The 72,089-nt window shown below is 36.2% G+C and overlaps 1 protein-coding gene across 1 annotated transcript; it reads right to left on the minus strand.

Annotated features, from left to right (window-relative positions):
- Nucleotides 1–16,823: 16,823 nt before the first annotated feature.
- LOC311596025 (uncharacterized protein) lies at nt 16,824–44,915 on the minus strand. The gene is made up of 4 exons (XM_084779240.1): nt 44,848–44,915; nt 24,745–24,888; nt 22,586–22,816; nt 16,824–17,013 (listed from the first exon to the last, which is right to left on the minus strand). Exons 1-4 carry the CDS (start codon nt 44,878–44,880, stop codon nt 16,906–16,908), a joined length of 516 nt encoding a protein of 171 aa, XP_084635366.1. The 5' UTR covers nt 44,881–44,915; the 3' UTR covers nt 16,824–16,905.
- Nucleotides 44,916–72,089: the final 27,174 nt, after the last annotated feature.

A 72,089-nucleotide genomic window follows, 5' to 3' on the forward strand; every position in this document is an offset into this window, starting at 1 on the left:
TTTGAAATTCAAAGGAAAATCATAAGAATTTACCAAACGTATGATTTAAATGGTTATAATACAGGCATAATAATTTAATTCAGATAAAATTTGATTTTGGTTGTTTTTGAAGCATTACATATGCATAATCTGAGAACAACCATTATAAGGTATGTTGCATGTTAAATGGGCACAGATGTATTGTATAGATTATAATTACATAAGACAAAAAAAATGTTTCTTAATTGGATTCTTAGTTTTCTTATCTTCAAAATCAGCCAAAAAAGTATCTTTTTCATTTCCTTGGTCTACATGCCACAAAGTCCCCAAAACAGCCAAGGATGTTCCTTTGGATAATTTGGTAACAAAAGTTGCAAATCGGCTAACCTACTGATAGGTTTGATCTCATAAGGAGTCTGGGTATTTACTTTTTAGTCTCAGCACAATGGATATAACAAAGAACTAGAAACACTAATAGTGTTTCACAAGTACAGATGAAAGAAGCGTTTATGGTCTGAGGACACAATTACTCATAGAGCACTTAGTGCACTTAATGGCACTTTCTCTCTTTCTCTGTCTCTGTCTGGAGGATACAAGGGATGGGATAACCATTGAGATGTAATATGAATAAATTAATAAAATATATTAAAAAAACAAGTAACCAAACCAACCAACAACAACAACAATAAAGAAAGTACTAATTAAAAGAAGAAGTATTAGACTTCTCTAATTGCATATAGTATAATTCTACATTAAAAGCAATACATACACAAAGCATAAAATATACCATAAATAATTCTACTTTAAATATTTTTAAAAGAGTGCCTCTTTTTATGTTTTCATGAGTACAAATGGCTATTATTTCTCTTAACTCTACCCAATAATAAAGAGTTATGAATAATATATTTAAATATATTTATAGTTTATGGCTAGATCTAGACCCACAGACACAACCTATTGCCTTGTTCCAAAAGTTGTCTTCCCATCAAGAACTTACTGATGACAGTCACTCAAAAACAACAACAAAGCCTGAGTTTAATTACTACACATATGTTAGCATAAAAGTGGTAAGAATATTTGGTAAATGAAAACAGAAGTCTGTAAGTCAATATTCTAGTAAAGTAATTTTAGAATGTTTGCTAACTAGTAATGCTTGAAAAAGCATTTCTTCATCACATAAGAGTGTTTAACTACTTTAAGAAGTCAATGTACTTTCTGAAAAGAAGAGCAGGATGTAATTATTTTTATAAACAAAATATTTTGTTACAAAGAGCTTACATTTATAATCTTCTAAGAATGGTTTATTCTGATGCATTTTTACTGTTAGGCCTTCCATATGTCATCCACCTGAAAATGTTCCAATACAGCTGTTTGACTTACTTCCCAAAACACAAATGCACCATATTTACAAGAGACTTTTCAGCACTTAGATTTGGGCTTTCTGGGTTAGGATCTGTTTAAGAACTTCCAAACAACGAATTCGCTAATCCTCCTCTGCTTTAGATGTAGCAAATGTAGAATATAAATGTTGGGAAATTATTCCATGGATCTTGTGTTTCTCACAAGTATTCTGAAAAAGAAATCATTTGCATTTCGGTTTCGGATTATTGTTCCATGCATCTTTCAAGTGCTAGCAGCGTTGAAAGGTTGTGGAAATACCTCCCTTCAAAGAAGAAGGCCACCATGTGCACTATCAACTAGGAAAGCCTCTGCATTTCAAGGACCAAAAGAACTCAACCATGTACATGGGAAGTCATCTACCTAAGTTTATTCTTTCCTGTCAAATCATGGCAGTACCATGCTTGTCTTGTCTCATGCCAACATATTAAAAGAGGGATGGATAACCTCATTACAATATTGTGTAGACCTTGACAACATGAAAAACCAAATTTAGAACATGCAGAAGGTTTACAACACACTTTGTGATTACTTTGTAAATTTAACCTAATAGGATATAACAGTGAATATAATGATGGGTAGATAATCCTGATTCAATTATTATTATGTTATTCATATATTATTTTAATACTTATTATATATTGTGACATATTATTTTTACTCTGTTAAGAATAGGGTAAGAGCTTAAGGGTCTGAGTTTTGTGGTTTTAGAATTTTAAGAAAATGCAACAGTCATATCAGGTAATGGCATTGGCTAACCAATCTTTGTGATTGAAGATTTTAAAAAATCTAAATAACCAAAAATTTACATTGAGAAATCTGTATTGATTCAATAAAGAGTATAGGAAAGGGAAACAGTGTAATTTTCCCTCTACAACACATACATATCTTCTGTGTGATCATAGAGACCTCTGATATTTCATTACTACCATGGTGCTGGTACAAATCAAGAGAAAGGAAACAGTAATGAAATACTATTAATATAATTGCACAAATTTTGTGGAAAGGGCTAGATCCATGACCTTATATACACACACACATTTATGTACGTTAAACACATGCATACACATTCAAACATAAAGAAGGAGGATTTATTATAAATTCCTAAGAATCTTATTTATCTCACCTTCAAAACAATGTAGAGGTGCAATTATTAAGCTAAGGCAGTGAATAAAGGTGCTTGCCCATAAACTCTTAAATGTTATTGATTTTGGTTTTATCTGTCTCCTTCTATTCTGATTTGATCTTATAAATAATAGTGAATTAAACTTATACTATTATTTACCTCAAAGGACAAGTATGTCTCAGAATTTCATCTAACTTTCGTTTTCTAACTGTTGTAGTAAGATGTTACATGTTCCAGTTAACAAGTGTGTGTGTCCATCTTATATGACAACATCCAAGTTATACAGAAATTATTGCACAATGATAGATAATTATCTTGGGCTATGCAGTCTAAGTAGATTAGCTTGCCATCTAACTACAAACCCCAGGAAATGAGTCGATTCTGTGGTCTGATGCTGTCAAAGGCAAGCTAACTACCAAAGATAAATTCTAGGCAGAAATTCAAGACTGCGAAGCCCAGTGTCCACTCATATCGCCATATGCTTGCTTCTGTTTTTGATAGGAAATGTTACCTTGCCAGTTATATAACAGTAGTTTTTTTTTAATAATCAATTTGTTCGCAGTCAATGGTAATTGTTTGTGGATTGTTAGCCTTACATGTAGCCAAATTAGAAGAGGGATGTTAACCTGGAGTCTGAAGGGAAGAAACAGTGTGCAACATGAACATGTGGTTGTCATTAATTAGAAGACTGGTTGCACAACCACACTGGGTGGCATGGAAAAGGCCTTTCATGCGTCCCATCCCAGGCGTGAGCACTCTCAGGCTTGGATTTTGAAATTATGAATAAGGAAAGTACTTGTTTGTCTGTCCTTACGTTGTCACGTATGCCTTCCTAGGGACATAGGGAAACTCTGAAAGTCGATCTGCCAATTTATTATATAACCACTGTCTATCAACTTCTTTCTTCATCTCCCGCTCCATGCCATACCATGTAAAATCAGTACAGAATAAAAATCTAAGATTTACATAAGTAAATGAGAGAAATTAGCAGTCCTGTTTTCATACCATCTTGATTTTTCTTTGTGATTTTTTAAAAAAAGGAATAAAACAAAAAACAAAAACAAATAAAGCATTGCCTTTCTCAATTGTTTCTTGCTTTGGAGGGTACCCATGTCTATCTCACCCCAACTTAAGTTTAATTAATTTACCTAAGTTCACATATTATCAATGTTTGAAGGATTTCTTTCTTTCTTTCTTCTTTCTTTTTTTCTTTTCTTTTTTTTTTTTCTTGGACATATTACAACTTTGGTACCCAAGAGATTAAATCACCAACAAATGAGATGCTAAGCTTGATAACAATTTATTTCAAATCTGAGTCAACAATTTTTGGTTGAACAAGAAAAAATGTAAAAGGTCCTTTTATATAATCATGAACCAATCTGAATATACATCATTAAAAATCAAAGATTCCTTGGGTCATAGTAAAATGTCATTCTTTATATGCATTTAGCTTTCACTTACTACAGACAGTGGAGGAGAAAAAAGACGGACTAAATAGAACAAAGTGGGAAACACACTCCTCTGTTGCTGAATAATAATTACTATTTTATTTTAAATCTCTGCAAAATATTTATTTTCCCGTTGTGGTTTCCTTACACCAATATTAAAATCCATTCATATTTTTTCTGAGTACATTCCTGCAGGTGACTAGAAATACCTTAAGTGAAACAGATAAAACACAGTTTTATTTTAAATGACTGTCTCATATTCAATAGACAGTGTTTATCAAAGTAAACTCTGTGAAACCTGTGCATTTTAAGCACACTGGGTGCTCTGTGGAAGTGCAGACTTGTGGCTAACAGAGGTTGCACACTCACTACACAATATGTTACAGAGGTTGCACACTAACTCACTACACAATATGACCATAAGCACGCCAAACCGAACAAACCTGAACTTCTTCACGATCTAGAACCAGCGTCACAACAAGAATGTCAGTGTAATAATGAAGAAATAGTACATTTTGAATGATCTGGACATGTTTCAGCAAGTTTATATGTTCATCATATATTCCCTTCCCAATCATTTATGAAGTGTTTTCTATATTCCAGACACTGTCGATCACTGCAAATGAGAGTGTGAAAAAAAAAAAATAACAGAATCAGGTTGTTCCTCACGTTAATGGTCTATCAAGAAAAATCAGAGATAATAAACAAATGAATGCAAAACCAGTATTTAAATGGCATTGGTAAAGACATATTCATTGTACTAGAAGGTCCCTTAACAGTGTGTTGTGACCTTGCCAGTGGTCAAGCGGGAAAGTGATGCTTTGAGGGAAAACTGGTGGATAAGTGATTGAATAGACAAAAATATAGGAGTAGATACAAGTTTGGCAAATATTGGGTTGAAAAGAAACATGTAATGTGCACAGAAAGAAACACAAGTATGGAAGGTATCCACTCTTTTGAAGAGACAAGGGGCTACCTGGAAAAAGATTAAATTGGAGATGTTCTCAGATGCCAGAATATGCTGGCATTTATCTTTACGTCCTTGTCTAGTGATGCTTTTCAAACCGTGATTGACAGCTATCAGAAGATTAAGCATACATGATATGCTGAGACTGCTTGTCAAAAATATAGCTTAATGTGCAGGGTAGGAAAAGCTTACAAGGACTTATCAGGATTTGTTGATCAACATATATTCATGAAATGACAAAAAGAAATTTAAATTGCTCATCATTCTGTGTATCAGAAATGCATACTGAACTCAGATGAACTGTCTCACTTATGTGCTGTCAGAACACAGTCAGCTATATGCCTCAGCATTTGAAAGGTAGTTGTGTGCTGCCTGATGCCAAAGAAAAACCTTGCTACAAGTGTCTCCCCATCCAAAAGGCCAAACGAGGCTGCTTCATGTGCAGCATGGAGCTTAAAAATACACGGTAGAGATAGGATATGTTTTCAGTCCTTCCTTGTGTGACATTTGATGATATCTAAAGAACCAAATAAACATCACACAACATACCAAGAATCACAATGGGGAAATACACAAAAGTGCATGATTAGGGCTTCAAGTAAGACTTATCTGTGATCACGCTTGTAGTTTATCATAGAGCTAAAGGAAAGGCATTATGTCTGAGTTTGACGGACACTTTCTCTCTTTCCTTAGGCAGGCTTCAAATTGTGAGTTAGGGGACTAAATGCTCAGGGCCATACAAAGCTTTCAGTGCGTCAGTTGCCTCATGGTCTGTGTTTCTAAATTCAATTAATTCAGTCCATTGACCAGAGAGGGTGAATTTTAACAATTAAATTTATTATAGATTCATAGTCAGGAGCTTAAGAAAGAGAGAGACCGGGCAGAGAGCCTGTACAGAGACACCAATTCCCCCAGAAAGGCCATGACACTGAGATGATAGTCTGCAGCTTTTAGTAGAACTGACTGATAGTGAGTGAGGCGTGGATAGGCAGTTCATCCAGCCAGACCAGCCATGAGGTGTACAAGTGGCCCCTCTAAGTTCAGGTTATGTTCTTATGTATAGCTTTGGGTCAGGGATGCTCACCAGGATGGCCCAGGAATAATGCTTTTTTTTTTTTTTGCAAAGACATTAGTTAGGTCCTTGTCATACCAGATACACATCTGTCTCCTGTTCTCATTACTAGTAGGCTATTGTAGGTAGAGTAATGCAGTTCGATCTGTGTCCAGTAAGATGATTGGATCAGAGAGTAGTCTTGGTTTATTTTCTGGACTTGAAAACGATGTCAGAGAAAAAGTAGACAGAACATGCTGACGGATGGGAGAGGGGGAGTGCGTTTGAGCAACAACCGATCAGAGAGCCTATGTTTTCACAGCTTCATGGTGTTGTTCCACTCAGTATGTTAGAAGCAATAGAAGTCCTTATTTGTGATTGTAGAGATACGTTGAAATGAGTTTGCTTTGAGACTTTTAAGAAACACACTAAATGGGTCTATGGAGCTCATAAAAATGTATCTGAAGCTCATATTGAAAGGGCATGCTTTTGAGTAAAGATTTTGAACCCATCAGCAGAGAGAGTTTAATTGAAGCTTTGGATAAGCTTGCCATCATCTAAATGGATAAAAATCGATAGAGAGAATAACAGCACTTAGATCTACATTTTGAACATGTTTTAAAAGGGGAAAAGGGATCTATAAGGAAGATCAAAAAGTAATCAGAAAGAAAGGAAGAAATCTATACCATATCATGGGAGGAGAAATACACAACAGGCAAAAAGCCACTGAAAAAATAGTGAAAGCCAAGGAACCTAATTTTCTTTTGGAAAAAATCTGGGGTGTCTTATCATGATTTTAGTAAAAAGAGTTTTGTTTGTTTGTTTTTTAGTGAATTTTTGGTGATGATGGTACCTGAAGAGGCCTGACAAAAACAAAGCACATAAAAATGTAAATTTCTTAGCTTCCAGGAATATTCGGTATATATGTGTACACACTCAAGCACAGTGAGGCTCACATGATTGTGGAGCCTGGGTGTGAGATGACGATTTGAGATATAAGAGAAAAGACTTAAATATGAGGCAAGAGACAAAAATAATGTATTGTACTGGCAGACTAACCATGTGATGAATTTCCCAGCCTACAAAAAACCAGGCATGTAGACCCACCTTGTATTTAAAAATGAGGACGATGTTTTCCCAATATAACAGAGTGAAGTTACAAAGTTGCTTTTACTCATTATTCTGAGCGATAATTTAAATCATTTCTGTTACAGGATGTTTTCTCCCACGTAAAGATGATATATAAAATTACGACTGTTATGCAGATGCATTCTCATTAAGAAGCCAAAGCCCAAAAACTTCTGGCTGTGTACAGGGGATGGAAGCAAAACAAGCTGTCAGTTCAGATGCCTGGATGTGCTAATGGCTTCATGATTTACTACCTGTGTGATCCTGAGAAAGATAATCAACTTCTCTCTGTGCTTAAGTATAGGCTCAATTTTCTTAAGTAATATATTTTATTATAACTTATTAACAGAGCATATGTCACTTATAACCAAACCAATAGGAAAAGAGGATTAAGGAACACAACAACCAAATGCAAGAATAACAGTTCCAAGGAATGATTCTCCTGGCGTAATCAGCAGAATTTCTTCTGCTAGAACCTGGAGTAACCAGAACCGGGAACCTCAGCAGGAGCTGGAGCCCCAAAGCCTACCTCAAGCAGTTCCTCTCTAGGAGCGTCTTGAAGTGGAGCGATGAACAGCCAAAACTATCCCCAGTCTCCAAAACTCCCCCCTCCAGTTCTGGGCTCACTTATATATCTCTTGCCAGGGTCTGTTCACGGCATCTTTTCAGCTGGTAACAATCAAGCTCCCACTCGAGGTGGTTGCTCTTCTAGTGGATTAACCGCACCTGTTCTCTCACAAGACCGTTCTGATCCCACACTTGGGATCCTAAAACACAGGTTTATCTCTCCTTCACCTAAATTTCCTATTTTGTGCCATGATGAGATGTTATATACTTTACTAATCAAATAATTTACAGCAATAATTTATAACCAGGATATATTCTCCCTCTAAAAGTAAATATTAATTCAAAATACTTAAATATAAACATATAGAGATATATAAGTAAAAAAATTTATTTAAAGTCTTGACATTATTAAAGAGTTTTATTGTTATAAACAACATGAAGGAAAAAGTTGAATAAATTCACTGAGAATTATATTACAATGGGCTATAGGGTCTGGTTGCGGCTGTATGTTACAGGAGATCACTTATAAGATGAAAGGGAACAATGTTGTGATTTAGTAGCTGCACAGGCCATGCAGTGATGATCAGAGCAATTTAAAAGGTGAAGAATGCAAATGCTCGAAATGCAAGTGGGTAACCAAGCTAAAACCCCAGTGAAAGCACTACCTAGCTTTAAATTCAACATGCGAGAGTCAGCCTTGGTCTACTGAAACTGTGTCAACCAGTATTAGTGATGTTATCCAAATGCCAAACATAGTTGAATGTCTGTGTTCTAATCTCAAATCACTTTGACCCCTAAGCTATCACTGGGTCACATAAACAGTATGATTCACCAGTGTTAAAAATGTTAGCATAAGAAGTCATTCAAAATGTTGAGTTTTAATAAAGAACTATTTTTGGAATAAAAGTGACAAATGAAGGGTGCCTCATATTTGACCATGTCCCCTGGAGGGGGAGACCTGGTGGCACTCTGAGGAAGGACAGCAGGTTACCAAGAAGAGAGTCGATACCCTATGAGCATATACAGGGGGAGGTAATCCCCCTCAGGAACAGTCATAGGGGAGGAGGGTAAGGGGGAAATGGGAGGGAGGGAAGAATGGGAGGATACAAGGGATGGGATAACCATTGAGATGTAACAAGAATAAATTAATAATAATAATAAATTATATAAAAATACATGTTTAACAAGATCTCTAAAATGATTTCTATGTTGTATACTTACTCTAATTTCCTCATCTGCAAGGCATGGGCCTAATGGAACCAAGTAGAACTTTTGGAAATTTTGCAGAGGTTTATCTTCTGATGTAGAATGTTCAGCTCTTCTTGCTTGTATCCTGTGTCGAATGTAAAGATATGAGGGAAATTCACAGTTATGCCAAGACCTTCTAGGCATGAAGGGGACTATTTTTCCATGTTTATTCTCACACAATGATATGATCTTGCTTATGTGAATCATTCACTCAGTTCCTCTCTCTAATGTAACTTTATGTAACAATGTTATTGTCACCTAGGAGGTAACTTGGCTTCTTCTCCACTTCATTTACAGCATATGGCAAAGGTGACTAAGGATTCATTCTCCAGTCTGTAGAGAATACACAAAACCCACACAAAGTAAATGGATACCTACACTGTTCAAATGGGATAGATTGCTCTTGTGTCTGATGAGTCTTCCAGCTACTCCATAGTCAGTTGTGCTTGTACCATCTGCACTGGGTTCTAACCGTCTAGATTCATTACCTGTAGTTTTTTTCTTCTGTATATGTTTAGTTGAATTGGATGGAAATGGGAAACAAAAAGGGAAGAACCGTGTTGGGCACTTCGTCATAAAAAAAAAAAAATTAAAAAAAGGACTAATTAACTTTCCATGGTGTGATTTGTAGATTATAGAACGCAGAGATCATTTTTTTGGTTGTTGATATTGATAATACACAATTGACATAATGGTAATATTTTACTTTACGGCTTGTGTTTTCAAATTTAAAAATTCTAAAATGTCCTGTTTATGTGTTTGACAGCACTCATTTTTTTGTATAAAATTTCCTGTGATGTTCCCATCTTGTTTTTAAATTATTTTAACTTTGCTTTTTCTCTGTTTCTCTTCACCCATAAATAATTACTAGTTTACTTTAAAACAAAAAAGTGTTTTGTAATTTGTTTTGTAGATATGCCAAATTAATAGAAATAATAGCAAAACAGCAACAAGCAAACAAAAACAAAACCAAAAATCTCAGTTCTCCCTGGAAGTCCCAATTGTATAATAATGCAGCTAGTTTCTATAATAAGCAAACTGTGTTGTCTCTTTTAAATAAGTATCTAATAGAAACCTGAATGAATTTGGCAACATGAAAAATTTTAGCTTATTATCTGTAAACATTTCAGTATCCCACAAAGATTTGGAAAAGGAAGAGTAATAAAGGAAAAAACACCACCAAAAAGAATAAAAAGTAAGCCTCAAGCCTCAATTGTTCTCCCTAGGTCAGTTTTGTGTCTCAAAAGTTAAAAATACATATGTTATATTCTAGGGTGTTTATTACCATCATTCTTCCTTTCTCTTACTTTAAAATAAATAATTTTATAAGAGTAGAAGTAGCCATTTGAAAATTTAAAATGTACTTTAAACTAGGGATAAATGGGTAGATTTGGAGAAAACATGCCCTATTTTAGTATATTTTACAGTGTCACAGTGTAAATTTTAGTAGTTGAAAAATTTAATTACACTCAATTACAAATTCCTATAAGTGGTCCCAATACATGGAGCCATATGTTTTAATCTATGTGAGAATAATTATTACCCTGTTAAAAAGAATTATGAGCTTATACATATATATTTCTAAGCATAACCTAGCCTCAGTCTGTGTGATGTTACAGGTCTTCATGTTTTGATGGCGGGCCTTTTAGGCCTGGGTAATCAACTGATGTGCTTTTATGTGGAGAATATTATTTCTCCCACTCTCAACTTTTCTTAGTTGCCCTTATAGTTCACTGCGTAAACTTGAAGTCTCTGAGTTTCCTCAATCCACTTTGGCATGTCTCTGGTTACTATCCTTGTTCATCTTATATTTATGCACTCATGTTAGTAAGATTTATGGGTGTAATTCTGACATTATTAAAAAATGCAATCCCACAGCAAACAGGTTTATCCTTCAGATTTTGCAATCTTCCCATCTCCTTTTCCACAACATTTTTTTGTGATTTAAGAATGGGAGTGTACTGTACATATGGGTATAATAACAATTAATGAAGAAAGAGAACAAATATTTCAGAGAAAGGGTGTGTGTGAGCGGATTTAACAGGAAGAGAAAGAGAGAGATGATGCAATAATGTAATCTCTCTGTCTCTGTCTCTGTCTCTCTGTTTCTGTCTCTGTCTCTGTCTCTGTCTCACTCTCTCTGTCTCTCTCTCTCTCTTGCAACACACTTCATTCATACTGTTGATTGTACCAAGAGCAGTGATTGCTGCTTGAGGTAAATTAGAGAAAGCCAGGGAAAAGTTTGGACATTATCAAAGGGCCAGGTTGCTTCTTGTTTCTGGTGGTTGTGTATAAAAATTATCTAATTCAAATATGAATCATTAGGGCCAACAATCATAATCACTGGCTGATATTTGTAGGCAAGCCTAGTTCAAGAAATGCTCTGACTGGGCTAGAAGTAAAGACTACTAGAGTTAATGAAAGTTATTAACATGATTGTAAGGTGCACTCTTAGCTTATTTGTCATCATATACATGGTATTTTTGAAAAAAAAAATGAGCTGAAAGTCATCAGTGACATTAGCCACAAGGAAAATTTGAAAAGAATTAATTGTTGCCGATTGAACTGAGAATTGTACAGTTTTAAAGAAATTTAGACATTATACCATATAGCCTTTATTTTTTATAGAAAAAGAATGTAAGAGTTGGAAATTTAGACATGTATGGTTCCATATAAAGTTCTAGAGTTAATATAGATTGTGGGTTTAAAAATTTTATTCAACTCTTTCATTAATCTCCCAGGGTAATAGCACTATTTATCCACCTATTTATTATCTAGCTTGCTGTCTGTCTTCTAAATGTTGTTTTTATTTCCTTAGAAGAGGGCATGAGATGAGCCATACCCAAGCTTTGCTAGCATGTGACTTGGGATGAGCTCAGAGTGTTTCTTACTAACTATTCCTACGCCTAGGCTTGGAAGCTTCTAGACCCCATACAATCTAATTTTCTGCACGCCTAGACCTTGAAAGCTTCAGCTTCCAGCCTCTGTGTGCTACCCAAGGCCTAGAATGTTTTCGGCCTCCAAGACTTACTGCTGAAAAGCTCACCCTTTCTAGTTCTTTCTAAGTTCTGGCTGCCTGATTCAACTCCGCTGTTCTGGCTGAAAAATCCTCTCCAAGTTGACTGATTCAAAGTGGCTTATCTAGGCTTCTACCCGAATTCCTGTGCTTGGAAAAACTGTCTTTGAAGTGCAGGAACAGAACTGCACAAACTCAACTGCACCAAACAGAACTGCACCAAACTGCTCAGGATTGTACAATACTGTTGAAGTCTACTGTACTGTCTCCACAAACTTTTGCTCTTTGTCTGCATGGCTCTTAAATAGCGTCTCTTTCCTGTCTGTTCTTGTGAGAGTAGGAAGTATACTATTTTTGACTAATTCTGTCAATTCTTTCTCTGGTTTGTCACTTTTTCTACCCCTCAATAAGATATTATTGTTTGGGATTAAAAGTATGTACTGAATATGTATCTGTATTCCAGCAAGAAGGATTAAAGGTGACTACTGAGGTTGTGTCTGAATTCCAGTCAGATCACACAGACATATGACTTTGGTTATGATCTCTTGACAGAGCAGCCATGTTGCTGCATTAAAATTCCTCTATACTCTCTGTCTGTCTGTCTGGCTGTCCATCTATCTATCAATCTTCTATTTATCTGTTATCTATTGATTAACTGGTCTATGTGACCTTTTCTTTGTCTGTCTATCCAAGTTCTTACACATAATGATTTCCAAGTAAAACCTTAAGACCAATATTTAATAATACAGAGTATTTTTGCATTGTGATAAAATTTAACCTTATAAATTAAAAAGTTATTGACTGCCTCTAACAATTATCTCACTTAAGAGGAGAACAAAAGATAGATAATGCTAGTCGTGGGGAGAGGCTCCTAAGGGGCCATAAAATACCTTGAATATCTCTTGATATTTACTGGTGTCTAGGAGTAGAAAAACAATTCTCTTCACTGATGTCATCTCTTATAAGGAGCCCACACTCCTTAAATAATCCCTTAGTCAGGACCCTTCAGCAGTTCTTATAAAATTCATTGGACTGTCAAATAAATAAACGTATACGAAAGGATAGATAGACAGAGGAAGTCAGATGGTAAAAGAAGAGAGTTAATGAGGATAATATGATAAAATATACATACATAGGAAAACGTTTTTTATAAAGCTCCATTAAAATGCCTTGCTCATCCCATGTGAGAGAGCCAACTGCTGACACTATTAATAATGCTCTGCTATGTTTGCAGACAGAAGCCTAGCACAGTTGTCCTCTGAGAGGCGCCACCAGGCAGCAGATCAAACAGATGCGGAGACTCACAGCCAAACATTGGGTGAAGCGCAGGGAGTCTTGTGGAAAAGTGGAAGGAAGAAGAAAAGGACTTGGAGGTGACGGGAGCTCCATGAGAAGAACAACAGAGACACCTGACCCAGGGCCCAGAGGGGACTGATAAGACTGAAGCACTAGCCAAGAACTATGCATGGACTGGACTTAGTCCCCTTGCACAGGTGTACCCATGGGCAGCTGAGGCTTCATGTGTGTGCTCTAGTAAGGGGAGCAGGGGAGGGGGGTGTCTCTGACATGGGCTCATTGCCAGCTATTTGAATACTTTTCTCCTGGTGGGACTGCCTTGCCAGGCCATAGGGGAAGAGGACACGCTCTGTCCTGATGTGACTTGGGCTGAGGCAATTGGAAAGGGGCACCCCCTTTTCTGCAGAATAGTGGAGGTGGAATGGGAGAGGGAGAGATTTGTATGTGAGAAGGGATGAGTCTATGATCAGGTTGTAAAGTCAAGAAAAAAAATCCATTATACTGTTAAGCAACCATATTAAAATATAGAAATCATAATTAAATTGAGACTATCTGTTGAAAGAATTTAATAATACCTCATTAAGATGAGGCCTACATGAGAGGGAAAGAACACATTACATTCTCCGTCAAAGGTCTGACGTAAGTATCATTCACTTTATCTTAAGTGAATAGCTACAAATACAACTCCCCGACAGTTCGCTGAGGCAAATGATCTATATTTAAACAATAGTAGTCACATGTGCCTACTGATGGCTCCAGGCATGTCTATTACTATCTGATATAACATGAAACCAATCAAGTGTTCAAATGGATATACATACACTTGTGTAAGCCAAAATAGAACTGTATATTTATATGCTGGAAAACAGTCAAGGTTTATATAGTGGATGTATTCTTCAGGAGACGTTCCATGGTATTGTAAGAGTAACAATAATTCCAAATATGATCACAGTCTCAGAGGAAAAACAAACCAATCAGTAGGTAAAGAACCAGCACAAAAAAAAGATTAAAAATCACAAAACTGCTGTATGTGTACATCAAATATATAACCTAATACTAAATAAAAGTTTCAGAAAAACAATTCTCAGAAATTTCTGGGCTTATGATTAGTCTAACGATTAAGATGTGGTTAGTTGCTATTTTCACCTCTTAATAACTGTCACACAGATGGAATTGATGGACATATATGACTTAGTGATCAGACTTCAGAGGCCTGGAGGTGACAAAAAGCTACAACCTCGAGCCACTTGCGTTGTCTCAGGGACATACATTCTATGGATATGTACCTCCTTAACATCATGTAATTTGGCGTTTCTCACATTTACATATATTCAATATTCTTTAAAAAAAGCCCATAATCTGCTTAAATAACCACTTAAGGGAAAATAGAATACAGCATTGAGGCAGAAGCCTGTCTCATTTTCATCTAGAAAAAGAAATATACGAAATAATTTTTAAGCTAGTAGTAGAAACTGGTGCATTGCAAGATGACTGAATAGATACACAGTACAAAGAGTTAAACATTTCCCTACATAGAAAAAAAATTGGTAATCTACTATAGAATGTAAGCTATTGGGAGCTTCAAGCAAGTCCATGAAAGACCAAGAATTCCCACACTATGCTTTATTCATCATTACACACTAAACCCCGCTTGCATAACTCTAATGATAGAATTGGTGTTTTCTGTGGCCTAAGTACATTAAATATTAGTGCACATGAAGAGAAGATTCCTGTCATAATGAGAATTTCCAGACTGAGAAGGATAATAATTGGTTTAAAAAGTTGTGTTTATTTTATTTACATAAAAATGGAACTTTAAGGAGATTTCTAAAATGTCAGGAAGATAAATCGGTGTGGAAATCTCTGTGGTGTTTACTGCTCTAGTTAGCGGTGAGGTAATTACTTGATTAGTAGATGGAGCTCCTTCTCCTTGAGGATACGATACTAGCATTATCTTTTGCTGTTTTCAGAATTGAAAGTGTAAACACAGAGAGGTTATGTTAATTAGTCAAAGTCACATGGTTCTCAGGAGCTGTTCATTAGGAGCATTCTGCATTGAGTTGAAAATTCCACCACACTACTCGCACATGGTAGGAAGTGTCTGCTGATTATATTTTTCCAATGAGTATTTGTCATGATGAAGTTGGAAGTCATTATCGTCAGCCGTGAATGGCTTCAGTCTCTATTCATGTAGAAATTATGATTCTATAGAAATCACCGTAATCCACTGATCCTGATGTAAAGCCGCCAGAAAGCCTTTGTCAGCCTCACAAAAGTTAACCAGGAGGTTATCAAAATGTATGGCATAAAACTAGACTAATAATCTAAACTCAGAAAATTGTGATTTCTGAAAGTAAAAGATTAATATATTTTCTTATCTTAATGGACTAAGCCCTTGCCATTTCCTTAGTCAATTCTGAAGGCATTTTCTATCCCTCATCTTAAGTGCTAATATTTAGTGTATAATTTTTTTTCAAACTACATGATAAAATTAAAGTATTTTTTACTCATTTCATCTAATTTCTGTTTTTGTAAAACCTTAGCATTGTTACATTATGTAGTGTTTTTCTTAATTCCTGAGAAATGACTGAGATTGTTTAGAGCATGTTACACTTCAACATTTATGACTTTTGGACATGATGTCTCTTTTAACCAAATGATAACAGCCAGAAAAGCATGTCAGTATAATTTGAGGCTAAGAAACTATCTGAAAAGATGGGAAATGATGCTTTTTCTCTAGTCACAGCACTAACTCATGCCATCCATCAACCTTGCTCCTTCAATATGCTGATATTACTTACTGTCTGGGAATGCGACAGTTACTGGCTCAGGATTCAATAAACCTTGACTAAAAGACTCAGAATATTTCTGAAAAGAGGAACAAGTTTGCAAAGTAGAAGACAAACATAGTAGTGTCCAGTTGTTGAGGTCAGTGTTCTATTTTCTATAAAAAAAATAATATCTTAGTATTACCTTCTCTCGCCTTGCTCCATATATCTTTGTGTTCATCTATCCACCTAATAAAATATCTTTCCCCCAATCTGCCACAATGGTTGGAGGATGTTAAGGCTATGGGCTCAGATGAATGACTCCTCAGAATGGACCACGTCAATTAATTTCTCATGAAGGATAACCTGAAGTCGTGACTAAATCATATGAATGAGGTATATTAGCACCAAGGTCTATCAAATTCTCCTGAAATATATATTTCAAAGGTATGACAAAGATTTCTTTCACTGTTTTGATGTTTACTTTTTTAATTCATGAAACCTCTTGTTATTCTAAGCCATTAAGTCTCTTGTTATGAAACCTTAACTCTTGTCCTTTCAAACTACATTGTTTCTGGCATTCAGGCATTTCGGAATCAGAGTCCAGCAAGTGTTCTAAGAATATGAGAAGAAGATTATACCACATACACAGAGGAGTCAACATGTGGCACTCAGAAAGAAGAAATTCTCTCTGTTGTTTCACTTCATCCTTTAATAGTTCGAATAGGGAGGAGACATGACTCTGATAGGACACTGAAGGTCTGACAACTCAGAAGACTGAGAACCAGATGATTAGGCTTCGTGTTGGAAAACTGTTACTGGTCCCTGCTTCTCATTCTACTTATTTTGCACTTTCATTATGTCCAAGTTAAACATTTCCTTCCATTCCAATTGCAGCTGCATTTGAATTGGTTCAGACGACCTTCGAACTTTCAAAAAATTCTACTTGTCTCCTTGTCCAGGATTTAACTGTGCTTGTTCCTGGGTATGGCAGCAGAGCTGCACAAAATGTTTCTTTGTTCTAAATATAAAATAACAAATGACAAAAATTAAGGAAAGGAAGGCTTTTGTGTTTAGGGAGCCACATTCACACAGACTCTGGATTAATGTTAGCTCTGAAACCACATAGTGAGCAATAGAGCATTCTCCCCGTGATACTCATTAGCAGCCCTTTGCGACTTGTAAGAAATAATTTGCATGGTCTCAAGTTTAATGCTAACATAAACCTGCCTTACTGAGTGAAAGCTTTCTACACACAATAAACACATGGGGCTTTTCTTTCCATTGGCTAGCAGAGTAAAAAGTGTATGGCCATCTTCTTCCTGGAGAATTAGAGAGAAATAAGATTTGGACACAGTGGTTCCTTTACTAATAATACTTAATGATTTCACTCACACATACAGGCACACACATATGTGTAATTGGCTTTATAATCCAACATGAGTGGTGTTGAAATGTGAATGTAGTGCTACCTCACAACAGAGAAAGAAAATAGAAGCTTTGTATTCTACTCTTATGCAATCCATTTTCCATACGTCTGGTTGTTTTTCACCCCGATCCCTTATCTATTGTCTTAAGTAAACCAGTGGTCTGTATCTGGCGTCTCATTTTCTACCCTAGAGTGGATAAATTCATTATTACTTGTATCTGTCATTGTTGACATGAAAAAGTGCAAAACAGATAGCAGATATCTCGTTGGATTAAATGAACATTTTATTAGCACTAGATATTAGTATTAATAAAAAAGGTAACTTTTGTTAACATGGATCAGTTTATAACAAGAATATGAAAAATAACCATTAACAAAAACAACAGCTGTAACCTGTAGTTTTGGCAAGTCATTCGAGGCGTCCCTGACCAACAACCCAAAGAGAACTATCCCATGAATTGCACTACAGGTTTTTGGAAGTATTAATGCTTTTAGAAGTATTGCCTTCTACAAGTATTATTGTCCACAAATAGAGGGAACACCTGAACTAATTTTATTTTACATTATAGTTAGAGATTATCTTACTAACTAGTGCATTTTCATAAGTCTTTTATGTACATTCTTGGTTTAGGCTAGCCCAACCTAGCTCCTGCCCTTCATCCTGTCTGCACCATGACTGCTTAATCAGCCAACCTCAAGTGTCCTCCTTCTTCTTTACGTCACACGTATCCTACCATCCCTTTATTCCTTTTAGTTAAGTTGTGAGAATTAGGTCTCACAAGGAACAGGACTGATCAACTAAATATATATGTTAAAAGACGATTGGCTATAGTGGCTTGGAGACTGCCATCCAGGTGGTTCTACAATTGGCTGTCTCCTCACAAAGGCTGTATCCCCACAGAAAATACAAGACTCTAGTAGTTGTATAACCTCTCCTGACTGGATCACTCAGGAGGTCCAATCTGGTGTTAGGGAAATTCATAAGGAGCTGCTGGTATTCAGTCTATGTTGGAATCCTGAGAAAGGAGCTTATGATATTAATGTAAGAATGCCTCTTGAAGCCAAGAGTGATCAGAAGCAGGCAAAGAGCAAAAGCTGTCATACTCAGTGTCGTTTTGTTAAGGTTACCACCATTAGGTTTGGCTCAGATTTAGCTTGGGTCATCTCCATTTAAAAGATCCAACAGGCTTATCCATCTGTTTGGGTTCTAGCTGATTACAGACGTATTCAAATTGACAGCCACGATTAGCCAGCACAATATTTTCTGTGTGGTTTTGTCATATATTCTTCCTTGCACTAATCCTTCTCCTTCTCCAAATCATTGCTTTCTCCAAGACTCCGACACCCCTGTCTGATTAAGCCTTAACCAAGGCATTCCTTCTTTTCTAGCTCTCACAGTTTCAGAAGTTGCTATGGAGACTTGTGGGCGAGAAAAGGCATTGATGTTACCCAGCATTTGATCCCGCATACTCCATTACCTCCCTGTCAGTCAAGATGTGCCCATTGGTGCAATAGTGGCATAACTGATATAGGGTAATCATAATATTCTGATTTCGTATGGAACCCATTCCACAGGAAGGGATTTCATGCCCTTTATTAAAGTTCTGTTCAAACACCCAAATTTTCTGTTCAAAAGTCTCTGGTCATATTGTCAAAACTGTCTTCTAAATATGTATATATCCATATATGTAGGCTATTTTTATACTTTTTCAGAGAATCGTCATTTTTACCGTATATAGTTGTTAACACAGAGATACATTAATGATTAAAGTACCAAGATTAAGAGTCTTTGAAGGCTCATCTCCAAATGTGATATCCATGTCATCCAGGACACCCAGTATTGCTCAGGAAATCCACAGGACAGAAACAGTAGAAGAGCCAGAGGGCCAGGAGAAGTGCTGTGAAATTCTGTCTGTGTGGCCTTGTGAACTCATTTGTTACAGTTACCTACATAATCTGTAAAAGATTAACCCAGAAAATACTGCAGCATAGATGAAGGATGCTGTTCCTAATCTCTACTCCTTACTGTGTGGCGACTGGCAGTTGAGTATTGCTACTGGAGGAGAGAGAATCATTCTTCTTCGTGGGTGTGGCTACTAATAAATATCTGATATTTTAGTGGATAGTTCTCTACCCATGCACAGGTATACATGCATATTCATTAAGTTGAATGAGCATTAGTTGTATTTTGTTTGTTATCACATACACACATATATATGTATATATATAATACACATGCATGTTTATCATATATGTATGCATACACACATACATACATACATACATGTCAGAGAGTGTTGTGTTTGTTGGTGAGGCTATGGAATAAGTTGAAGTAATATGGGCAGACATACTAAAATTTCATTGCACACATGTATGCAATTCTCAAACATTAAAAGTCTGACCACTAACACTAATGATCATATGAAACAAGTATGATAATCTACTGGGCCTTGTGTTCTTACTTCACAGTGCGTATGGGAATTTTTCATTTTAGGTCTCTTAAATGAAATATGTGCAGTGTTTATAACACCAGGAAAATAGAGGGGATAGATATGGAAGAGCCTTTGCTCTCGCTATGTCTTTGGTAGAGGAACGTGTAGAGCACGTGCACAGTGAACGCAACTCCCATGTTAGCATGCCATGGAATCTGAACTAGGAGCAAAGACAGCACTCTTTGCCTTTTGAGGATCAATTCTCCAGCTCATGCAAGGGAGGAAGTTGGATGTGACACTTGTGCTTCACTGAGACCCTGACTTACATAGCTGTTGAGATGTGGCCAAGGAAGTGATACAGGAAACATGTAGTCAGCTGCTTCTGAGAGATGCAGGACAAGCATGCCGCTGTCAAATAGTTTGATTTTGTAAAAGGTGTGTGGGGAAACAGAGACATGAGATTCCTAACAATGAACAGACTGGAAATGAATAAAGTACTTATGCACACGCTCAGACTGATGGATCTTGAAACCCTATTCTTAGCATAATAAGACAGATAGAGTGGGTAACATATGACATGATTGCACAGGAAATAATTAGAAAAAGTCAATCTGTAAGGGCATAGAGTAAATCATTGGTTCTTTGGGTCTTTTCATGGGAATGGAGAATGCCCATTAAACCAGAAAGATGATTATTTTTAGAATGGTAGAAATGTTATTGTGTAATCTTCAGATGCTTTTTTGGCTTTTAACAACAACAACAAAAAGTGGTGTAGATTCTGATGGGAGGGGCGGTCGGGAGGTTCTCAGAGAAGCTGGGCAGAAGAAAACAATCAAAATATATTATAAAAATAATCCTCTAGATTATATATAAACTGCAAAACCCACAACTGTTTAACTGAAAAAATATATACAAATGTAAAAAGAAATTAAGCTAATCTATCAGAAAACCTTAAAAATTAGATTATTATGATGACTGTAAAAATTTATAAATTTTCTGCAATTATTGAAATACTAAATGGAGGAAATTTCATGGCATGTGAATTAAAGCCCCTCAATAAAGTTTAATTTTTTCTAAATATTATCTTTTTATTTACATTTTTATTAGAATTCTTCAGAACTGTCAACAATTGGACAACATGTTAGAAAAAAACCACAGGAAACATAACATGTTTAAACTTGTACAGCTTATATATGTACACATAAAGTTACTGTATATATAAAATATTTTCAGGGATTCATAGGGCTTGGGAATATTCAAAAGACAATATTGCTACATTTCAATATTTACAAAAAGCCACGGAATAATTCCAAACATCAAGCAACTGAAAGAAATATCTGACACCTGATGTAAAAAGAATTATAAAATGCAAAGGAATGTTTTGGATGGAGCATGGCAAATAGTGAAAGTCTCACATCATTATTAATAATTTGTTACAACTGTGCAGTTAGATATAAATTTATATTGCTACAAACTGCATTTTTTTTGTAATTGCTTTCAGCAACAATCAGCCACAGAAAAAGATTGTAAAAGAATATGCATTTTTTCTTGCAATGTAAACAAGTTTGTATTTCATATGGAAGTTGAAGAATATATTACTCATGTAAAACAACTGTCAATATTTATTATCTGCAAGGTAAACCACAGTGTTGCAATTGAATTTGATACATGTTACATAGATATTGTGTGTTTGATTTGAAAACTTCAGAATTATTTTGAAAAGAATATATTGGAGGCATAAATTTTAAATCAAGATCTGTTTATTATATATATTTGCATTCTGGAAATCACTGCCTCTCAGTCATATTCTTATAGCTTAATTTCACTTCTTTTGGTCTCAAATTTTGCTGTTCAGAACTGAAAAGTGATTCTATAGGCATTAACACTTTAACAATAATAGATCAAAATGTTTATCATCTTGTCCAGAACCTGCAAAAGTTTCTATCTTGAGATGCTTTGATTATTTTAATTGAGTCAATAGCATCAAAACATTCTGCCCAATGTAAACATTTAACAGTAACATACTACTTTTTAATTTTTAATCAAGTTAAATTAAATAAGCTATATTGCTTTTGCAATAATTATGTAATATGTTATCTTGTAGTGAAATTATTATAGTTAAAAACTTACTACTTTAAATTATAAAAAAGAAAATTTGGTAAGGGTTTACTCAAAGGAAATATTTTCTCATTATAATATATTTTATAATTATATAGTAACTATCTATAACATTCTACCAATCAGGGTCAAATTTAAAAGTAGTTTTATATTTTAGAAAACATAAATAGGCAATGAAAACATTTGCACAGATTCACTGATAGGAATAAAGCTGTTTTCTAGGAAACCAAGAAGACAGTAGTGCTGCAGAGCTGCCACCATAGACCATTCTGTTCCAGTGATAACTTTAAAAACACATCAAGCATATGTACAAACCTGCAAAGAAATGAAGATAGTTTTTGAAAGACTATCAAAATCAAAACAAAACAGAGAAGCCCCAAGGACTCACCTCTCCTGTCCTCGTCTCAACACGGAGCATGTACCTTCCAGAGTCTACTCAATATAAGACTTATAGCTTTTGACTGAAGGATTAAGCACTCTTCCTGGAGGATTTGGAGGTCTAATATGTTAGGAATTTACAACAGTCCTCACTTGTAACCGCTCATCAGTCGTGGTAAATATTTATCTCAGAGAAGCTAGCAAGTGTGGCTAGACTTTAAAACCTCAAAACCTACCCCTAGGGACAAACTTCTCCCAGCAAGGCTCCACCTTCCAGAGAGCCGATAAACTGTCCCACCAGCCAGTAATAAGTGTTCAGACAGACGAGCCTGTGAGGTATACATTTCATATTCAGGCCATAATAATCCTTCAGCAGAAGTCAACGGTGGAAGGCCGGATAAATTAATCGGCAGGAGCTCCTGAGTTAAAGTTCTGGGTAGAGCAGTGTTTCCCTTCAAGGAAAGCTTCTGTGGAAAAAAAAAGAAGAAGAAGAAGAAGAAGAAGACAGGAAAATATCATCAAGTCAGGTGCCTGTAACCTGTTGCAGAAATGACTGAGGAAGTACTTCTGAAACAGTCATGTGTACTATTTCAAATTGAGAGGTTTCCACAGTGTAGAGAACTGCTTATACAAAGATAATATTCTAGCTCTAATTCCCACTGAGCTATTTTTATATTTTGTGGTAAACAGCAGTAACCTCTGTTGGAAATGATTTACTTCCTAGCTACTCTCAGGGATGCACTGCGGGGATAACCCTTAGTTTTAGGTACCTCCACTTTTTGCTGTTACGGGGTCAGGGAGTCAGCCTGCCTCAGGACAGGATGTCAAGGGGACTCCCAAGATGAACTCAGATGAATCTGAGACAGTGGTCCCTGTCATTTGTTCTCAGAGTTTGTTCTCTATAAGACAAACAGAACAGAGAAATTCACCAACCTAATTTGTATTACACATTTTCTAGAGACAAGTGTGTATGTAGGAAGAAGAAAGAGATGATCCCTAGACAATGAGAAACATTTTGTGGTGATGACAACACTCTCTGTCACATTCTGTGATGATACCGCAAGCTTACACATTAGGGGAAACATGCCAACTGCTCTCATGTCTTAAATATGTGTGTGTTATGGATGAATTTTTATTGTATGCTCATTATATTTTTATAAACTTTTAATAAAAATTCAAGGTATTCATCAATTTAATTTAATTAAATATAGCTATATAGCTTATATTGGTCAATTAATTTTTAAATTACTTTGCAAACTAGAGAAAGTTTATGTACTGAATTTAGTAAAATCATGGAAAATAGATAAAAATTCAAAAAAGAACACGTTTCAGATCACTGAATAGATTTCATTATTTTTAGAAATATTTAATAAACATTAATTAATATAACTGATACCTAAAGTATATTTAGTAATATTCAGGTCATTTTAGAAGCCATTTTCCTTAATGAAATCTATTTTTATTTAAATTAATTAAAAATTTTATTTATTTTATATTACATGTGTGAATATTTTGCATGCTAAAATTTTAAAAGGACTGATTATAAAAGTGAAATACACACTATGCATAGAATATCAATGATATCTCTCCACTGAACACTCTTGACTATGTTGCATTCTTTAATTCAAGTTACAACTTCCAGACAATTTGAATCCTTAATTCATGTCTCAATCTTTACTTCTGTAGAATGCACCCTGATGACAACCCATGCCTTCCATTGCTAGTGTGGCTGACCACAAATAGATGTACCAAGTACTTGTTGAATTTGCATGCATCACAGATACCAACATCGTTTAAAAAAAGAAAGAAAAGAAACAAAAAATAACGACACTGCTGTGTTTAGAATTATATTTCCAGCAGAGAAAATAAATCTTAGTGCATCATTTATAACAATGATGTGTGTAGTTGTATTAAAGTATTTCTGAACAAATTGAAGTTGAGTTATAAGAAATATAATTAGATATCAGATAAATAAAAAGAGAGGACTGTAAAATATTATACTCTATAACTTTGATGTTGTTCTTAAATGCTAATGTTAAGCTTTAGCCTCTTTCACAAATATTAACACCAACACCAGCTTGAGATAAAGCAGTATGGCGTACTAATTACTTGAAAATATTGTAGGATAATTTCCTGTGGCAATGTTTGGCTAATACAAACCTGGCAATAATTCCTCTATGGAAATAGCACCTAGCTTGAGAAAGTCTGTGTTCTTTGTAAGCGCTATGTAAACTCTCCTGGAAGGAAATGTACTCCGTGTAAGGATGGGAAGTGGCCATTCATGTGTAACTGTAATGTCTTCAACTATAATTTATGTCACTTCAGTAAAGTCATTATTTCATAATCAAAAAGTCTTCCTTTTGTTTTACAGGGAGATTGAAATTGAAATTAATACCTTAATGTGGGGACATGATGAACTGCCTGTCAGTGAGGTCCACGCTTCCTCTCTACAAAGTTCAATATCTGGTTCTTCTTGGGACTGTGACTCATCCTCGGCAAAATCATTTGTGGCAGTACAGAGAGGAAGGAGACGGTGTTCCTTTAGCAGAATATGAAATTTCTTGTAGTATCACATTACAGCTGATGCACCTTTACAGCTGAAGACAATTTTGTGTGCACATTTATAACATTTACTACCCAATAAAAAGAAGTCTGGATGGGAAAAAAAAGGTTATAGCAAGCAAACAAAAGGAACAGTTTTCAGGCTAGAAGTACATTGCTAATCTTGGATAAAAACATTTTAATGGTGCAACTTATAGTCCTATTACTATTCAAGCCAATATTGAAAGCCTTAATATCATTTTATTTCTCATGTTATAAATTTGAGTTGTCCATTGATTTAAAATTACTATTGTATTGTCATTTACTGTTCCTCCAAAGGCCTTTAGTTGGTTACCAGTACACATCCTGAGGATTGATGACCACCTGACACTATTAATTCTAGGGATCTGATACTTTCTTCTGGCATTCATGAGTATCACATACACACAAAAATAAACACACACACACTAAAATATTAAATAAAATAAGATTTATGTGAAGAATGACCATAAAGAGTGTGTTTATAAATGGTTCACAGCACCTATGCAAAATTTAAATAGTTCAAAATGTTTCTTGATTATTTACAGTAACAGCTTAAAATAGTTTAAGCTTATATTTATACTTTCCTTTTGTTTTCAACATGTTCTCATTACAAATTTTAGTCCTTTACTGGATTCAGGTAAGATACCAAAAAAATAATACTTTTTCCTACACTTCAATATTAGTACATTTTTAGCGCAAGTGTGATTTTGGAGTATACATCACACTGAAAATTGAACTTTATTCAGATGGGAAAGTGGCACAGCAGTTAAGATGTGTATTATACAACTTGTAATATATTGAAGTAACTGACTAGTAAAACAATACACAATTTGCATTGTTTATGGTTTTAAATTTTGACTATTGAGATTAATCATAAAACAAAGTGAATAAACACTAAACATAAAAGAGAAGTCACAGCAATAACATAAAGATACTTTATACAGAGAATCCTTATCACATATCTTGATGTGTTTCAAATGTAAGCCTCTAGTAACTATGTAGCAGTAGTTGGAAACTATATCCTCTCTATTTAAAAAGTTAGATTACTCAATATGATAGGTTACTATTTATTACATAATGATAAGCCCTGTCCTGTTAGCGTGGCAAACTTATTCCCTTTGTTTATGAGAGGTGTCAATTAAGCCTAAGCCTTAGAAAACATCTAAATAAACTAATGGTCCAGAGATAAGAATAAAGGTGTATTTGGATAACTGCTAAGTATTCTCTCCCATTCGCTCCACAGCTCACGGAAGCATAAAGCTCATTTTATTAGCGCTCCACACATACTTTGACAATCCTGAGATATTTGGTTATAGCTTTCTTTAGTATTAAGCCAAACAATATAGGAACCACATCTCGATGCCCAAGGAATGATGTATATGTGGATTATGGTTGCAAAGGGTAATATATTACACCCTTGGGTTGTGGGGCCACACAGAGTAGAGAACTAACACAATCAAGGCTGGTAGCACGTGAACAGCAGGAAGGCATGAGTGCGCTGCTAGTGACAAGACCCAAAGAGAAAATAAAAATGAGTAGATGAAAGTAGACATCAGTCTATGCTTTTTAATCAGACACCAGGCACCACACCACTGCCACACAGATGAATCTACGGCCATTTAATGATACACAGATATCTCTGCATTCACTCAGGTCAGTGTGTATTTGCTGTGGTGAAAATCATTGAGCACGTTGGTCAACGAGTCAGTAGGTTAGAAAAAAATCTCTAATTCATTTAGGTAATGCATATTCTACCCAAACAAGGCAGAAATCTGGCTCAATATTATTAAGTGACCTAGCTGCTTTATGTATTAAGTAATAGTATTAAAATTATATTCACTTTTAGCAAGATTTCAGTGTTTTCTACATTACAAAGCAAAATTGTTCTGTATTAGCTGAAAAGTAAATTATAAGGCTGCATAAATAAAATTCCAAATGGAGCAGGCAAAGGCCAGACGCAACAACTAGTGAGAGAACTAACTACTCCTCCAGGGCTGGTTATGTGGCAACTCGCTGAGTGAGAATGTGCCTGACATTGCAGGAAGTGCAGGGGAACAAATATAAAGCCGGAGAGCATAAATTCTATAATATGAAGAGATCTACAGAAGCCGGCCATCAACGTGAGGTCAAATATGTTCCACTCCAGAGTTATAGTTTCCAGATTCGTCATGTCTCTTAGATAGCCAATGTTAAATATGAAAATAAGTTTTAATTTTTTATTAGGATGGGAGATTATGTAAAAACACAATAAAACATCAAACATTATCAGTCAGTTTTTAGAAGATATGGATTATAATAAAAACTGTAAGTAGAATATTTTTAAGAACTACTTTTACAGAGAAAAGTATACAACTAATGCCTATGCACTAAGAAGCTAGATTCAACCTAATACCCAAAATGTCATTTTATTACTACTTTGGCCAATTTATTACTATATTACTTTTGGTCAAATTATTACTAATTTTGACCTTTGGCAAATTGATTCAGGGACATGCCTTAAGTATTTGAAAATCTCACTATAATCTAAATAGTTATAAAGGGTTGAGAAAAAGGTCCAGAGTATATTATTGAATCTTCAGTCTCAGCTAAAATTTGAGCAATTTCACCATCACTTTAACTATTTGGAAGGCTTAGGAAATCATGAAAATAAATTTCCTTTCTTTGTCTATGGGAATTGCATGGCTTGAAAAATCTTTAATATAATTATCCAAATAAATTGTTGTCTACACTCACATGTAAAGAATTAAGAGATTGATGAGTAAATTGACAGACATCATTTGCTGAATACAAGGACAATGAAACCCACTAACCTACAGTATTGCCACTAACACTGATCTCTAGAGTGTAACTTTAATAGAAATTCTGTGTTTTTTATTCCAGTTAAGGGCTTCCTTATTTTACTAATCCGCTTCTAATCATTCTATGTGAGGTCTAGTTTTTAGGGACATGGTATTTCAAAAAAATATTTTGATCACACATTTTCTTTTTTTTTCAGTTCCTCCCAGAGACTTCCAAACTCCTTACCCACTCAATTCCAGCCAAGCTATTTCTTTCTCTCTCTCCTTCACAGAACAAACAATAACAACAGTAACAAAAACAAACAAAAAACAAAACAATAACATAGAAACACACACAAATATAAAAACAAAATTGCTAACCAAAATATAAGAGAAAAAGACTATTATATATATATACATATGTGTATATGTATATACAAAATAATGAAATTCTCAAGTAAGTGTATATAAATTGGAAAAGTCATCCTGAGTGAGGTACCTCAGTCCTGCAAAAATGAACATTGTATGTTTCTCTTGTATGTGGATATTAGCTTTGGAGCCATTAATATGTGTGCTACACTCAAGATGGCCACAGAGCTTAGGCACCTGGGAAGGGACTAGAAGTGAGGAGAGCATCTCCCTAAGAAACAGAAATAGAATATATTGGTTTAGGCAGGGGAGTCTGGTGTGGGAGCATTAAATGCAGAGGGAAATGGAAGAGAGGCATAAGGGGGAGAATATAAAAAAGGATGACTAACACTAGGAGCTTTTATGGCTTCTGAAGCTGCTTCTGAAGAAGCTTCCGGAAAGTTATACATGCACGAAGGCAATCTAAATGAAATTACTAAATAATGGGACAACGATTCACAACTGGATTTCTTATGCCACCAAATAAAACATTCAGAGCCAGCAAAGGGTTACATTAAGTGGAGACCTTGGCCAAAGGAGCCCCACAGAAACTCCAACACATCTCAGACTATTATCAAGGCTACTGACTGGTTGTTTTCCACAAACTAAAGCATTGTTTCTTGAGACACCATATCTTATTGAACACAGAGAAGATGCACTAGTACATAATAACTAAAGCCTTCACCCCTACTGACTAGTGTCCATGGTTCTGGAAGGTACTCAGTATGCTAGCAGAGGAGAAATATATTCATCAAGCAACCTTCAAACCCCATGACCTACAACAGTGATCTGCTCTGCTGGAGTAATAGAGACCCAATTTTATGACTGAAACCAATGACTTTATGATTGGATTTAAGGTCCTTCGCTTGAGACAAAACTCATGTCTGATTCTTCTTGGGTAGGGAACCAACTGAGACCAGATAGAACGTAGTCCTAGAGGAAGGAAACCAAATAGTATTGTTCTGCTAAATGAACATTGTATTAAAATGACTCATCTTGATATTCTACTATTCACTGTATCTCAAAGACAAGAAAAGAAAACATAACCAATGACTTTGCAAACACAGAAGAATTGTCTCTCTGAAAAACACTTGCAAGAAAAGTATCCATGTTTTTCCAGTTGTGCTTCACACACACACACACACACACACACACACACACACACACACACACACACACACACTCCATAGTTTATTTTCACACTGTCATGTGCATAGTGCTGAAGTGTAAGCCTTGGAAACTGGCTGCACCCGGAATCTTGATTAACCTTCCTGATTCAGCCTTGGCTGACCTGTGCATATCATAAGAGAAATGTTTCAGAAGGACTTTTTAACCACAAATATGTTTTACCTTCTCTGGCATATGTGATCGAAAGTAGCCTACAACCTCCAATAAAGACACCAACGTGACTTCCTTAATGACAAGCGTTTACAGATCTAGATATGGCTCATTAAAGTCAATATTTTTGACATCAGTACCAGAGCACAGCAAAGCACATTAGGGATATTATTTTCTATGCTTACCGATGGATAACAATAAACATGGGACATTTTGAGATCCAAATAAAAAGTATCTAAGGAAAGTTATTGATGAGATAAGAAACGTTGGATATCGTGGAATGGATACAATTAAAAATGGTTCCAAAGTGTGTGTATGTCATGAAAAGCTTACTGAACCTTGAGCCATAATTTTCCACTGGCAAAACGGTAACAAGTTCCATTATGATGACACACAATATTACCGCTATCTCCCATGTTGTACAGAATAACCCTAAAATTACCCATGCTAAAAAGCTCTGCAAATCCTCTGCAATTATTATGTCACCTTGTAACTTAAAATCCTATTATGAAATACTTAGGACGTGAAGATTAAAATGGTCTTCTAATAAAAAGGTGGCTCAGAATTTGAGTCTTGAAACAAAGAAGCATCATTTGAATTTTTCTAATAGGTTCTACTTGTTGTAAACAAAGATAAAACAAAATAGAAACAACTCTGTTTTTGCTGGTCATGAGAAGTCAAAGGGCTTTTGTTGTTGTTGCTATCTGATATATTGTCTTTTTAAATTTATGAATATTTATTAATATCAGAATGTTTCAGTTTGTAGGCATTTACAATGTCTCATTATAGCGTCTGTGTATCAGGGAAGATGAGACTAGATTCTCTTCATTTTAGGTTTCTAGTTTCAGAAGACTACAGTATGAAAATATATGGTCTCAAAGTAGTAAAGAAAAATTGTTAAATTGATTTAACACGTAGTGGCAAATACTCTTACTGTGAGGTCCACTGCATTTGTCAATTTATGCTAGGAGTTATATTATTACGTTAATGTGAATATACATTTTAATTAAACATTTTTTATTTTTTCCATATACACTTATATTATTACACACACACACACACACACACACACACACACACACACACATATATATAAAATAAACTACCTATAGCAAGAAGAACCATGACACAATCAGGAATTATATAAATGTTATATTATTAGGGTTTTGGCTATTTAGTCTATTTTTATCACAAGAATATACGTCTTAGGTACAAAAGATAGATATGATTGTATAGAAAGATAAGGCAAAATAAACAATGTCCTCAAAAACCTCAGAGACATACAGAATATGGCATCTAAATATGTTTTTATTATTTTAAAGATTCACTGACAATGAGACAGGTTAAACCCTGGCAACACCCAGCCTACCTCAAAGAACCTCCTCGTGGAGATGGCTTCAAATGTGGCAAACAATTCACTGTACAAAATGTCCTTGTTTCTACCAACAAACATGTTTTAAAATTACAAAAACAAACATACCACACAAGAAAGCTACTAACAATACACATGATTAAAATACCATGACTTCAAATTCTGTTGAATTTCAAAACTTCAAGTTTAGTCAGGTATCTTCAAAAATCATTATAAAGAACAGAACAAATAAACTTACATTGCAAATATCACAATGTTTGGGGAAATATGATAATCTCACATTTTTTATTAAGACATATATATGGAAAATAAACACACCATATTTATCTTTACTTCTCACGAAACCCTACTGAATTAAAATTAAGCACATAAAATATTTAAAGTTATAGAATCCTAAAGATAATGATATCAGAGTATTTGATAACTGCTGAATACAAGTTAGACATTTAAATGGTATAAATGACCCACATATAAACCTGAAGACACTGAAGCACATCCAGCTAGAACAGGAGAAATTAGGAAAGAATTTCTGATATAAAATATTTTATACCATAAACTTTATAACTGCTTGCGAGTTAGAAGTTGCTGGTTTTAGAAAGCACAAGGCTATAAAATTTTGTGAAATTTAACAAGTAGACACAGGCTGGCCAGTGGACCAGGTTCAAGGCTTTTGACGCTTTGGGGACTACAATAGTCATGTTGATCTTGGTGTTAAGTGCTCCAAGGAGAGAACCATTGCTATCTGAGGGGCCATCATCTCAAAACACAACACTGAGGTAACTGTTATTCAAGTACCATGAATGTCCTCAGGCCATTAAACTTAAACTAAGGAAACCAAAATAATTTTAGATAAAATGAAAATCAAAATGATTAAAGAATAACAACACAACAAAAATTGTGGATTATTGAAGAGTTTTTCAAAGTCTGTTCCTCCTACCTCTAACTGCAAATGACTAAGTGTTTTAGTTTTAATTATTTTAGCCAGTAAATACTAACTTTTATATCTCTTATAAGGTCGGCCTGTTTTCAGATTCTTAGTGGAGTTTGCGTCTCTCTGGCATTCAACTTTCCCCACCTGCAAGACCTACTAATTCTTGATGGCGGTAGCTTAAGTTTGTGAAGCCATCTGGTACAGAGTTAAGGTGGTGACTACATTTTTCCAGCCAGAAAATGATATTACTGATATTTCAGGTACTTCAAAATGGTTGTGGATTTGGTCTTGCTTGTGTTGGGGGTGGGGTGGCGGTGGAATGTAATCAGATGTAAAATGCATTACAAAGCTTTTAATGAAGATTGATTGCTAAAAGCACTGTCATTTTGCTCGAATATGGGCTCAAATATTTCAAATTTGAAATGGGTTCAAGACTCCAAAATTTTAGAGGTGAAAATGAGCTGTGAATATTTCTCAAACCGACTATATTAAAGTTGTTTCTTCAGAAGTTTGTGAAGACAGTCAAAGTCCAAAGAAAATAATGAACTGGAAATCACTCTCAGAGAAAATAAATAAGACTTAATCAAGAACATAGCACATCTGCACAAAGCAGGGATGTGACATTTGCACAGCAGGATAGCAGAAATGCAAATGAACATTTAGTTACATGTTCCACTTATTCTCTTTTTCAATTGCAGAGCTCATTATAATTATTCAGGCTTTGTTATGCACACTCATGAATTTTGGGGTGGTGAATGTGTGGTTAGCAGATAACTTGTCTTTTTCATTCCTTTGTCAACACAGAGGAGTCCTGTCCAAATGGGAAGTACCATGACATCATAGTTTTTAGTCCCCATGCCTGATAATACTGAATAATTCTGCATTATTGCCTTCCAAAAGTTGATAGATCAAAGAGTTGTAAAGGACCGGTAGTTTTTTTCTACTACTGAACTGATTCTCACTGTATATCCATCTTTGTTGTTTTTGTTGTTGTGTGTTTGTTTTGTTTTTAGGGAACACATTTAATTAATTAACTAATGGTTAGTTAACAATTTCATACATGTATATAATATATCCTGATTGTTGTCACTTTATAAATTACCTAAGCTTTTTTTTTTTTTGGTAAGGGTATAATTTTTTATTATAATTATTTACATTATGTGTCAATTATAATCCCCTTGTTCTTATCACTCTGTTCTAAGTCTCCCTCCCCTTTCCACCGTATTCCCCTCCCCTGGACCTCTGACAGGTGGGGTCCTCCTCCCTGACCATATGACCACAGCCTATCAGGTCTCATGTGGATACCCTGCATGCCCTTCCCTGTGTTCCCACAGGGCCTCTCTGCCGAGGGGCAGTGATCAAATGGAGAGCACCAGAGTTCACGCCAGAGGCAGTCCCCAGCTTTCCAGAGCCCTTCTCTATGTGGAGAATGAGCTGTCCATCGGCTACATCGGAAAAGGAAGTCTATGTTCTCTGCTTGCAGTGTCCTTGGTTGGTGCATCTGTTTGTGGAGGACTCCTGGGCCCAGATCCGTGAGCCTTGATAGTCTCCCTGTAGAGCTTGTAACAAACCCTCACCCCACCTCGAATCCACCCTCACCTCCATCCTTCCATCTCCCATCTCTTCCATACAACTCCCAGGTCTCAACCAAGAGTCTGGCTGGCTTTCGATCTCAGTATCTGCCCGATCCCCTGCTTGGTGGAGGCCCTCAAAGGACATCTATGGTGGGCTAATATCCACTTTAAGTGACTATATACCATTCCTCTCATTCTGGGTTTGGGTTACCTCACTCAGGATGATATTTTCTAGTTCCATTTGCCTGCAAATTCCAAGATTTCCTTCTTTTTAACAGCTGAGTAGTATTCCATTGTGTAAATGCACCACAGTTTCTTTATCCATTCTTTGGCTGAGGGACATCTAGATTGTTTCCAGATTTTGGCTATTATGAATAAGGCTGCTATGAAGATAGTTGAACAAATGTCCTTGTTGTATGGTGGGGAATCTTTCGGGTATATGCCCAGGAATGGTATGGCTGGGTCTTGAGGTAGCATTAATCTCATTATTCCGAGAAAGAGCCAGAGTGATTTCCAAGGTGGTGGTCCAAGTTTGCACTCCCACCAGCAATGAAGGAGTGTTCCCTTTTCTTTGCATCCTCACCAGCGTGTGCTGTCACTTGGTTAGTAAACAGTTTCATACATGTATATAATATATTCTGATTGCTGTCACTCTATAAATTCCCTCAACTTTTACTAACATCTCCCCTTGTTCTTTCTTCCAACAGGTATGTTTTCACGTGTTCCTGCTTATTGTTTTGTTTTGTAGTACTATGAAGTTTAAAAAAATATCTTTGACCATTTTACTGCTTTATAAACCATGCATTTTATTCCTATTCCCCTCCTGCCACCTCCCTCCACAGAGCTCCCCCTCCTTTTGTGAACCCCATAATGTTTTCCTCTCTACCTCCTATCTTCCTCTGTTCTTCCTAGACAAATAAGCTAATGAGTCCAGTTATTGCCATCTGTAAATCACTGGAGCAAGGGCAGCCTACCAGTGGCCACATCCCTAAAGAAATGTGACTCTCTTTCTTAGCATCCATCAACTGGCAGAAAGCTTTAGCAATGAATACGTGTATGCAATTACCTTGAAAAATGTACTTAGAAATTGCTTTATTCACAGAGTGTTTTCTATTCTCTGTACTTTGCTGTGTTTGATTTTTGAAACATTTATTGATTTTATTTAGATAGCACTGTCTCATCCTTTAAAATGTTTTGTTATACTTTCTTTGTATTTTTTTAAGTTAATCTCTTAGTTTAAAGAAAGTAGTTCAACAAACCTGCTTCGGTTGGTGTTTTCATTCATAACTCACACTCAATTCTCTGTTCCTCCCAGATCCTTCTACACCCTGGACCTCTACTTCTATCTCACCCATATGGCAAGAAGAACTGGTTTTAGTATCTCAGCCAGAACATTCTGGCTCTTTGATATTCCTTTTAAAGTCTAATTTCCTGGTTCCTTTCTGAGTTTATTTATTCATTGCATTACATCATTTACAGCTAGCAAATTTCCCTAACGCTTCATCATTATGCATGCTGATCTCTTAATTTACATCAATTTCCATTCCTCTGGCACATTTTTATTTTCTAATTTATTGTAGGTAATAGTCTACCAATGTTTCACAAACTTATGATATGGAGTTTTTTTTTCTTGCCTTTCATGTTAGTATAAACATATTTTCCCAGTCTCAAACTGATAGCAGTATTTAGATTTTTGTTACAATAACAATGTACTGCAATAAAAATATCTTTTCACAATAATGATACTACAAATAAGAATGGTAAGCGATGTGCTGTCTAAACAACACAAAATTTATAATATAATTTTATAGATAAAACTGTAAAGATGTTCACCATTTAGCTAGGAAGCAATTCTAATGAAACCAAACCTCTTTGACATTTGTATGTTTAATATACAGGGAAAATATTCAACCTCACAACAAAACCTCAAATTAATAGTATGTATCATAAACAAGATTGTCACAAATGATGTCTGATAAATACTAAGAAATTATTCATGTATTACTGGTAGGAAATAGAAATGATTTTTTCATCTTTAAAATATATATATTCATTTCTACTTATTTATTCCTACTTATTTATCTTCAATCAACTTTTATTTAAAAAGTTTAGCTTATTCAGATTTTATGATAGCTTTAGTAAGATGAAATTATAATTACTTTATTAAGTAACCATCAACAATAAAGGAAATTATTTCTGAATCTCAAATACAAACTATTAACACATCATACTGATTTATTACATTTCAACTAATATGCAAATAATTAATAATACATTCAAAAATAACAATTATGCAAATACATGTATAGTCAGCTAAATAAATGTACAACATTAATATTTTAAGATTTTTAAAAATGAAATTTGTGTGAGCCCATGTTTAGTTACTTGATGACATTTGAAATATCTAAAAATCTATTCCTGGTCTGTTCTTGTCATGTTGAATAAAGTTTTGTTTCAAACTCTTCCTTAAAAGAGAAAAATACCCCACCTCCATCCCTTGCCACCTATGGCAGACAGAAGATGGCTGCCAAGGTCATCAGAGAAGAGCTGACCCTGCCCCGTACCTGTTGCAACACTCAAAAGAACACGCCCTGTACCTTGCCTGGGCAGATCATTAGATCTCACCCTGGATATAGGGGTTGCAGGTGAGTGTGACAGGAGAGTCTGAGTTTGGGAGAACCTGCCCTGTCTCTTGTCTGCTATGCCGTCGCAGAAGCAATGGAGAGATCACCTCACCTCCTTTTGCCCTCATCACCAGTGGCAGGCAAGAGAGTTAGCCCTGGTGGGGGTCATGAGAGCAAGAGAACTGGCCCCATCCATCACCTGCTGCAGCACTCAAAGGAGTAGGCCCTGCACTTCACCTAGGAGGTATAGGAGGGCTGGCCCTGGATGTGGGGGTTTCAGGTGAGCTAGACCAATGCGCCATTGCAATGAACATCTGCAGACTAGTTATGTTGACAAGAGGGAATACTGTGTGGCACACTGTGACACAATACAGCTTCCACGATGAATTTTTTTTTTCCTCTCTCAGAGGGGCCATTGCAAGAATGGGGGATGGATGCATGACGTGAAATTCACCAAGAACCAATAAAAAGTAGTACAATATATATAATGTATATAACATATTATATATATGTATAACCAGTTTGTGTTAGAAATTACCCTGTAACTTATCTTTAGCTAATGATAAACTATTGCATATATCATGATATGTTCATGCTGGAAGTATAATATGCCTTTTCTCTTTATACATTTCTTTTTTTTTTTTCTTTCATGAATAAGCTAGGCCAGCTTTCCAATAGCAGCTGTATCACAGACAAAGACTCCGAGTTGACATAGTATCGAGCAAGGCTACAGCCTATCTACGATTAATCTGAGATGTGTGAAATAAACTTTTGAGTTATAAGCCACTTACACAGTCCATTTGTTATCACTGCATAACTTACCCTAACCTGACTCATGTGATTCATGAGACTGATGAAGAGGAATTCAAAATAATGGTGACCTCATTATACAGGAAATGAGAACAAGATGGCAGGTGAGTGCATGTGGCACCTTTCACTCATCTATGCTATTTCCATACTTTAAGCAAATGAGAACCAAATATTACATAATGTTAATATTTTATAGAATCATATAATATATATATTCTATGTTTCTAAGTGTTTACATTATTTAATAATAATAAAAACAAATATCAAAATAGTGTAAAACATAACAAAAATCATCCTTGGAATCTCAAATATTGGCATACTGATAGGTACTTTTGATCTCCAAAATTTACCAAGGTATTACTTTGTATCAGCAATTTAAAACCATCTTTTGATCTGTGCAAATGAAACTGAATGTATTTTTATTAACTAATTATAATATCAATTACATAAAAATCTTATATTACAAATGTGGTAAATAAAAATGCAAACATTATAGTTGGAGTATAATCAAATTAAACTTGCCATTTCACAATAAGTATTGGGGATATAATTAGTCATAAGGTACGTAAATTCTACAAAGTAAGGTAGGCAAATTTGAAACATTGTTATATCCAATGCCTTTTAAAATCATTGATATGCGCTGTTGTTTGCAATGTTATCACAGATTTTCTTTTTGAGTTCAGGTAATAGTCACAGAGGGAGAACATGTACAATCTCTCCTCTTCTTTCACAAAAACAAACTGCATTTTATACTGCTGTTTCAGGCATTCCATGGGAGATGGATGACCACTGAGTAGCATAGCCTCTCAGGTAATTCTTAAATCCTCCTTACTATAGAAGACTCTAAGGGGAAACAATACTATAGTCTATTAATAGAGACTGAAATCACCCTGCCTATCAGACATGTATGAAAAACATTTTGAGTAGTAGTCTGGTCTATATTATATCAGTGCTATGAGAAATAAAATTACGATGATAGCTTTTTTAATCCATATTCATTTTTGCTGTACATTAATAGCACTTTCAATTATGTAGGGCCGTTAAAAAAGTTTAATTGATTGTTACTACTTGAATTTGCTAAAATGTGATTGTCTAAGGGGCTCTACCATATTAGATTTCATGGAGTGAACTGGAAAATTCCTCCGTTTAATAGTCATGAATGAAATTAGTCAGTTGAGAGCCAAAGGACTCAATAAGTGACAAATACTATATTTTGACACAATTCCAAAATGATGGGATAAATATATATGCAAGGTAAGGTACAATGGCCCACAACTAACTGGCCAATATTGCTCACTACAGTGGTCAAATAGAGGCACAAGTGTATTAACTGGGTCTTTGCTAATTCTTAAATGCACACTGCTTGTGGTACAGCATGATAGTCCCTCGGCACAGCACAGCATCCGGAGGGAGAAAAGTGTTCAAATCCTCCACTGGGATGGCATTTGCTGTTTATTTTATTCATTTAAATATATTTGAGATAGGATCTGGTTGTGAATAGTTCTTTTTTGCATCAGCCTGTCAAGTTTTGTGGTTACAGGAATGTGTCTCCACTATCTAGCACAGTCTTAAAAGAAACAAGCACTTTTCTGCACACGGGTCAACAAATTTCTCCCCTTGAGCCCTTGCTTGGATGTTAAGTAATGTGTTCTGTGGTTAATTGATCACTGAATAGAAACAAACCACAATTACCTCAGATTCATACATTTTCTGTTGGTCCCAGTGTCATTTTACTTGAGGAGTATTTCCGTGGATAAATTATGGCTCCATCTGCAAAGACTCGGGGGTTGATCAATTGATGCTGCTTTAGCAGCTTGCAGTTTTCCTCTTAAACAGAAGTAGCAAAATGCAATCCAAAGGCAGCCACTCAAGTCTCCGTCTCACACAAAAACAGTGCACATAAGACATGAACACACGTACGGATACACATGCAAATGTGTATGCCTTCACACAGAACAACTGACAGTAATCCTAAATAAAGACATAGTTATATAATATTACAAATCTGTTTAGGAAACTACCCAGTGTTTATGTATTGAAATATCTATATTATCTATATTGAATCTGAGCAGCACAACTGCATATGAATATATACACGTGCGTAAGTGAATGTATGTATATATACATATATGTATAATATAACTATGTATATGTACAAGGTGTATATGTGCATGATATGATATATGCATATGCGTATGTGCATTAATATGTATATATACTGACCAAATACATATATATTTACATTTATGTTTACATTTATATACTTATATATAGATTTGCATTACATACTATAATATATTAATATAAAGTATATATTTATACATTTACAAATATATATTACATTTATATATTATTATATATTTATATTTACATATATATCTTTACAGTGGTATCACTCATGAATTCAGCAAAAGAGAATAAATGGGAAACAATGTGTGCTGGTTAGTTTTATAAACTAGAAACAAACCTTCACATATATGCCTATGGAACATTCTTTTTTGAGTGCTACTTGATGGAGCAGTGCCATCCCATCATGCGAAGTACCACCTCTGGGCTTCCTGGTCCAACTACTTACTTATAGAGCCCAGATTGTTCTCCACATGATGGAATAGCCACTTGTCACACAGAATGTCAATAAAGCTTCCACATGTATGTTGAGATTTTATAACTTATTAACATGAATGCTGCTGTATAAATAGCTGTGCCTGCATAACATAGGAAACTAATTTAAACACAGTCATGTAAATAAGTAAGGTGTTTTATATTCATGAACTTATTAATCATCCTTGATCCCTTCTTTCTATTCATTTCTGACTCTTAATTATACTGTTTTTTAACAAATTTATAGGGCATCTCTTTTACAGAATAATCACTTGTGGCTGGTTACTTCACTGCATTTTGTGCTTTTACCTTTATGTTTCAAATTCACGTTATTAATTACATTGTGGTCTGTGATGGTTACTGCATGAACTGAAACCAATTTATTCATACATGCAGCCAAATGTACCAATAATATTTACTGTTCAGACAAGATTATAAAATTATCACAAAATCAGTATTACTTTTGATATAAATAAAGTTTCCATGTGATCTAGATACCCACCTGAGCTTTTTGTCTATTCAGTCTCCGAATCCTTCTACAATTACCGCTTGATTGTAGGTAGGCAACCTCTATCCTCATCTTAGTATCTGCCAGGCCTCCTGATGCCTCTTTCCTCCATACAAACCCAATTCTCTTCTTCAAAATTACTAGTCTCTATTTGGGTTTGCATTCACACATCTCACTTCCTGGATCAGATTTTTGTAACGAAGTAAAAACCTATTAGAAATTTGAATTAAGCTACAAAGACCTAAAGCATCAATTTGCAAGGGAATTGGTTTGACCAGCACATTTATTCTCCTTATGAGGGTGCATAAACCTTTACAGTCCTCTGTATTCACTTTTGCACATTCTAAAATTTGATACCTTTCTCTGTAAAGTTACAGAGTGTATTTTCTATTGATGCATAACAGATAGACTTCAGATAACGCATAAGACATTAGCTAAATCTTTAGATTCTTTTTATGGTTATTTTTATACTGCAAGCTATAATGCTAGGTGACGAGTCATTGAGTCCGTTTCTAGTGAAACGTTTCTTCTGGCTGATGATTAGCTGTTATATATGTCTTCTCATGACCTTCTTTCCATCCTTAGTGTGTAAAGAGGGGAGATACTCATAGCTAACCCTACTGATAAATCCAGAAACTCTGTGATAACAACCCTAGGTAGTACCAACTGATGCTCAGAATCTAACAGATGACTATTGTGTAGGTATAAACATTAGCTCAGAAATGTCTACCTTTGTTTTCTCTAAGTTCATGACCCATTGCATGTATGTAGCTCCTCAAATCCAAACTAGTTCAAACATTCATTGTAATTCTAAAATCAGGTCTCAAGTGAATGTTATCTTAATTAAGGGTAAAAGGAAGTCTAGGTGCGAACCATTCTAGGCAAATTTCCTCTCGAAGCTACAAATCCAGTTAAGGGACACAGATATTAACAAACTTCTATGGAAGAATAAGAATAGGGTACTTCCATTGCAAAATAGAAAATTAGGCCGAAAATTGTAATATAACATACCTCAAATAATTCTAAAGCCTAGCAGGGGACATCCCCTTAGACTGTAGAACTCGAAACTTGTATGAATTGCACCAACAATCTTCCATCTAGAGTTGCTGGAATTGATTGGCAAGACTCCTGGAAGTCTTCAACCTCAAAAATCTTGGGTGGAAGCCATTTGGCTTTTTGAAATAGATGGAATATCTTAGTTAAAATGGGCTATCATCATATGCTAACATAAACTCTGTGGCTTCTGGATACACAGAGTTTATTTCTCATAGACACAGAGTCAGGAGCTCTTAACATCAAAGCTGCAGTTGGCTCTGTGTCCAGTCAAATCTTATCTGCCTTCCCAGTGTCCACATAATGGAGGTGGCTGTCTCATTCTCTGAGATCTCATAAAACAGTCTTCAAACCTTAATCACCTCCTAAAACCCTCAACTCCTAATATATCACTTAAAGGTTAAGATTTCAAAGTATAAATGAGAGTTTAAGAGAACCCAAGCCTTCTCACTGCAGGAGGCCCTGACGTTCTTAGAGGAAATTTCCCCTGGTGAAATAAAGTACATGTTAGCAGACACTAAGCTCTGAAACGTAAATCTGATACATCCAAGCGGCTGCCTGTATTTCTTCACTGACCCAGTTCAAATGAAAAACGCTGCTATTTGTATGACTTCACTTCTCTTCTTTTGTAAGAATATCAGGAATCTTAGGACAACCCTGGTCCTGATGGCCTCTTCAGAGTAAGACTTTTTATCTTAGTTTGTAACACAGGCAGGATTAGGATGTTCTCCAGTCTCTACTTCTAATTCCACTATTCCTAACAGTGTTTTTCAATTCCCCTCTTTGGTTTATAGTTTATTATAAGCAGTCCAAAAGAACCCAGCCAATCCTTCAACACTTCGTCTAGAGTTAGTCCCAGCTAAGCACCTACTCGACATACTGTCAGTATGTCTACATTCCCTGCAACAATATAACCCAAACTAGGAAGCAACATCATGTATATTCAAAATATATGTGTATTCACATAAAACATTTTAATATGTGTTTGAATTCCTTGTGCTGTTAGTTAATGATACTAGTCAACACTGTCACCATTCTACATGAAGTCCATAATAAAACAAACATGGAGGAAAGTAAGCCTTCCTATATCTGTAAATAGTCTTCGAAAGTGTAAATATTAGATACCCTATCAGAAGGCTTTATTTTTGGAGCAGTGTGAAGTTCTCTCTGCAGCCCTTAGTTGAAATTTCAGAGTGGCACCTTGTGACATTTTCCTCATCTGCTTTTGTCATTGTGTTGCACATACTGTTCTAGTTTAGGAAAGTGGCAGTAGTGGGGTCTCCTTTAGATCCATGACCTCCCCAGCCACAGGTACTTGACTAGACTTCCAGGACTTGGCATGGATCCCTTCCCACATGGTGGTCCTTAAATGAGGTAAGTGACTGGTGGTTATCTGCTCATGTGTAAACTCCATTTTAACACTTTGGAGCTTATCTTCACATATTGGTCACTGTTGTTCACAGGCATTATATCTGGGAAATAACATTAATTGCTTTTCCCCATTGCAAGCTTGCTTGTCACCCTCAGGTACTATGAGAGTTAGCACTCAAGGAATAGGCTTCTAGATAGTTTCAGCTTAATTTTTTCGAGTCCTGTATCCAAAATGTATGGCTTCTTTATCAATACTGTTTTATTTTCTAGATAGTAAAGTGGGTTAACAGTCTGAAGAGAGATCCCAATCCTGGTACTGGGATTTTGGTAGATAGTATTAGCATTATCACCCTAAGCAAACCTAATTTCATTTACCACATATTTTGTCGCGCCCTCCCGCCGGCAGGAACGACGCAGACACCAGGATTCTTCTCAAACACGCTCTATTGGGAGCATCCTTGAAACTGGCACGAAAGACTCTGAATATCCGGGAGCCCGTGTTTAAGTACTGTCTTTGTGTGGCGTATCGATACCTCATGGGTTGCGGCTAGACACTTCATTAGCAAATAGGAGTGGATTGGTTAATAACCGCCATCCACGATAGCTCATAAGCATATCCCCGCTCGGGAGGGGCATGCTGAGCTGGCTCTGGTTCTAGCTCATGCGCAGGAGCAATTATTTACGCACAGCGAGCTCTTGGCCGTCACCATTACTGGGTGTGGCCGCGCCTTACATCATTTAAGTCTAAATATATTAATATATAAAATAATGAGTCCCTACGGGTTTTAAAATAACTTTACTATTATTATTCCCCTCTAACTTCCTCTGTATGACTCAGGTTCCCCTTTCTCTTGATAAAATACCTGGCTACATCTTTATCTTCTCTGTCACAACACCAATCTCAAGTGATCAGCCCTAAGCACATAAACATATGAGCAACATTAAGCTGCTTGTATTTGTAGATAAATATATAACAATAATAATTAAAGAAGATAAAGCCATGAGTTTAAGAAAGAGGAGAGAGAACAGGAGAGCATTTTGATGGAGCAGGGTGGAAATTATGTAAGTTCAGTACTTATGATGTATGAAACTCTGAAAAGAAGATAATATAGCTACAGTTGTTGATATTTATGTTTTTGTTAACAATTGTGTATCTCTGTACTTCAAGCATTTCTTTGGCTTTATGTTTTGGTAAACTTAAAATTTTCCATATTACTTAAACATTTTAAAGCCATTCCTTCTGTTTACATAACTTCTTATTTCTTTTGCTTTTGTCTCTGTGCATCTGCAGGCTTTTCTTGTCCTGATCACATCATTTTTTTATTTATTTATTTTTAGTGTAGTGTAGAAGACATTTCTTGTATGTTTATTTGTTTGTTTGTTCTTCTCTGTTATCCTCATCATCTTCATCATCATCTTAGGGGTCAAATCTTAGCTTTTATTCAGGCCTTCTACCACAGAGCCAAATCTTCAGCATTTGTTGTTTGGCCTTAAGATTAGGTCTAGGCCTATTTATCATGCATTCTTAAAGCATGGTGATCTTTAAGCTTGATCAGTATTCCCACTCTCTTGTAGAAATTAGTCCTTAGAGAATTTAAAATTACACTCTGCCAAGTTATTGACATAGTTTCGGTTTTATGGTCTCAGAAATATCATCTTTTTTTATTTGCAATTGTTAGTCCCTTTCGTTTCCTTTTTTAAAATTTTAATTTATTCAGATTACAACTCAATTGTTATCCCATCACTTGTTTCCTCCCATTCTTCCTTCCCTTTCGCTTTCACCCTCTTCCTCCCCCCAAGGTCTAAGACCGAGGGGGACCTGTCCCCTCCCATATGGACATAGGCTATCAAGTCTCATTTTGATAGCCTGCTTATTCTTTCTTTGCGTGCCATCAGGTCTCCCTACCCAGAGGAGGTGGTCAAATATGGGGCACCAGAGTTCATGTCAGAGTGAGTCTCCACTCCCCACATAACTGTGGAGAATGTCCCAGTGTAACTAGAAATGATCATCCTAAGCGAGTTAACCCAGGAGCACAAAGACTCACATGGTATATACTCACTAATAATTAGGCACTAGCCCAAAAGGCATGTCCCATGAGCGTCTTCCCTTACCAGGAGATTGAGATAGATGTGAGGACATCCCACTGGAACTCTAGGTAAGAAAAATATAGGAGATGGGAAAATAGAAGGACCTAGAGGGTTCTAGAAACCTACATCGTGACGGGAAGATCAGGGCCCGGGAGGGGGGGCAGTCAAGCTATTGCACTAACCAAGGACAATACATGTAGTAAACATCAAACCCCTTTTGTGTTCTGACTTGGAAATAAATTATGTATATTTTCAAATGTAAATGAAAAGTATAGATATTTAAATCAAACTTTAAAAGCCTTTCTAATGCTATTGATATCGTCCCAAGATTAATGCACCTTTATTTACTTACTTACCTACTTACTTACTTACTTACTTACTTTTTATTGGTTCTTTGTTAATTTTTAATCATGTGACCCAATCCTACTCATCTCCCCCTCCCTTCATACGTGCCCTTCACCTTTGCAACCTTCCCTCCAGCAAAGAAAAGCATCTCATTGTGGAAGCTGTACGGTGTCACAGTGTGTCCCACAGGTTACCCTTTGGTCCACACTTTGCTTGCAAGTGTTTATTGCAATGACTTCTTAGTCTGGTACAAGTCCTCAGCTTCTGCTACTAGCAACACTGGAATGTCACTGGAACTTCTCTCGGATATTCTGTTGTCCTGTATAATGGAGAACCTGTAGTTTTGGATTTGTAGGAACAGCTCCTTCATCCACCCCAGAAGTTCACAGATGCGATAGATGTTGGGGTGGGCCTATTCAAAGCCCTGGATCGGGGCCTGAGAGGTAAATGAGCTCCTCAGCCCAACGCCTCTCCTGCTCTCATGCCCTTAGGCCTGCTCACCAGCTACCCCACAATCAGGGCCGGTTCTACCCTACTGCCCAGGTGAGGTGCAGGGCCTGCTCTCCCAAGTGTTGTGGCGGGTGAGAGATATGGCCAGTTCTCCCACTCTTACGATCCTGGGGATAGTTCTCTCTCCTGTGATAGATAGCGAGGACCAAGGGAGGGCAAGAGAGCATCCCTTCCTCATCTGCATCACCACCAACCAGAAAAGAGCTAGGGCAGGCTCTTCTGTGCTCAGGGCCCCAGGCCAGCTCTATTGTGCTGCCCAGGTGAGGTAGAGGACCCACTCTTCTGAGTGCTGCAGCAAGTGAGGGGCAGGGACAGGCTTCCTGAGCAGGCCTAACTCTCCCACTTGCAGCTAGAGGCAAGGGCAAAACTCTACCACACAGCAGATGAGAGCTCTTCCACAGTCAGGCCCTCAGGGCCAGCTCACCCACAACCTGCACTCATGACCCCAGGACCAGGTTCCCCACCCGCTGCAGGTGGTGAGAGCCAAAGGGAAGGAGGGTATTTCTCCCTCATCGGTGCTACTGCGGGGGAGATGAGCAGTCGGGTCAGTTCTTCTGCACCACAGCTTACCCACAACTCCCACGAGGTCCCTGCCACTCTCCCTAGTACTGCATCTGGCTAGGACAGGGGCAGCTCCTCTGCTCTCACACCCCTAGGGCTAGCTCACCCAGGGTTGGGTAGGTGAGTGGACAGACAGTGCCACACACAAAACCCTCAGATACCAACATGTCCCAGTTAGCGACAACTACCTGGCTTTTGGTGATGATAGACCACTACTGCTGAAGGGTCACAGACCCAGATGTGATCCACACTGGCAGAACGATCCCAGGTGACATCACTAGCTATTCACATCAGGCTGATTCTCACTACCCTTGAGTCTCTCGTTCTGCTTCTCTTCATCGTGCCCACATCTTTCTGTTTTTCTTCCTCTTCTATTTCTCTACTACTTCCTTGCCCCTCTTAGTGGTGGCCTGGATCTCTGAGTGTCTGGGGTGGTCTCAGGGGTCGTCTCAGGAGTGTTATGCATTATGCCATCATGCGGAGTCATCTTAGTCGTGGGCCACCCCTCAGGCCTGGGAGGCTGTGCAAGACTAGTGGTCATCTTAGGCTATCACCTTGTCTGGCCCCCATTATCCTGATCTGGTGGTCTTCTGTCTCAGACTCACTCTGGGGCCCATATTCCCAGGCAAGGTTCTGATAGTCTCTGACTTGCTCCTTGTCCTGGAATCCTTTCCAGGCCTGCATGGTGCCAGACTGGTAGTGTCCTCACACTAGCTCCCTGTCTGGGGCTCCAGCACAAGACTGGTTGTCATCTCAGGCTCTCGTCTTTAAAGCAATGTTGGGCTACTAATCATTCAGATGTTCCTAAGTCATGAGTATAGACACAGCCTCTCTGCTCTCTGCCACCTAGGAAAGCACATGACACAGCAACTGCACCAGCGACGCCTCTAGGGGCAGTATTCTTTCCTTCAGAAGTCAGTTATTTTATCCAGGATTCAGTTATGAATTTAGTTTTCGTCACAACACTCTACTGACTAACAGCTGTTAATGCACCAGATAGTTTTCTTATAAGTTGAATTTGAAGAAAGAAAGGAAAAATCCATATCTGTAGCTATGTAGGGTGGGGTTTCTCCTGTTGATTTAGTTGGGCTGATTCAGAAAACAACAAACAAACAAAACAAAACAGAACAAAAATATCATAAAACCCACCAGACCAGACTCAAGGACAGGTATATGGAAGGATTTAGGGTGAGAAAAGAGAAAGGGAAAGGTTGTAATTAAATTATAACAGCATTTTAAAACAAATTTTTTATTTTACTCTTTTTACATATACATTTATATTATTACACATATACACAATAACCTACCTACAGCAAGATTTTTTAAGGAAAAAAAAACTAGAAAATAAGACTCAGACCAACAAAAATCCTCCGTGGAGCCCAACCAGTTTGCTAACAGTTCCCATAGCTATTTGAAATGGTTATTATTTCAAAGAATTTAAAATATTTCCAGTGCCTTTGTTTAGTTTACATATGAGAGAACACATGGAACACTGGTACTGCCTAGCCTGAGTTATTTCATTTTTGGCTCATGTTGCATACATTTTTTCTGCAAAGTGAAAAAAAAAAGATATGAGTGAAAATAGAGCATATAAGAGAACAGGAAAGGGATCTGCCTGTACTAATTGTTATAGAGAGTAAACATCTTCAAAGCACCTTTGTACATCTAAAATGTCATAACAAAGGCACCGTTTTACATAATTAATAAATACACACTAATCTCTCAAATCCAACTGGAAAGATTCTTATTTTACTCATGTCAGCACGGCTATAGTCTAAGGACAAAGTTGAGAATCATTTACATAGTGTAGAAGGAAACAGAAGCATGCTTTGTTTGACTAGCTGTCTGTCTAAAGTGGGTACAGACTGAAAACCAAACATGCACTACAGAAAAAAAGTGTTTATCTTGAAACTATCTTTATTTTGCCTTTATGTTTGAATGATAGGATTTTAGCTTCACAGTTGTTTTCTTCTAGCATAAATATATTTCATTCTTGTCTGGACTCTGGCATTGTAGAAAACTTTGCTCTCACTATAGTTAATGTTCGTGTGCAGATACCCTATGATTTATGTAGTGTGTTTTTTTTTGGTTCCCATATGACATTTCCTCCCCCATTAAAAAAGAATTCAGTACAGTTCTTTGGTTTATGTTAATCATTTTTTATTATGCAAGGTTCTTCTGGAACCAGAAGTCTAATCACACAATGTATCTCCAGCATATTTTGTGTTACACACACACACACACACACACACACACACACACACACACACACACATATCTATTAGTCTGTGTGCACATGTGACTGTAGATACTCATGCACGCATGTGTGTGAAGGCCAGAGGTTCCTGCTGGGTATCTCTCTCAATAACTTTATAACATGTGCGTTTGCGACATGCTCTCTCACTGAACCTGGAGCTTCCTAGCTTGTATTCAATAGGCCACACAGCCTGTCTATTCTCTGCTCTGCAAACATGGAGGTGACAGAAGTGAATAGCTCAGTTGGCTTTTTCCATGGGCTCTGGCTTCAGAACTCAGGCCCTTCCTCTTGTACAAGGAACAGTTCCCTGACTGTGCCCCACTTCCTGATTCCTCAATCTAGATAGATTCTTTCACCCATAGTAAAGATTCTGTTCCCCAAATCTAGATGTAGAAAAACATCACTAAATATTTCATTTTATTGGTCTTTAGGGGCTATATGTGATGAAATTTTGATCAGCATGAAATTAGTGGATTTAAAAAAAATTCACACTTAAAGACATAAGGGATTACTTACTAGTTCTGTCTTGAATAACTAAAAAAAATGTTAAGTGGATTGACCTCATTTTTTTCTGTTTCTCGACATAATATAAAATGTTAAAAAATAGAACTTTGTTTTTCCTGTTGACTCATGTCCATTTCTTTCCTCCAAGAAAATGATTAGTGAAGTTATACAGTGAAAAAGAAAGAAATATAACATGAAAGAACCTGTGTTTTAACAAATCTAATCCTTAATTTTTGAATTCTCAACATCTTCTTTTGTGAAAAATAAATAAATCCCCTATTTTGTTAACCTGCAAAAATATATTCGTGAGTGTGAATATGTGTGTGTGACTTTTTTCAACTGAAACAATCCAGTAGATTTAATATTTAAAAGGAACATGGTTAGAGGAAAGTTTATTAGTTTTGAAACAACTTTAAGCAAACTAAATCATAGACTGGAATGAGAAACCACTAGCAGAGTGCAATTATACAAAGAGCAGATGGCTAGTGTTCCTTTGGTCAGAAACTGAGAAAAGTAAGCTAACAGAGTCCTGGGTTGTGTATGCTACAACCAGCATAAGTACACTCTTGTTTACAAGGTTAATTAAAAGTGGCTTAGTTACTTTTATTTACTCTTTGCCAAGTCTGTGAACATATTCTGAAAGGTGATTGTAACTCTTATTATTCTCTTTTAATTCTCAGTGTAGGATAATTATAACATAGGTTGGTTATAATTTTGTACAAATTATTCCAAGGAACATAAATGAATTTTACCTATCTGATATTAGCTAATAATTTCCAAACTATTTAAGCTTAAATACCTGAGTCGCAAGCAATCTGCTACGGTGTGAGTAATACAGTGAGTTACTGATTGTCTACCACCCAAGGCCATGGATTGATTAGTTTGCCAATTTTAACAGTGACTTCTTTATATAAGTTATAAAATATAAAGGTATGTTATCTTTCTATGATTCAAATGCATGCATTTCTCTTTTCCTCAGTATCTACATAATTTTTTTGGTAGTTATGCACCCAAGTTTCTATCTAAAAGCCAAATTGGTAAATCCTTAGAGATTCCTTAGTTTGGGGTTGAGGATAGAGATTAAAAAAAAAAGAAAGAAAGAAAGAAAGATAGATAGATAGAAGGAAAGAAAGAAAAGCTAAGTGTAACTCAAATATCTTCCAAGCCCTCAACTTGTCAGAGAACCTACAACCCTAACATTTCCTCTCTCTTCATAGGCAGGCTGCTTTGAGACCAATTTTTGTGGTTTCATTTGGATTCAGTATCTAATCCTAATGCCAGTTGGTAAGAATGAAGAAATGAACTAACTCCTGGAGGAGTTTCCAAACCCACAGGGCTAAGCAAGGGGTAGAGCTTTTATTTTGAGTTTCAGGTTTCCTGTGGTTTCAAATGAAAGGAAACCAAAGGCAAAATGCAGTGGACATGACATTTGTGCACAAAGAGCAATATGAAGTGTGCTTCAGCTGCTTCAGTGAGGTGGGAGTCGGCATACCCCTTCTTCAGGAGGATGTGCATCCTTTCCTTCTGCACCCTCTCCTCTCCATGGGGATCAAAGGAAATGATTCCTCCTGAGAGCAAAGCTCCAAAGAAAAGGATTCATTTTGTTTTCCTGCGTACTCATCAAAAATTAACTTAAACCATGCTTTTAAGTATGCATGCTCAAAATAGTCTTTGGCCTCTCTTTTGCCCTAAAATTTAAATATTCTACACACCAAATAATGCCCTAATAGCATAACTATTATTTTTCTAAAATATTATTCAAAACTGGAATTAAAACAGTATAAAATTAAATATCAATATATTATCAAGCAGTGTTATAAAGAAACTATTTTCTAAGATATTTTAAAGTAGAATCAGAAATTATTTTTAAATGAAATATCAGTGCAAATTTTTTATGCAAGGAAAGGGTAAAATCAAAATTCTGTGGTATTGAAGCACACATTTTATATCTATTTCTTTTATTTAAATGTTCATGGAATTATTTTTAGTTCTATGACACTAATTTCAGTTAAAAATAAGCTGGAAAACAAAAATTTCAATATATGATGTACATGTGAAATTGCAAGGCCAATATCCAAGACAATAAAACTGTGATATTTAAATTATTAAATATACCAAAGATTATATTCTTATTTTAATTTTAATTCCATTGAATAAATATAATTCACACTTTGGTGCCTCTGAGCCTACTAACTTGAATGAAGTGCAGTTAAAAATAAATAAACATTGTGTATGATGATGAAACCTTTGGAGCCAGCTTCTGGGATCCAAAGTCAGGGTCAACCTGGTCTACATAGTGACCTCCAGGTCAGCCAAGGTTACAGCCTGAAACTGTCTTGAAAAAGAAAAACAGCAAACAAACAAGAGTTGGGAGCGAAGCAAACAAAATAAATAAATAAAAAGAAGACAAGACAAGACAAGAGGAGGAAATGCAAACGGAGGCCAGCTTTGAGAGATGACTCAGTGGTTAAGAACCCAGGCGGCTCTAGCAGAGGAGCTGAGGCCAGTTCCCAGGACCAATACCAGGCGAGTGGTAACCACCTGTAACTCCAGCTTTAGTGGATCTGTCACGTTCTACTGGCCGCTGAAATAGTAACTGAGTATGGAAGTGAACCCCACGTGCTCTGTGCCGTCTGACAGTAAGGCTCTTTCAGAGAAATTTGTAACTATACTTCTTTTTCTTCTATCTGTTAGCAGAAAATTTAAGGTTCTTTGAGACATGTCCAATAAAAAAAAATACAGTGTTTGCCTTTGTTTTTTAGTTTGTTTTTTAATTTAAAGGTCATCTTGGCTGTTCAAGGCTTGTCTTACTGTTTATATCACATGGGGAAAAAATAAGATGAAGATAATAACAAATAGCATTTTAAACTTTGCAAATACATAGATACATTTTAGATAATGCACAAGCACCAAATGCTAACAATTAAATACTGAATTCAAACATATTTCAAAGAAACTCAAGTTTATTCAGGTTTACTATACTCAGTTCATGTATAGATTTCAAATAATTCAGAAATGAACTTAACTTATAAATGGGTACAATTATGATGTCAGGTCATAAAATCGTGTTTGTATTTTGAATAATTAAGCTTGTACATTATACAAGTCCGAATAATGACTAATTATGTAAGTAAATTGAAGAGATATCTATCTTTTTAAATATAAACAAGCCTCCCCGATTCACTGGCATTATTATATACCAGGCACGTCACAATAAATATTATACAGACAGGAAGTCTAGTATGAGACGCAGCAGCAAGAAAGACTGCAGCCACAGCAAACAAGATGAAGAATAAAAAAAATACGATGTTGCTGGGTGTGCTTGCTCGCACTTTTAATCCCAGCACTCAGGGAGACAGAGGCAGAAGGCTATCTATGAGTTTGGGCTACAGGGAGAAACCCTATCTTGAAACAAAACAAAACGAAAAACAACCAAAAGTTAATAATAAAAAAAGAAGTAAGAGTAAGGTATCACACAAACACTATCATTTTGAAAGAAAACGGATTCATGTTCCTTTCCTAATTACAAATTTAAAGCCCAAGACACTGAAGTTCATCACAGGTACACGAGAATGGCTTCAAAGTTTGAAAGGCATGTCCCTGGGGAAAATAAACCGAATTGATCTTAGCGGCTCATCCTCAATTCACTGTCCTTGTATCTCTCTACAACATACCTAAGCTTGGGATCTCTCATTTTTCTTTTCTTTGCATAGTGGCCCCTGTTCGGCTGGCACTGTTTTTAGAGAGCATCCTGGTCCTCACGTTTATGAGAAACATATGTATGGTACAGCTATAACTCTTTATCCCCATAAATTTGAATTTATATATATATATGTGTGTGTGTGTGTGTGTGTGTGTGTGTGTGTGTGTGTGTATGTTACTCAAATATATGTGCTAGAATATATGTTTTTTTATTGGCCACTTGATATCCTAGACTGTGTGTTCTAAATGTTGGTGTATGATTATATATTTCCCATAATTATTACAGTAATTTGCATTGCTCAATTTAGTTACACTCCTCAAGCAGTCATATTCTATTTTTAAAATTAATTTAGTGTATCGGTGTTCTGCGTGCATGTATGTCTGTGCACCATTTCCATGCCTGGTGCTCACAGGCATCAGAAGAGGGTGTCGGATCCCATGGAATTGGAGTTACAGATGTCTGTAAGCCATGTCGTGGGTGCTGGGAATTGAACATGAGTGCTCTAAAGGCTGAGCCACCTCTTTGGTCCCCTGATGTTTTATTAACTACATACAAATCCATTATAAACACTCAGTGTTTAAATTTATTTGATGCTCTGAGTCCCAGTCTAAATATCAGTTTTACCTATTCCCAGAATGTGTTTGGAAGTAGGAACGTGACATCTTACATTGTGCATCACATGCAAAAGTCATGATGCTTTAGGTTTTCTGAATATGAAATAGACATAGACCAGCGACATACTGAATATGGATATTTTTGAAGAGGTGCAAGTCAGGCATTTTGTAAAAATTGCACAGTTCAGGTTCTGATATTTTATTATCAGAATATGATATGCAGTTTAAAGGGAAACATTAATGTTAATTAAGATTTCTAAGAGCATATTTTTCAAAATTCCTAAACTGTGCACTTGTTATTTCTGTTTATAACTAATACCGTGTTTTGTAAAGCTTTGAAAACACTTGCATTACTCTTAATTGTGAAACATTTGTCAATGTATTTTGACTTCTATTGCTACTACCTTCTGAGTGAACTGTAAAATGTTGCGAATGTAATGTGACAATTTTCTACATTCATTACTTGAACTTGTACCACAAAAAGAATGTTTTTATTTTCCTATTAAAATCAATTTGCTGGTTGAATTATTTCTTAATTGTTGGTTAATCAAAAATAACATTTTACGGAACATTATAGTGATTTATGCTGCTTTTTAACTTAGTGAAACTCATTTGGACATCACTCCATGTTTGCTGGCTAAACTTTTAGTTTGGTTATGACAGCTATAAAAATGTGCAATAATCTCTGTATGTTCTACCAAAACAAATATTTTTTCAACTTTTAATATTATATAGCATATATATAATTTGTATACTTCTTGCCATAGTTTAGTTTATATTGCCTTTTAGTTAAATTTGATAATGTATAATCAATACAATGTATTGTGAACATATTCAGTACCATTACTGTGTAATGTAGAACACAGTTTTTAGGATAAATTCTTGGGTTTCAGCTTTTACAGTCTTTCAGGACTCTTTTCAAGATATTTTTGGACCACTGGAGAAGATGATACTGCAGTCGTATATAGGACAGATCACTCAATAGCCATTTATTCTTTGACCAGTTATGTAAGTCTGTATTACTCATCACTCACTGTGAAAAGAAGCTTCTCTGAGCAAAGGCAGATGACAGTGCTATCTAGAGGTATAGATAATAGATATTTACAAGGCACTTTAGTTAAATCATAAATATTTGACAAGGTTTATAATACTAGCTATGTATTTCTTCTTATGGATAAAGTCTCAAATACAATCAGAAATGGCTGGCACCAAACAAACAATGATGCTGCTGTTGTGCCACCTGCAATATCCTGCTTTGCAGAAGAGTATTGTGATATTCAGGATCTACAGCTATGCAAATTGTTGGTGCCCTCTCTCTTCTAAAAGCCTGCATAGCATATAGTGTGAGGAAACTTTGATTATTAGTCACCAGGATGGAAGTTTCCAAGTTTATTACAGATCGATTTACCTATGGGCTGCATCCCTATTGTATGGAGTGTTTAGCAATAGTTCATTGTTGAGAACCAGATTGACTCAAGACTCCTGCAAAGGCCTGAAGAAAGGACAAAGGGGGTTTAGTTCTGTGCCCCTTCTGGTAAGGTTCTGGCAGGTCCAGTAAGGGGCTGGAACAAAAGCCTGCACGTGTCACTTTGGTGGCTGTTAATGGGGGATATATTCTTACCCCTTCCCGGTGGTTATCAGTTTTATGGCAGCTGTGTCTGAAATAGCCTGTGTTCTTTTTCCCAGCATCATATAATTCATTTTTCTGTTAACCTTGACAATTTTCCTTCTGAAAGAGGTATGTAAGGAGTATGTTGCTCAATAAATGTGCTTTGCACGTGTCATCAGCTAATGCAAGACCTCTTGGTTCTATCAATCTGTCTCCTTCATTTTGTATCTCCGAACTTTTCTCTCAACATTTCTTCATTTAAAGTCTTTCCAGTGGGTTTTAGTCTAATTTTGCCATGGAGTTTTATGGCTGCTACTGTGAGAATGTTTATGAGATGCCAAGAACATCTAGTGGCCATATAAACATGTTTACATTGTAAAACTTTCTTGAGCTCCACAAATAAAATGTGCATTGTATCTATTTTAATGAGTAAACATGATCTAAATAATGAAATACAAACACACACAGAGTGGAATATGTTGCTCAATGAGAAAAAAAAAAAACCAGACAATTCTATCATTAGAAAGGTTGATTTACATGAAATTAGCTATAGCTGCAACTTTTTGCTTCACTACCATAAAAGAGTACTGAGTTATAAGTTATGTATAATGATTGTTATGACTAAAAATATATCTATTTATATATAGTTATGATTTAATGTTACATAAATGTGTATGATTTATATCTATGTTTAATACACCTAAGCTTTATGTTTCTATCTAAGGTCAGAAGATCGAAAATAACCAATATTTCTCATATACATCAGAAGAAGTATAAATTTCAATCTCAACCTCAGTCATTTACATAAGCAAATTAATTTAGATAAATTATGAATCACAAGGAAAGTAGACGTATTTTTGTTGTTGTTCCTTTTGGCCAATGACTCAAAATTCAATACTTTCAAAACAAAAATATCTACTATTTAGGAATAAATATTAAAGTTAAAGGTAAATACTCTTTTCCATCATTTTTCCTATAATGTGTGTTTATTTGTTTGTGTCGGTGTATAATCTTAGCACTCTTAACCTTATATGAAAATAGTTTAAAACTAATAGGGAAGATGGGATTAGTGTACAAGAGTAAAAGCATATACATCATCAGGCTCAAAACAATATTCCCCAATGTCAGCTATGCGTGTCACTTTCTTTCCTGGTCTTGGACCAGCAGTTTGGGTGGCTCTGCTATTGTACTGTGATCTCCAGATTAGTCTCTGGAACTCTGTTTTTCTGCCTTTTAAAGTTCCACTGCTTTTCCCATTTCCTCAGCTTCTGTGGCTCTCTGGTTCATGTAGCCCATGCTTATGCTTCTGTGCCCACTAGGTGATGTCCAAAACCTGAAAGAAATCCAAAAGTTGAAAGTTTGACCTCATATGTACTGACTACCTTGTGGGACTGAAATTCCAAAGGAAACAGAGAACAAATAATATGCTTCTCAAATGTGTACATAATTCTCATTATGGAGACATTTTGTTTTGACTGGCGTTTATGCCTAGAATACTTCCTGGCTTTCCTTTGCGTCTGTCATCATTGTCCATTGTCCTTAGGAGCAAGGGGAATTTCTTACACCGTGAAGATTAAAGAGGGACATGTATAATTCTTAGAATCAAATCAGAATGACACTAGATAGCTATCATTTCATGTTTCACTTTGACCTCCTCTGTAGAGAATATCAGAATGTGCTTCTCCAGTGTGTGCCTCTGAATCCAGCAGTGCAGGGTCAACAGCAGTAAGCACCGAACGCTCTTTTGTTGCTGCCATGCTTGTCAGCATCACTGAGTGGAATTCAGTAATAGTGAATTATTACTTAAGGGGAAAAGAAGGAAACAGCATTCTCATTCCCAATCTCAAATAGTTAAGAGAGTGAAAGAAAAGGAAGAAACTCCTTGAAGGTCGGATGACATGGACCGAGTCACAAGCTGAATAAAGCCACAATTTTCTAAGGCTCAGCCAAATCAAGAATATAATCATGTAGTATGCCCAACCCCTTTTTATAACCCAAATATTTTTATGGGCGAGTGATATATTTTAGAAATGGCAAATACATGGGGCATGACTTTTCCCATATAAAATTTCCCAACTCTGTGATTTATTAGACCCTGTTCTCCAACTGTAATTGAAAACCTTTTCATAGTATATCCAAAAACTACAGAAACGTTAAGCGTGGTAAGGTCCACTGAAGAAAGAAAATATTCTGCATGTAACATATACACAGTAATTTAGCAAAGAGAAAATATAAAAACTAGAGCATATAATTAATATGGTATGGCACCAAGGCAACAGTTACATAAAGGTTACTAAGGCCTGCATGGAACTTTAAGTTTTTCATCCCCTGCCATTCAGAAGCTGGTTGTGTCAATGAACTATGCCAAGAGCTGACTCTGAGCAGTAATCTGATGTTAAAAGGAAAAATACTTATATTTCAAAAATAGAGTTATATTTTCTTTTTCCAGTATTTTACCTTATTATATAGTATACCAAATGAGAAGCCATTGATATATTTTAGAAGATAAAATGATTCATGTAGTTTAAATGGTCTCACACTATCCAACTAGAGAGCGAATATATGTATATATTAGAGGTTATTCCAAACAATAGATGCATAAACACAGAAATATAATGTTTGTATATTATATCTATATTAGTTTATATAATATATTCCTGGGTTTATGTGTCTATTGTTTGTAATCAACCCCTAGCTCTTGTGTGTGATGGTCATGTACCTAACTTCCAATAAATAGTCTTAGCTAATACAATCTGACAATTTTGGAGACATCGACTGAGCACAGAGCACCAGCACTCCTCTCTCTGTATCCTCACCTGCCCGTTGTCACTAACTACCAACTTCCATAGACACAAACCACTACTGTGACCATGCTTTCATTCATTAAACTATATATCCGATGTGAAATTTTACCATTTTATAGAAAAGAAATCAAGTCAACTCAAACAGTACATTTCAAAGTCTTGCGCTGACCAACACCAAGGACTGTCCTCAGTGGACAGCGCTTGCTGACCTGTGAGTGGAGACGAACCGTTCCTCCTTTAGGCTTCTCCTGATGGTTCATCTTATCACAGCACAGAAAAACATAAGTAACACATGAAACATATCCCCGTTTCTGCAGGCTTTTGCTGAAGAGCCTGCTTTTATTTAGTAAAATTTAAACTTATAAGGAACAATTACAACGAAGAAGAGGGGGCATTATTGGCTAAGACTTACAAAACTAAAAACTATTAGCTTAAGTCATACAAAGCCAACGAGATCTTGCTAGTTTTCTGTCAGCACACTGACAGGTTCGAGATGTTCTCTGGAGGACAGATGCTTCATACACTAAGTTAGACATCAAATCTAGTACACTAGGCCAAGAATACTTAGTACAACTGAGTCATAGTTACAGGTTGTGAAGGGCCACAGGGGCTACCATGTGCAGACAAACATACCAAAATCTGTCAGAAACACTGGGCATCCAAACAAACAATCTAGGAAGTTAGAAAATAATATTGGACAAATATCCATGCAGTGAGAGTCTACAGTAAAAAGCACGCTCATTTACAGAGAAAGGCAAAGTTTGGCCTTTTAACAATTTTTTTGTGGTTCTACCCTTGTATGTTTGGTATCCAGCTCTTTTATAACATATGATAAACTCAGAAAATCATAGATAATTCTCTTACTATGAATACAATTTCAATATATTATAAAAAAATTTAGTCAGCAAATCATTATTTTATATTTAGATAGTAATTCTTTTAGTCATTTTCATATTGATTCAATATTTAGCCAACTATTTTTCTCAGATGTAAAATGCTCAATTTAATGTATCTAAGGTAAATATGCTGTAAGATTAAATTATATTTAATTATGTTACATATGGAAATCTGTAACCCTGATTGTCTCAGGAGCTATCGGAACCACTATAGTCCTCATTTTTTTACTAGATCATATATTTTATATTCATATATTAAATATTCTTGATCTTAAATGGCACAAATTCTAATCTCTTTCTTAAATATCATATCTTCTTTGATAGTTGATTTGGTGAAAGATTTGTTAATTGCTTCAAAGAACCAACTTTTTGTTTCACTGATCCTTGGTATCATTTTGGTCTCTGCTTTAATAACACCACACCATATATTTTGTTAATAGGTATTGGTTATTTCTGATTCTCCAACTCTTCAGGTTCATCACTGAGTTACTAATTTAAGATATCTCACATGTATGACTCCATTATGTCCTAAAATTTTGGTATGGTCTAGAATTTTTAAATTTCCTTTTTACTTCATCCTTCACTGATTTTGGCTCTGAATTATACTGTTTGTTTCCAGGAATTTTCATATATTCTCACCTTTCTTTCATTGTTGATATCCAAATTTCCCCTTGGTGTTCAAACAGAATGCAGAATTTATTTAAAAATTTTAATATGTGTTTAGAGGTCTAATATGTGGTCTATTTTGGCAAAAGGTTTATGGGACACTGACAAGACTGTCTAGTTTTAATGCTTGGTGAATATTCTGTAGGTGTCTGTTAGTTCCATTTGAATTATGATATCATATGACTCCAGATTTTCTCTATTTACATTTTTCCAGTTTACCTGTTTATAGGTGAGAGATTTGTATTGAAATCACCCTCTGTCACTGTGCTGTGGTCTATCTGTGCTTCTAAACTCATAGTGTCTCTTTTAAGAAATTGTGTGATGCAGTTTTATGTGCAAATACGTTTAAGACATTAACATCTATTGCTGAAATTTTCCTTTAATGTGTATAAAGTCTTCATTCTGTATAGTTTTTGTTTGACGTCTTTTTGTCAGATATTAAGATGGCAACAGCTGCTAGTTTCGGCATTCTGTTTGCTCAGAGTAACTTCATTTTATCTAAAATGGTTTCTCATGTTAGTTATGAGATGTGGTTCTCAGAGGCAGCAAAAAAGATGGGTTTGTTTTTCTGATCCAATTTGTTAGACTGCATCTCATTACTAGTGAGTTGATAGCCTTGGTAATAGGAGTTATCACTAAAATGTACTAATTCCTGATAGCCTGCTGCTTTTGTGATGCTGTATTTGCCCCCTTTTGGCTAAATATTCTGGAATTGTTCATGTGTTCCTTCTACCTTTTGGGATGTTTCCAACCTTTTCTTCAGTCCTGAGTGTTCTTTCCCGTGTCCTCTGTAGAAATGGCTTAGTGGTCATAAATTTCTTTTATTATTGGTTTCTTTGAGACGGGATCTCATATAGGCCATGCTGGTCTGAGACAAGTTATATAGACGAATGTGACCTTGAATGTCTGATCTTCTTGCTTCAGAAGTAAGATTACAGTTGTGGGTCCAAAGTCCTGTTTGCAGAATGAAAACTCAGGACTTCATGCATGTTAACCAAGAACTGTACAGGTTGAGCTACATTCCCAGTATTCTTTTCAAATTAACTACTGTTTGCATTATAACTGACTTCATTTAGATATCTTTACTCATATCTTTACTCATTCATCAACTTCCCTAATGCGGCTTCCCTCTCTGGCATGTGTGCCATTAGTAGATTCCATTGCTCTATGTGGTGAAATCTAGGCTGGACTTCATTTAGCTTCTGGTTAATTACAAATATTGGTTAAATCCTTGTCTTTGAATGTTACTCTTTGATCTTCACTTTATGTTTCAGCAAAATTGAATGAATTTCCCCTTAATCCATGATACAATTTTGCTTCTACTCCAGAACTCCCTTTGATGGCTAACATGCAGTTCTCAAAGAAAGCAACATCCGAAGTTTCCTTCCTCCTTCCTCATCTCATTCTAAAATTTTTACTTATCCTATGAAATCCAACAAGTATAAGTTACCAAGGAAATGAACTGATATCTCATCTCATTCTTATCACTGAATAATCATAATCAACCAACATGTTCACTTGGAAGTTTCAAATCAACTCCTCTGTAGCAGGTACAAGATTTAATTTTCTATCTCTACTACTTGTACAAAAGCCCTTGCTCTCAACCAGAATGCTTTCCTCTCTTGTCGACCACCTATTGGTATCATTTACCTCTCATTCATTATAAAACAAACAAAAACTTGTAGTCAATCTTTCAAATCTTTTCTTCTTTACTTACCATTTCTACAATATGGCCATGAGATAGCATATCTGTATGTCATTTGAAATATCATTTTTTTTCATCTTCATCTTACTCCCTGACATAGATTAGAAACATCTCTAACTTACAGGATCAAATGTATTTCCTAGCTGGTTCACTTTCCTTTCTTTGTAAAAGAAAATTTAACTGATATACATATTATATACACTAATAGGGCAACATTGTTTTTGACATGTGCATATATGGTGTAATGTTTAAATCATGGTGGATGAATCTATCTCCCCATGTATCATTATTTTATAGTAAAACATTTCCAACTCTGTTTATGTGGGTTTTTTTTTAAATACAAAGCCCATTAATATTACACTCCTGTTTCTATTCTGCAGCTGTAGGGGCATTTTCTAAAGGGAAGTCAGAGTCTCAGTCACTGGGTGTCTATTGTTTGGGGATAAAAGGTGATGTCCATCACTATTGTTAGTTATTATTATTTCAGCTTTACTTAGTTATCAATCCTTGATTTTTTTTCATTCAGAATTTTTCAAATAGTTTAGGCTATCAACACACATTTATTATTGATATTTAGTTATATGGGTATTCTTTTCTTCATGTAAGTATGTGTACCACATGTGTTCCTCATTCACACAGAGGCCAAAAGGGGGCAATGGGTCCTACAGAATTGGAGTGACAGTTGGTTATGAGCACCAATGTAGGTGCTGGGAACATTATTCTGTTATCCTTCAAGAGAAACAAGTACCCTTTACCTATGAGCCGATTTTCCAGCCTTCATCTGCTTGCTTTTATTTCTCTTCAATATCAACACACCATCAACCTCTTTTAGTATGTCTCATCTCAACATCTGCTCCATTTTATTATTAATTAAAATCATTCTTAATATCAAACATGTTTTGCATACATACTGATTATTTCCTTCATCTCCATTTAACCGTCTTCATCCCCTTTTTCCCTTCATTCTTCTTTAAAAACGTTTTGTCTTTCCTATTTATTGTGCTTTGTGACCCAGTTAGATTAATCAGTGCTGTTTGGGAGACCACAGGTTTCAAGGTATTCCTTAAGAGCATGGAAGAGCAGTTGGGGATGCCCTATGGAAGACAGCTATTCCCCTTCTTCAGAATCTATTACTGTTCATTAGGTCGGGAGTCTGAGGCTCACTCTACCTCAGAGAATCCATGCCTACCTTTGCAGTCTTGTTGACAACCCATTTTTGAGGACATTGTAAGCCCCTGGTGGTAACTTACTATTGTTGCTTAACTAAACTGACGTAGAATCAAATGGCTGTTAGAATTTTTTTTTTGTATTAACAGAAAAAGACTGATCTCATCCTTAATCACAGAAACCTCTCTTTGTAATGAATGGTATTAAACACAGGCACTCATAACTACTCAAAATAGTGAGAATCAATGTTGTGGCTCAGTCTTTAAAGTAGACATTCCTGTTAGTCATTCTAAGGCTCGGGAAACATTGTAGAAGGAACTAACTATCCAGAAAGTGTATAGGAGTCAGAAGAGAAGGGGATACATTGTTCAATACCACCTTCTTTGTATGACAAATCCATTGTATGGGTTCATAGCAATTGTTCTACATGCCCCCAAGACATCTCCCGAAGTTATGCTAGATTCTTTAGTTATTACTGTTACACAGACAACCAAATTTCTAATCTGGCCTTCCTTCAATAATCCGACCAAATGTTAATATTTCTGTGAAAATAGTTCTGCAAATGTAGTGATGGATCATAAGTGAAGCACATGCCTGTTACCACCGCAGCCTCATTTTCAGCTGTGTATCTTTGTGAGATAATTTGATTATTTCTCATTTTTCCTGTATGTAAACACATTAGGAGGGCTTGTGTTTGAATGTGCACACACATATTATACACAATGCATTCACATACCAAATATACCTATGTGTTATAAAATGCTTGACACAGAGGAGATTCTTGTTTGGTTTTAGGCATCCTTCTGTCCCTACCTGCTGCAAGGTGTAGCTGGCATACCAGGCCCTCTAACCTGAACTTTCCAGCCCAGGGGCAGGGGCTTCACTTCCCTACATAATCCAGACACTTTGGTTCCCAGATATCCCCCTCCCTCCCTCTCTCTCTCTCTCTCCCTCTCTCTCTCTCTCTCTCCTTGCTTTCCTCTTTCTTTATATCTCTCCTCCCTCTCTCTCCTCTTTATGCATGCATTTTTTCTCCCTCCCTTCCCCTGGATGGCAGCCAAGAGCTGCTTCTAATAAATATTTATATATTATAACTTTGTCTTGCAATTTGTTCATTCTATTGTTTCCATCAATTCTCAGTATTTCCTGAAAAATTAACTACAAACATTTATATCTTTCCTTATTTGCAAATATTTTCTTAAAATAAATTATAAAAGTAGAATGGTTATTTTTGCCTTTTGACAGGATTGAAATGTCATGCAAAAGTACTATTCCTACAGCTTAATTTGCAAATATTCTTACTTATATTAAATAACAAGTCCAGAATTATTAATAGTTAAAAAGTAAAAATTCATCAAGTAAATAATTAACTTTGCTTATAATCTTGAATGAGTGGTATTATTCATTTTCTAACTATGATGTTTCTATTTCTCTTGATAATTATCTGTTTATATCTGTTTCTCATTATCTTATTGGTATCTTGTATTTTATGTATGTAAAACAAATTATGACTGTGACTAGAAGAAAATGATAATATAGACTATTACTTCCATAATAGTCCATGTTTCATAAAAACAATATTGTGCTACATTTATGCAATTACACTTTTTCATGTAGAGATCTCATTTACAAATGTGGTTATTTATTTTTTTCTTATGATTGAGGAAAAATTATAACCTGAAAGGAAAGTGATAGCCAATTGCTAAATAAGGGTGATGAAGTTGACTTCTAGAAATGAGTTAACTTGTCTTTTCCATCTGCCTGGGGGCCCTGTTACAAAAGCCGAAAAGAGGAAATAGAGAAAGAACAGAAAGAAAGCTATCCCTGTAGTCTCAGTCTGTAACTTATTACAGTTTTATAGCCACTCCTTGTAAACTTGTCGAGTTCTGGCTTTAAATCTCAGCTCACCTCACAAAGGAAAATTGGCTAAAATGGTTTGGCCAGCTTGTCCTACTTTTCATCACTACATGAAGTAAAAACAATTACTGTTTTGATATGAATTGCTCTTATGAGGTGGAAACTGCATACCATAAGAGACAAAGACACGTGCCATTGTTTTAAGAATCTGAACCTGAGTCAAAAGGAACAACAACAACAAAAGGATGTGGTGGGAGAGGAGACACAGGGCCCTCAGTCAATGTCTGGCTTTCATTGCTTCTGGTTTCCTTTCAGCTGATGCGATCCTGCAATTCATTCATATGCTACATTAGAACTCAAAGTTTTTAACTCAAGACACAGCATGGGAGCATTCTGAAAATATTAGATAAAAATCTAAGAGTTCCCAGACTTTAATAGGTGTCCTGAATGAGAATTTCTAGGGAAGATATTTTTTGGATAGCTCATAAAAAAATTAACTAGATTTGTCCTGTGTCTTTCTCCACCCCAAACTTTAATTCTCAGGATCCATGAATTGGCCAACAACAGACTTAGCTTCAGGAGTTCGTGAGAAAAACATTTCTCAGTATGAGGGCAGACAAGAAAAATAAAAATAAATTCCTGGGCTCTTCTAATTCCTTTCCTGCCTCTGATTTCTCATTATTCTTGGCCCCTTGTGGTCACATCTCGAGCAGAAGCTTCCTTTCAACCTCCCAGCCCCTAGTTTCCTTCCTAAGAAAGTTTTATTTAAGAACCCACCTTTAAGATTCTTATTATGAAAAGAATATTTTTTATGAATAGGAATTAATCTTTCATTTGTGTGTTATACACTGAAAACAAGTTTTCTGGAAATAACAAACCTTTGAATGCATTATATATGTTAGCATACCATCTATGTTACGTATTGGTAAATATAGTAGTAAGTAATAATTCTTTTTGAAAAGAAATACAACTCATTAGAAATAAAGAACAATAGGTGAGGAAGGAATAAGAAGATGATGTGATGAAGAGGGAGACAAAAGAGCTTGATGGAAGAAGTTGGTAACAGACTGTAGGTGTCTGAAGACATTATGGTGAGAGGAGCATGAGGCTCCATAGCTGCAGTTAAGAGCATGATGTTGATTTGGGGAATTAAGGTCATTCAAATGGGAATGTAGCTGTCTGCTCCTACAGGCTGTAAAAACAAAACAGAAGGCTGCCCAAGACACTGTTTCTGCATCAAAAGCACTATGTAAGAAACCCATTTCACTTGCAGCAGCCAGAGTTATGGCAAGAGGTGGCTGCTAGGGTCTGGGCATCACTCTATTGTTATGAGTCTTGGTAAAATCGTTACACTGAGTTGTGTAGTTTATTTCATTTTTAACTATGTGTAGCTGTTTGTGCATGGATGTGAATCCTTGTGGAGGCTGAAGGAAGACATTGGATAATTTATAGTTATAAATACAGGTGATTTTGAAGTCTCTAACATGGGTGTTAGGGATCAAACTCTGATACTCTGGGTTAGCGTAATGTTAAAGGCAAGGCATTGTCCTGCCGCTCCTTATACCTACTTGCAAATATATTGGTGGACTGAAATTGCTTAGGGAATTAATTATATACGTGTTGCAGGACATTTGATCCCATTGTGAAGCCCCAGTTTGTGAACTGTAAAAGCAAAACAAAACAAAAACAAACAACAACAACAAAACACCCCATCTTTTGCTTGATGTGGTTCAAATTCAACACACCTTTAATCTAAGAATTTTCTGTTTATTGTAAACAGGTGATTATGGTGGGATTCAGCCAGCCCTGGCACATATCTTTAATCCACGAGCTTTCTGTACACAGGATTTAAAACTCAGTTAACCGTGAGTCAAGAGGTGGAGCAAGAAACCGTCTGGCAGGGACTAAGGAGTTGGAGAGACTTTGAGTTGAATAGTATTTAAGACCGCATGGATAAGAAGAAAGAGCTCTTTGGCTTTTAGGTTTTGAGCTTGAGCTAGCAAGCTTTGGGCTTTTTTGAACTTTGAGCACCTAAGCCTTTGGCCTTGAGTATTTTGGCAATTTCCTCTTGGGCTTTTTCTCTAAGTCTGAGTTGACTAGGGAGATCAGCTTGGTGCTTTCTCTGCATCTCTGAGCTATCAGGTTTTTAACCCCAGCTTCTGTCTCCTGAGTCTTTATTGGTAAAATCAAATGACTGGGACCTGTTTTCTCTTTTTTAAACAGCATAAAGGAGGTCTAGAGCCTAACCGTCCTTGCCTCATGCGCAGTGGGCTTTCTGCTTTACCATAAGCTTCTGAACCTCCTGCCTTCAGTCACATTTTATTTCCACCCCAACATCTATGTCAGTATACTCTCGAATCCCCCGCAGCACTCCTGCAGTGTATCGGGAAGCATGGTGGGCCATGGTGGCAGGTGTCTCCAGCCTCTCCTTGCCAGGCAACAGCTGATTTACCCTTCCTTTCCAGAGCAGATCCCATATCCACTCTACACTAAGATAGCCACTTTGCACTCATTTTATGGATAAATAGACTGTCTGCAGTACGCTTTATAAGCCAAAGAACTGGGACCACAGAGATGGCTCAGAAGTAAATAGCACATGACTTTGAGGAGAACACAAGTTCCTTTCCCACAACATACATCAAGTGGCATCACAACATCGCAAACTAATGTCATCTAATGGAGTCCATGGGCGCTTATTCGTATGTGTCAATATCCAACCCTCGATACACATAACTTACACAGATAATTTAAAATAAATACTGAGAAAAGGAACACAATCAAGGAACTGCTTCAAATTACTGCACATACACTAAAGGCATAAGCTGGCTTTGCCTATAGCCTGATAAATGAGTGAGTTTTCCAAGAAAACCCTGCTTCCGTCAATGTTTTCTACTACCCCTGAATTCTTAATGACTCAGGTGTTAAGGGCTAAATGATGCATTGTTAGGAGCTCTGAGTGCAAACACATCCTTGCAAACATATTTCTATAGAATGGAAAGGCTTTGTAAGTTTCTGCTTAACAGACTTTAGTCAAACTCATGCAAAATGAAGCCTTATGCTATGCCCATTACACACCAATTTAAAGAACTCTTATCTAGAAAGTAACGGGAATCAAAACAGATGTTGATACCTTCATGCTCTCTCTCTATACAGTTACACTGCACACACAAACACCAGCAAGAGAAAGAAGATAAATAAAAGTCTTAAAGCAGAAGTAAATAACAGGAAAGTATATGCATTACACTATACTTTTCACAGAAAAAGTTCTTATTAATGTTAGTTCAATGTTACTCCCAATTTTGCCAAGGATTGCATGTGAAGGCAAAACAAACAAACAAACAAACAAAACAAAGCACAACTAATTAGAGATTGGATTTATATTTATTAGAAACTAAACAGTATAGCTGAAGATCTAACTTAGCCATTAGTTGATTTGTTCTTTTATTATTTTTAAACCTGGAGTAGTTGATTTTGTTCATATGATTTTATCCTTGGCTGAACTTCTCCTTGTGGAACTATGAAGATGTAACACCATCCACATCAGAGCAGGATTGACTGCAAGCAATATTTAACATACAGCACATGTGTGGTACAACTTTAATCCTGGAGTTTGGAAAGCAAAAGCAAGTTAATGTTTGGGAGTTCAAGGTCAGCCTAGTCTACTTGGTGTATTTCCGGCTAGTCAGGTCTACACAGTGAAACCTTGCTTTATAACAAACATAAGGAATCATTAGGAGCTGTAGGACTGTCATGGCACAGCATGACGATGGAAGGTTCTAGAAGAGCTTCAGTCCAGGACACCCCAGATGAAGACAACAGGACTTGGCTCCTTCCCCCCTTCCAATCTGTTGCCATAAGTCCGCTGACCCATCATTGACCCTAGTGAGAATATTTTTACCTTGACAGTTAACAAGCCTCCCTCCTTGTTTGACCTTATAAGGCCTCCTCTTCCCCAACCCTCCAGCCCCCAAGTATGCAGGCAAACTGTCTTCCAACATTCCTTCCCTAGCCAATTGTACACAGCCACACAAACCTTGCCACAGAGATGCTGGCTGCCTTCACAGAGCCGTAAATTATCCCCATCCCCAATAAATGAACCAGTTCTCTGAATCTGTTCCACTGTCTATATGTTCTTTGTCTGTGCGTTTACCTTGTCTACCAAGATTCTGCCTGCTCCCTCCTGCCCCAGCCAGACTCCCTCCCTCCAGTAAACCCTGCTGGCCAGTAGGGCCTAGAAACTCACAGGGGAGAAGCCAAAATGGAGCAGTGAGGAGTAAGGCTTTCTTTTCTTTTCTTTTCTTCTCTTTTCTTTCTTTTTTTTTTTGTTTCTTTCATCTTCCTTCTTTCCTTCTTTCTTTTTGTCTTTTTTTTAAACAAGCTGCAACACCTTCAAGTTCAGCAATTAGTTTATGAAGCTTTACATACCATCTTTGCCTTCAGCCATCTCACTGGTTAGTACCTGTGGAGACTGCGTGCATTAGTTAGTGGCTCAAAGAATCATCTAGTTAAACCATCCCACAAAGTGGCATTCGGGAAAACCTCAAAAGCTTTGGAGTCATACCACAAATCATTCAGGATGTATGAGTGACTATTTCTAAGACAATTCCAATAAAATCCAATCAATATCTTTATTAGAAAAAAATACAATAAAGTAAGATAACACAAAGAATATAGTCGGTGACAGCAATAAGCAGGAATTCATTGGAAGGCTGGAGAAACATATCTTCAAGTACCTTCCACTGGTATAAAGACATACTTCATAAAACATTGAAACATTAATACAGCCAATTTTCTTAGACCAAGCTCCCAGTATCATGTAGAGTTGGTGAGTCTATAGATTCATTTCTCACAAGGACATCCAGTACTTATTAACAGTCAGGTTATTTATGCAATTTACAAATCTCTATTCTACTTTTAGAGCCATTAGAAAAGACAAAGCCTCTGCACACACCCAGGTGTGCACACGATTTGGTAATGAAAACTCAATTTAAGTTTTATGTATTTAATTTTTTAATGTGATCAATAAATACATTTTAATATATATCATAAGAAAGGTATTTCCAAGCATGTGTGGTCAAGTACACACATACACACACACACACACACACACACACACACACACAATAAATAAATTACATTTTTTAAAGTTTAAAAATAACTAAATACCACTGAAAAAAGAGGAAGACAAGTGTCATCCTTGAACATACCTTCTTTATGTACGTCTATAAAAGTATAAACATAAAACTTTTCCCTAAGCAGAAAATCTATCCTTATTAATCCACAGGGGTTATTGTCTTTTTTTTTTTCAGCTTAAAATTTATCTTCCTAAAGTCTATGATTGCCACAATCAAGGCAGAAAATCACATATCCCTAATATGACTAGACCCGACCATATTCTTCCATCAAGAATACATTCAGAAGAACAAAAATTTGTGTGGAAACTTGATACTTTCTTTACATTTGCCCAGTGTTCCTGTGCTATTCCTCAGCTAGTGGCTTTTAGTTCCCTGAAACAGTTAGTTCCATTTCCTCATACTGTCTTCTGCTGTTCACAACCAGGCTGAAAGAAGTCAGCAGTGGCTAAGCAGAAACTCCAGGGCCTCGGGACCCTCTCTCAACTCTCATAACTTTTGACCTATTCTCAATAGCTTGGAAACTGCCTCATGATGCTAACATTGTGATTTCTTAATTCTGGCTAGGTTTTTTTCTAGTGCCACGGTAACTAAACCCTTGCTTCTAAGGATTTCTATCAAAATAATAAATATTAGTTCTGTATTCTTGATTCAGATATATAGGATGGCAATTCAGAACAATGATTCTAATGTTTTAATTGAAATGTTTTTAAGTTAATCAGTCAGAAAATTAAGAGGCATGTTTTACTGTTACTTGAATAATTTGGGGGTAAAATAAAATGTATTTGATTTTGTACATGGACTTAAACATAAAGAATTTATATAATACCTAACATCTGTGTATCACTTGTTTATATATAGCTGATTTGAAGTCAGCATGTGATAATAAATATGAATATTGAATAATTCATAAAGGTAAATACCAGTTCTAATTATAAAATCCATAAGTTACATTAACTAAAATGATTCTCTCCTGCTTGAAAATTTCAGAATTCTGTTTCTTTGTTATGTATTGTAGGAAAACATTTCCTGTTCACTGATATGAGCTTTAAGTGGGAACTATAAATAAACCCTTTTGCCAACTAAACAAAAATATCCCCTAAGCTATAATTAATAAAAATAGGCACATTTTATTATGTTTTTATACTATTATTTTCTCTTATACCTCTGACCATTTTTAGAATTTTCTTCCTAGAAAATATAAGGCATAAATAGATTTTTAGGGTGCTTTTATAGAATAAATACCAAGGATGTCAAAGGAATTTCTCTCACATTATTATACAGTTTTCTCCCTACAAACGAGTCTCTGCTTATGTAATTTCCATCTTTATAACTGCACTAAGCTATCATCTAATTTCTTTCCAAACACTAAATTCTCATTGATTTTTAGAGCCTCTGTTCACAACTAGTTTTAGAAGTCTGATTCCATCTTTGTGTCACAAATGTTGAGAGTTTCAAATGCTGCTTTCTCCTTTCCTTCAGGCAATATCTGTACAAATTGATAAGGAAATCCCAATATTCCCGTCGTCTTCAGCATTAGTGTAAATGAACATCTCCTTACCTTTTGCAAGATGACACAACCATGGGCACCAGGAGAAGGATAAAGGCGAGGATCAGTGCCTCTGGGAGCCATTAATGGGCTGTGCTAGTAATGGTAATGTCCCTGACAGAGTACTTCTGCATTGATCTCTGATGCTCTGAGCTGTTGGAGCTGATTTCTTTGATGCCCTATTATAGACTCATCCAAGTTTCAGGCAGAACTCGAATGGTGAAGTGTTGTTTTTAATTGCCAATAGAACCTAAAATGTGTATTATCAGGCCTATGATTATTATTATTTCAGTAAAATCCACTAGCAATCAATCAAGACACAGACACCTGTTGTATTTTAAAATAGCCTTAGTTAACCGGGGGCAGGGCAGATATCAGTCCTGTAAATTACTTCCTATAGTAGTTTGTAAACTACAATCCATTGCCATCTGCTGCTAATAACTTCTATCAAACTACCTCCCATCCAAAATCCCATATACTTGCTAATGCTCTTCATCTGAGCCAAATCCTCCATCCATGCCAGCCTCGTACTTTTCTTCACCTAACTCATGATAGCCTTCTTCTCTTCTCTCTTCTCCTTGGGTCTCTCCTCCTCTGCTTCACTCTGGGATTCTCCCTGTCTCTCTAATCCCAGGAACCTTAGCCATACCTATCTCATCCACCCTGCCCAGGTGTGTGGGTTTTTATTAATTCGCTTCAAAATACATCAGGGCATCCTCCAACAGTCAGGGATGAGAGCATGGGTTTGAAGCTTTCCTTAAAATGAGGAGTCATATAGACCTGCACCTATGTATTTCAGGTTGATTAAGCATGACTCACTTCAGTGTAACTCCTTAGTGACACTGAGCTCAGAGGGGCAAAGTTTAGCCTCACAGTATTTGCTGTGTCCCAAGCAGGTATATGTCTCCAGCTCTTAATGTGTCTAATACACAGAACAGTATGTTGTAACACCTCACAGGCCCACTTGTGCTCCTCCCATAGAGAAGACCATAACAATAAAGTGACCCAGCAAAAAGAGATAACTTCTGAAGATACTCACTTTACTAGATATATTTAGACCAACTGGGATTATTGTCAGCTTTCCACCATCCAACAGCCTCATGGGGACAGGTCTGTTTCTTTTCGTATGGGTGTTGTGGGTATGAATTCATGTCTCTATGCTTATTCAGCGGGTATTTTATATACTGAGCTTTCTCACAAAAGTCAAATAATCCACATGGAAAAGATCAGAAGTCACCAACACCTCTCCAAAAGAGCTTGAATGTGATGCAAATGTACCGAGATCCGGAATAATGACAGATTAAAGGAATTCCTCTGTGCCACCCAATGCACACACGCACGTGCACATGAAACACACACCCTCCCCACACACAAACAAATAATTATTTCAATGTATACCCGCAACAGAGTTGCTAGATTATATGGCATTTCCCTATCTTTTGTGGAACTGTCACTGTTTTCAGGGGCATGCCACAGCAGTGCACATGGGCTGCAGTGTCTTCACATGTTGTCTAGCACTTGCTATCCTCAGTGCTTTGATGTCGTTAACAGTTGTGTTGGTTGGTTCCACATTATAAATCCTTCACCATCAAAACTTGTTTTTCTTTTTGCTTGTTTGTCAAGACAGGGTCACCTTATGTGGTACTAGATGACCCAGAGCCCACCACAGAGATTAGGCTGGCTTCAAACCCACAGAGATCTGCATGGCTCTGCCTTTGGATTGCTAGGATAACAGACATGCATCGCTATGCCCTATTGTCATGTTTTTAATATGCACTTTTATAATGGTTATTCATTCTGAAAGTATCAGTGCATCATCTTTG

The sequence above is a fragment of the Acomys minous genome (assembly GCF_964271855.1).
Source record: "Acomys minous genome assembly, chromosome: 4".
Classification (NCBI taxonomy): Eukaryota; Metazoa; Chordata; class Mammalia; order Rodentia; family Muridae; genus Acomys; species Acomys minous.

Bases quoted from the DNA above. Each gene is read 5' to 3' on its own strand.
- LOC311596025 (XM_084779240.1), bottom strand. From the start codon at position 44,880: ATGCTTTTCTTTGCTGGAGGGAAGGTTGCAAAG. The intron at 24,889-44,847 runs GTGAAGGGCACG...ATTCTGCTAAAG, and splicing joins CTGGAGGGAAGGTTGCAAAG to GAACACCGTCTCCTTCCTCT. The intron at 17,014-22,585 runs GTAGGTTTTGAG...TTTTATATTTAG, and splicing joins GGAGAAGTTTGTCCCTAGGG to AACAAAGAAACATTTTGTGC.